Raw genomic sequence first — 72,089 nt, forward strand, 5'->3', positions numbered from 1 at the left:
TGGCTTCACTTAACCGAGAGAAAAACCCGTGTCCGTCTTCCTCAAAACAAAACCACTTTTATTTTGACTTTCTTTCACTTGTAGTGAAGCAAGATAAAGGGCAAGATTCGGTGTTTTGATTTCTTTCTTTCTTTCTTTTTTTAATGTACAACAGAAAAAAGAAAGAGATTCTTGATAGGCAGATGGAAGGGTGCAGATCCTGGAGTAGCCCTATGACAGGGACCCCAACGTAGTCTCTGGATACATATCATTGGGTGACCAGGGTCACTCAGAGGTCCTTGGGGGCCATGCTACGTCTGACAGCTATTAAGTGTAACAGAGTATGATGTCGTTAGCCCCTTTATGGTTTTTTGTTTTGTTTTGTTTTTTATAAAAGCAGTGGAGACTTTCATCGAATTAAAATGACTCTGTCTTTTGGGATAGTCATTTCTGAGAAGGAAAAAGGAAGAATTGAGAATTATACAAAAATCCCAAGGAGACGTTCTTCAAACAAGTTAGAAGACAAAGAGTCAAAGATTGTCAGCTGATTATGGAATCCATGTGCAAGGTTATGAAGATGAGGATGGAAATGTCTCAGAGCCAGATTAGATAAAATAAGCCCAACAAAACTGCCATGGTTGCACAGAGCCCCAAGTCAGAGCAAGTTCTGCTTTTTCTCATGCGGAGAACTTCCCTTGCATGATAGGAGCCCAGAGAGGCGTCAACAGAGTCCTCCGAGAGGTTTGCTTGCCATGGAACCCCCACAGCACTTGATATCTCTCCCATCACCAAAAGCCTCTCTTGCTCTTTGCTTCCTTTAGCAGAGGAGGCACCAAACCATGGCTTGTAGGCTCAGCCAGAGCTAGAGGGATCGAGGTACAATTTGTATTTTTAAGTGGTTCAAAAAATTAAGGGAAGAATAACAATTTGTGACAAGAAAATTATATGAAACGAACATTTCGATGTCTATAAATAAAATGAAATTTGAATGCAACTGTCGCTACTCATGTAAACACTGTACATGGCTGTCTTCACTCTGCAGAGGCAAAGTTAGGTGTAACACAACCTGTGTGGCCCTGACGCCTCAGGGGACAATTACCTGGCCCTTATAGAGAAAATTTACCAGCCTCACATCTAGCCTAATGTGACTCCTAGGTCTTCAAATTAAGGAATATAATCCTGAAATCAGAGAGTTCAAAGACTGTGTAAGCCAGGCGGTGGTGGTGCACGCCTTTAATCCCAGCACTTGGGAGGCAGAGCCAGGCAGATCACTGTGAGTTCGAGGCCAGCCTGGGCTACCAAGTGAGTTCCAGGAAAAGGCGCAAAGCTACACAGAGAAACCCTGTCTCGAAAAACCAAAAAAAAAAAAAAAAAAAAAAAAAGACTGTTTAGTGAACCCATTGTCTCCAACACAACACAAAAACACAAAAACTTCCGATAGTTACATTCTGGTGTCTTAGTCAGGGTTTCCATTGCTGTGAAGAGACACCATGACCATGGCAACTCTTCTTATAAAGGAAACATTTAATTGGGGATCACTTACAGTTTCAGAGGTTCAGTCTATTGTTATCATGGCATGCAGGCAGTCGTGGTACTGGAGCAGTAACTGGGAGTCCTACATCGTGACTCGGAGGCCACGGGAAGTCAGCTGCCTGACTGTCACACTGAATGAAGCCTGGGAACAGAGACCTCACAGCCTGCTCCACAGTGACACAGCTCCTCCAACAGGATCACACCTACACCACAGCAGTGCCACTCCCTTTGGGAGCCATTTTCTTTCAAACCATTACACCTGGCCAAAGCCAGTTGCCTTATTTTTTGCAAACTACTAGCATTCTTGGATAGACATTTGTCCAGTATCTAACTATTACACTAGATAGTTACTTAACTATTTACTCTAAACTCTTACTTTTAAATGCTGTACCTCAGTCTCCGTTTTGCTCTCTCATGAGCATGGTCAGATGTAGACCCATGCCTGGAAATGCTTAATTACTGGACATTTTACCAGCACTTTCTGAATGACAAGATTCCTTTAAGCACTTTTCCAGGCAGTTTATAGAGTACCACAAAGTTAGTAAACACTACATAAGGCAGAACTGAACTACAGACAAGTTAATTAAACTTCTCTAATACACACAGCTTGCAGGAAGCCAGTTGGGATTAGAACTCAGTGTGGCTCCAGGACCTGAATTTTTTTTTTTTTTTGCTGTTCCATTTACAAAAACTTCTGATAGTTACCTTCTGTGTGTCAGTCTTTTAAATATATAAAGATGGCTAACAAGTATATATATATATATATATATATATATATATATATATATATATGTATATGCATATACACGCATTTATATATAAGAGAACTCTCAAGGCATATAAAACACACTCTTACTGTATTTTTTCCTCTACCTAATTGTTTTAATTTCTAGGTACCCTCAGAATGATAAAGGATTTTAAAAACTATTATAAAGAGACAGAAGAGTCTAAGGATTATTTAGCCCAGAGAAGAGAATTTTCATCAGGGGAACAGAAAGAGTGGGCCTAGAATTTCGGAGGCATTTGGGAAATACAGAGGAAGCAAGAACATTTCCCTGCTGCTTAACTCTGTGGAGCACAGAGACGTATTTCCCAGTAGCTTCCAGGAAAACTTTTGTGTTAAATATGGTCCTCCAGGCAGCAGATGCCAAGATGTAATTATATAGGTTGGGATTTCATGAGGGAAACACAAGAGCAGACAGAGATAGGCAGGGAGCTGAGGAGCCTGAAAAAACAGACTCTGAGTGAACTCTGACAGAGAGAGAGAGAGAGAGAGAGAGAGAGAGACAGAGAGAGAGAGACAGAGACAGAGACAGAGACAGAGACAGAGACAGAGACAGAGAAAGGAAGAAAGAAAGGAAGAAAGAAAGAAAGAAAGAAAGGAAGGAAGGAAGGAAGGAAGGAAGGAAGGAAGGAAGGAAGGAAGGAAGGAAGGAAGAAAGGAAGACTCGTCTGTCTTAGTCTGCTTTAGGATCCACAAACTTGGAGAGCAAAAGCCAAGAAGCAGCAGCTGGTGCCTTGATCAATCATGCTGTGGAAATAGGAAGTGTCCAAGTGCCAAGTGTGTTATCATGACTTCTAGTCTCAAGAATCATTGCTCTCTCAAGCAAATTCAGTCCTTTTACTTACAAAGACAAACCTATAAGAATAACCCAAGCCCTCTCAGCAGAAACCCTTAAAGTGAGGAGAGCATGGATCGATGTGCTTTGAGCGCTGGAACCAAGCAACTGACAATCAAGACTTAAAACTAACCCAGAAATAAAAACCTTCTGTGACAAGCACAAACTGAAGTAACTCGTGATCCGAAGCAGGCACTGAGGAAAAATACTTTAGAGACTACTGCATACTTAAGAGGAAGAAAAATGCCTGTACATATCAGCAGATCACAATCACCTGTAACTTCCCGATTAGCACTGCGGTTCCGGTGTGCCCAACAAGATGAGAAGAATTAACTTTGGTCACTATACTCACAGAGTACATGCACACACACAATTTCAAAAAACAAAAGAATATATTACAATTGTAAATACACTTACACTGAATGTTGGTGCATCCAATTACATGAAACAAAGACATAAGGACATAGATTAAGATACACTAACAGTGAGTGACGTCACTATCCCATTCTCAAACGGATAGGGCATCCAGATCACCGAGTCAGCTTCAGAGTTACACCAACTGATGGAAAAAAGTGGACTTAATGGATATGTATGGAATATTCTATCCAACAACTGTGGAATACACAGTCTTCTTGGAAACTCATAAACGTTCTCTAAATTAGATAACATATTAGGTCATAAAGCATGTCTCAGCAAATGAAAAAAATGTATTTTATCTTATTAGAACTTAATAGAATAAAATTAAAAAAACAATAGCAAGAAATTAATTACATAGATCTTGAATAAGACCCTTTTGAGAGATCACTGAGTGTGGTACTTTAATTGTAATTGGCCCCCATAAGCTCATAAGGAGTGGCACTATTAAGAGGTGTGGCTTTGTTGGAATAGGTATGGCCTTGTTAAAGAAAGTGTGTCATACCGGGTGGTGGTGGCACACACCTTTAATCCCAGCACTTGGGAAGCAGAGCCAGGTGGATCTCTGTGAGTTCGAGGCCAGCCTGGACTACCAAGTGAGTTCCAGGAAAAGGCACAAAGCTATACAGAGAAACCCTGTCTCGAAAAAAAAAAAAAAGTGTGTCACTGTGGGGGTTTGAGGTTTCCATTGCTGGGGATGTCTTTCTGTATGCTGTGAATGTGTTGCTCTGATTGATTGATAAATAAAATGCTGATTGGCCGGTAGCCAGGCAGGAAGTATAGGCGGGACAAAGAGAGAGGAGAATTCTGGGAAGTGAAAGGCTGAGTCAGGAGACACTGCCAGCCAGCTGCCATGAGAAGCAAGATATAAGGATACTGGTAAGCCATGAGCCACGTGGCAAGGTATAGATTTATAGAAATGGGTTAATTTAAGATATAAGAACTAGATAACAAGAAGCCTGCCACAGCCATACAGTTTATAAGTAATATTAGTCTCTGTGTGTTTACTTGGGTCTGAGCAGCTGCAGGAGCTGGGTGGACATAGAAAAACTCCAGCTACATTCCATACTGCCCAGTGTCTGGGATCACTTCCTGTTGCCTTCTGATCAAGCATCATGCTTTTCATGCATACTGCCATGCTCCCCACCACATCTGCCTCAACTTCACCATGTCCCACCACGATGACAATGGACTGAACCTCTGAAACCGTAAGCGAGCCACCCCAGTTAAATCTTTTCCTTTATAAGAGTTGCTGTGGTCGTGGTGTCTCTTCACAGCAATAAAAACCCTAACTAAGCAATGAGATAGAAGACACCAGGAAAGAAACTGAGAGATTGTTAAACTCAAATGAGAATGAAAATCCAAATTACTAGAAGTTTGGGGGATATACAAAAGGTAGTGCTCAGAGGGAAATTTGTAGTTATGAATACTCACATCAAAAAAAAATCATAGAGGGTCTGAAGATGTAGGTCAGATGGGAGAGTGTTTATCTACCCTGAATGGAGTCATGGGTTCTGGTCACCAACACCACATACAATCGGATAAGCTGCTGCATACCTGAGCCTGGAGTTCAGCAGCTCAAGGTCACACATGCATGGCTACAAAGCAAACTGAGACCATCCTAGGCTACAAGACACCCTGATATTTTGTTGTTGTTTTTAATTCAGGGGCCTGGAGAGATGGCTAGATAGTTAAAGCACTTGCCAATCAACGAGAGGATTGGAGTTCAGATTCCCAGAGCCCACCCACGTGCAGGGTGGGTGTAGTAACCTGTCCACAACTCCAGCCTCAGAGGTATAGGCAGGCCATTCCTTGAATGAGCTGGCTGGTGAGAACAGACGTGTTGGTGACCTCCAAGTGTGATTGAAGGGTACTTCCTCAAAACATAAGGTACAAGAGCAATTGAGGAAGATTCCAGACATCTCTTGAACCTTCCTAATATTGGCTATTTAAAAAGAGGGGGGGAACCAATCCTAGTGCCCCATTTAGTTGAAGTCTTAATTATGAAATTCAATTACTTGATTACTTGTCAAAGGGGATGGAATATTTTCTTGTAGGTCCATTATGTCCATCCGTCTTGGTCAGTTTCTGTGAAGCTTGTGGGTTGTGGGGAGGAAGGGCTGATGCCCATCCAAAAATCTTGGTGTCCTTAGGAAGGTAATAAAAGAATAACTTCTATGTGATGGAATTCTAACCCAATCTGTCTAGCCACTAACTTTTCTATAGGTTAATTTGTGCCTGCTTTTCTATAGGTTAAGATCTCTATAAATCCATGGCAACCACCTGTTTCAAAAGGTCATAGTTGTGGGGATCAGAAAAGAAAGAACAAATTATATTCTTGTTATTAATGACATATGTGCTCCCGGCCTAGTTTTAAATCATTCTATGAACTGTGGATGAACTGTGCATGCTCCAGTAGAAATACAATAATCATAAGAGCTAGTAATTATGGGCATTGCAGGTGTTCCTGACACTGGATTCTATATCTAGGCTCATACATCACACCCGCAGGCCTGTATTAGATAAGCATTCTTATGCGGTCCAGATTATCCACGAAGATGCCCAAGTCTTAGGAGGTTGAGAAACTTTTCTGGGAACACGATAGATAGGTCACTGGCGGATTGTCTTATGGTGCAGCTATACAATGTCTTCTCCCTCAAATCCCTACCATAGCCATCTCCCCTGTCACTTGCTCCCACAGAACTGTTCAAATATACTCAGGACCTGCCGTCTTCTGGCTGAGAAGGGCAACACCTCATGTGCTCACAGGGACTGTGTCAATGACCTGCCAGCATCGCTGGCCTGGGGTGACCATTGAGGGCACTTGAGGCTGATCGTCGTGACAACTGAAAGTGCATGTTGGTCTTACCATCCAGATATTGCAGGTAGCCAAATACAGTACAGTTTTTGGAAATACAGCATCTGGCTGACCTTGTAGGACAACTGTCTAATGTATCCGTTTCGGTTGCTTGGTTCTGTGCTGATACACACCAAGATCACGTGGAGCTGGCATGTTAGGGAGCCAAGAGGGAGACAGACAGGGACTAAAATAGCCAGGGCTCTGGAGAGAATTGCAATGGCCAACTTAGTTGATGATGGCAAGCCTTATGACTCATGTGCCCTGCTTTACAGAATACAAATCAATATCACAGAGAAATGATGGGGAAGATTATATCTTGAAAAGGCACAATGAATAGATAAGATTCCCCCCGCTAGAACCCCTTAAGTGTGAATGGAATGTATTTGAAATGAAATCATTGCATATATCATTCACCGTGTTGTCAATGGTGCAACCACTGGGGAGAAGGGGTGGGCACATACGTATACCTTAAGAAATAGATTCAGATAACTTCCACAAGATCTAATTTAATTGTCTTTTTGTGTATGCCTATATCCAGGAATCATTCATGAATGTCCTACTACAGGTAAGGCACTCTACTATATTTTAATACACTGGTTTGGTAGGTACACATTCTGTATTCATAAGTTTGCGGATCTCTTAGCAGGAAGGTGGGTCTTGAAATCCAGGCAGGAACTAATAGACACAGGGCATTGAGTCTTCTCCATCAAGGTGGGTCTTGAGCAGTGGTCCTCACCCTTCCTTAAAGCTCTGCCCCTTTAACACAGTTCCTCATGTTGGGGTGACCCCCAACCATAAAGCTATTTTCGTTGCTACTTCACAACTGTAATTTTGCTACTGTTATGAATCGTCATGTAAATATTTTTTGGAGATAGAAGTTTACCAGAGGGGTCATAAGCTGTACATGGAGAACTACTGGTCTAAAGGAATGCTGCCCCCAGCTAAGGTGAATAATTGGTCACAGCAGCACTGCCAGCACCAGCTGCTGAGTGCCCTCAGCTTCCCCTGCCCTGCCACCCCTGGTCTGTGGGTGCTGTAGTCTACGCAGCTGCAGTCAGTTCCAACTTGCAGGGACTGTTCAGGCTCCAAGACCTAAGTGAGCGCCCACAGTGGAGGAGTGACCTGAGTTTTGTTCCTTGGACACGGTAAGAAGAACTACCTGCTCCTTTCTGCTGCGAGTGGTGGGTAAGTTCTGCTTGTACCCTGACCAGCTGTAGAACAAATCCCCCAGACCTAGGAATGAAGAGTAGCAGCTGGGCAGCCAACAAGAAGAAAATGCCCCTTGTGTGAATTATATAAGTGTGTACATAAAAAAAATAGAATTTCAGGCTGGCGAGGTGGCTCAGCCGTTAAAAGCCAGGCTCACCATGAGAAAGCAGAAGTTCACCGAGCAGCAGGGTTCAACTTGACATGACTCCCCTCCCCCCCCTCCCATGAGGAGATGAAATTCTCGGAACCTGGAAGCTGTGGCTTGAGCCTTGGGCTTATCTCTCATCATCTCCACATCGATCACCCCAGCTTTCCTACATCACAGGCCAGGCTTGGAAGGCCTCTTTCTTTACAGAGCCCCCCCTCCCACATTCCAGTTCTCATGTATTTTCATTTTAACTGCAAGTTTTTCTTGTGTTGGGGAGTTCTCCTCTGGATTTTGTTTGTGGGGGTCCATGCACTCCCAAAGGTATTTAGCTCATCTTCATGATGGAATTTTCAGGGCAGCTTCTCCAATATTAAGAGACTGGGGAAGCTTACACTGTGGCTGAGATGAATGAGAAATGTCAAGATGTACACCTGTTTATTTCCTCTTTAGGACCACCTCCCCCCCAAACCATAAGCTGGCTTTCATTAAAATGTGACATTTATCTTTCCAAAGTGAATTTATCTTCCTCTGATGTGAATAGAAAATGTCACAATTGGCTGCAAAATAAAATAAATACAGAAAGAGATCAATGATAGTTTTAATGAAAGCCATAGTTTTAAAATAAGACCTTTCTTAAAATAAACAAAACACTGAGGTTGAACAACAACAACAACAACAACAAAAACCCCTAGAATTAGTTCTGAGCTGGTAGTGTAACTCTGTGCAAACTGCATGCTTACACATCTAAAGCCCTAGGTTCAATCCTCAGTATAATAAACAAATACATAATTCTAACATTCTGTGAGAAGCAGTAGTTTGAAAGTGGCTCATCACACACTATGATGTGGACTTCGATTTCCACATACCATCTCCCATGGCTGGCCAGGAAGACAGAAATCACAGATAGATGTTTTTCTCTTTGAAAGTGAACACAGTAGACTTTAATGGGTTAGGTGGGACAGTCAGCTACTCAATCACATTTTGTTTGTTTGTTTGTTTGTTTTATCAGGTGTAGCCAAGTCCATCAGTTGAAGGTTCAGGTTCTACCAGGTGAAGCAGGCATGGGACTTCAGGGGATGAACACTGTCCCAGACCAGACATCACAGCACAGGACAGACAGCAAGCAGACCCTTGCTCCCATTCTGTCCTTAAACAAACAGGAAACTCTCAGTTCATCTAATGTAAAAACTAACCATGGGTAACTTCACGGTTACTAATCACGGGCAACTTTCATGGTTACTAACCATGGGTAACTTTCACGGTTACTTCACAAATGCACTGAGTTGGAAACACACTGGTCTGAGGACCAATTTAATCCTGTTTCTGATGCTCTTCTCATAGAGAATAAGAGACTTGAGTAAATGGCCACCATTTTTCCTTTGAGAATCTAGGAGTCTTAAAAACTAAAGTATTTTATCTCTTTAATATGTTTTTTTCTAAAGGAGATGGATGAGGTTAGGAAAGGATATTAGAGATGAAAACCAATAAGAAACATTTTTAGAAGCACCCAGATGGAGAGGGAAAAATAGGGAGATGTCTTTGGTTGGTAGGCAGTGAGAAACTCTTGGCAAAGTAACCTGTTGTTACTTGTGCATATCCCCAGGAGAAAAGATAGTCTGATACACTCATCAGCAGATTCCATTGTTTGCAGAGCTATCATCTGCTTGTTCAGTTGCTTTATTTTGAATGAGAGAGTTCTAACAACAGATAAGGAGTGAAATGATGTGCTACCAGCAGAGGCAGTGTGACCATTGACACCCCCCCCACCCTCCCCCACCCCCCACCCCGCAAAACAGTATTCAAGCTCATTCCCATTCTGTGTCCTTGATCTTTCGGGTCCTCCTCTTCAATAAAGGACATACAGTGACAATCATTGGGCTTTGGAAACATCGTGATTCACAACCAGGATCCCAACATTCACAACCAGGAACCCAGCATTCACAACCAGGAACCCAACACTATCACGGAATCTTCTGAATGAAAGTCTCAGTTATTTTTTTATGGCTGTGACAAAATATTTGTCTCACAAAAGCAACTTAAGGCAGGAAGTTTTCACCCTGACCATCTCAAACAGCAAGTGTTCTGGTTCACTGAGCCATCTCTCCAGCCTGAGAGCTTGTTTCTTAAGAGAATATTTGTTATATTCTCTGAGAAGTAAAAGTTAGGCAAAGCTGGATGATATAAGTGTTTCTTTTGGGGGGGGGTTTAAATTGTGAAAGGGACACACTCTTTGAAGGTCTACTGTGTGCTGATGTCTTTCCCATGACTTTGTGTATGCCTGGCAAACACTCTACCACCAAGGTTCATCCCCAGCCTACTAAAGTCTTTCATATAACTGTGATCATTTGCAAAACTCTGTGAGCTGGATACAGTAGCCTGCATTTCTGATTTCAATCCAGTGTAGCTATTCTGAGGTGCGGGTGAAATATTCAAAGTTAGATAGGGGTTGGACTCAGATCCCCTCACTTCAAGTCAGCTGTGATTAGAACTTCTTCTTAGCGTCTGGTATCATCTAGAAGCTGGTTTAGCTGTGCAGAATAGATTTGACTCAACTGGCAATCAAGACATCAACAGCAAATTTCTGCCCATTTTTAAAGCATCAGTGTCCATGTGGTACCATGAATCACATTTGGCCCTCCTCGGACAGTAATATGTTTCTCAGAGCTGACTAACTTAATCCTTGAGCATTGATGGATTAACATAAATGATCTTCACACCTGCCTTGCCTGTTATCCTGGAAGAGTTAAGATCAAGACCGCTTGACATAAAAGTGTTTTCCAAAAGAATGAACCTTCCTAAATGTAAGGCATTAAAATGCAGGTTTGAATGGTCTCTAAGTTTTGGAAATGAATTTTGGTCTAACTAGTCTGGTTGGTCCTTTAACTTAGAATAACTTCATTACATACTAAAGTTTACTTCTGAGGGCCATCAAATAATAGTGAGTCATTGGTGTATATTAGGTCTTGAGCTCACTGACCTGTGGAAAGGACTTTTAGGGGAGTCTGAGTAGTATTTCCTCTGGAAGAGCAGTCAGAACTTTTAACCTCTGTACCATCTTTTCAACACCTGGCCTCCCATCCTTATAACTCAAGGTATCAAAATATTCAAAAACAAGCAGACCCAACATGGTCAGATTCACTTTCTCAGTGTAAGGTATTTAGATTACAGATAAGAGTCAAGATGAAGATAAAAATGGTATCCAAAGAGAAGTCTAAAAACATTAAAAAGCTCTAAAAAAAAAAGATCCAACAAAGAGAATTGTGAAATATTGAAAATAATCATCAATGAAGAAGCAGTAAGACTATGTCGTTGTGCAATATGGTGATGTACGGCAGCAATGCTCTTTCTCTGTACCTGTTTTGACGTGGTCCCACATATACATCGCATTCTCAACCAGAAGAAAGACATAATACATAAATCACAGGAATTGTGCTGGATCAGTGGAAGTGAGAAAACATCCAAAATGCTGCTGACTGACACACCAGGTCCTAAGGCTTTGTCTAGAGTCACAGTACACATGCTTATACAGAGAGTAGATTGTAAGGATGTCCAGCAAAATAAAGATGGCTATCTTGAGAAGGCGTGAGGTTAAGCAATGTCTACTGTCTAAATTGTGCTTTTTCTCTAGAAGTAATTTGAATTTTTGATAAGAACCTGCCATTAGCACTGGGCATCATGGACATGCCATTAGTACTGTAGTGAGTACTCAGGAAGAAACAAGGGCAGGGGGTTTATAAGTTCAGTCCCGAGCTACATAGTGAGATTCTGTCTAGACTACATAGTGAGATTCTGTCTAGAAAAAAAAGAAGGAAGGAAGGAAGGGAAGAAAGAAAGAGAGAAAGGGAGAGAGAAAGGAAGAAAGAAAGAAAGAAACAAAAAAAGAAAGAAAGAAAGAAAGAGAAAGAAAGAGAGAGAGAGAGAGAAAGAAAGAAAGAAAGAAAGAAAGAAAGAAAGAAAGAAAGAAAGAAAGAAAGAAAGAAAGAAAGAAAAGCAAGCAGGCAGGCAAGCAGGAAGGAAAAAAGGAAGGAAGGAGGGAAGGAAGGAAGGAAGGAAGGAAGGAAGGAAGGCAAAGCCATATTCACACTCAGAAGAAAGAAACAACACTATAAAGCATATTTTTTTAAATCACAGGGACACTGTAATGATTAGTAGTAGTAACCAGTAGTTGGATTAAAAATGTGAAAACAGTTTTAGTTCCCAAGAGAATATATTGGATTTTTATAAGGGAGATCAGTCGATGGTCTATTCAATTACTTTTGTACTATTTGAAGGACGCACACAAATACAGAGTCAGAGCAGAATCCACCAAGATACTCAGATAAGAAGAAAAATCTCAATATTCAATTCAGGCAAATGTCTGAAACGTTAGTCTAAATAGTACCAAATGTTGAGCTGTTTTCTATCATGTATAAAAAAATATGTAAATGATGAGGTTTCCATTTGTCATGCAGACACCGTTAGAATCATGGAGATGGAGCCCGAGAGAGGAAGCAGGAAGGCAAGGGCATTTGTTTTCACACCTGTCTTCTCTGTGACATTTGTATGCAAGAGAAATACCACTGTCAGCAACGTCTCAACACAGAGGACATTTAAATGTGCAGGACGTATCAGATATGGTGACAGAATGCAAACAGGAATCCCTTGTTGGACGATTATACCACTTCCAGATACGACGTCTGTCCTCAGCTTTCCTTTGCTGGCTGTTCACACAGCCACTTGCTATCTCCGACACCAGGTGTGTGGGTGTCGCCCCCCACCCCCGCCCTCCACATGCCAATCAAAGCAATCCTCCGGCAGATTCTCCAGGGAACAGGAGTCTGTGTCCTCCAATGCCATCCAGCTCTGACAACATTCACCTGAACATAGCCTCAGACCCAGTGGGTCCAGGGATCCGTCCCAGCAGGTGGCCAGCACCTCAGATATCGGAGCAGCTACACTTAGCATGTCTATGAATTACTCCTTGGAGCTGATTAGTCTGCTAGAGTGGTTCACAGAACTCAGGAAAGACTAGAATTATGGGTTCTTGATAAAGGATGTGACAGGCTGGAGAGATGGCTCAGTGGTTAAGAGCACTTGATGCAGAGAGAATTTGGATTCTGTTTCCAGCATCTACATCAGGGAGCTCACAAATACCAGTACCTCCAAATTCCAGGGGGGATCTGAGGTCCTCTCCTGGCCTCCTTGGACACTACAAGCACACGATGTGCATTCAGACAAGCAAGTATAGACATGTCAACATAATAGATAAATAAATAGCAGAAGGTCTGAGAAAAGATAGAGACGAAGAGCCAGAAGGAGATGCATAACATGGGGAAGAACACTGGGATGTGGAGTCTTTATGCTCTCCTGCTGCCAGCCCTGAGAACCTCCATGAAACTCCCCAAATCTGATCCTTTGGAATGTTTCTGGAAGCTTCACTACCTGGAATGATTTGCTGATCACATCAATTAGCTCTTGGTGATCATCAATTCAATCTTTAGCTTTTCAGTGCCCTGGCGGTTGTGGATAGGAAAGTTCTAACTCTAATCATGCTTTGACTTTTCCTGTGACTAGTCCCCAAGCTGAAGCCACTCAGGAGTTCCCAGCCACCCTATTTATTCCATGATCATACAAAAGACTCTTATCGCTCCCCAGAGTCAAAGGCTCTGGGAGTTGTATGCCAGGGAACGGACAAAAGCAAAATACATGTATTTATTATGTATTAGTGCCCCCAGAGGTCTGTGCTATCAATCATTCTCTTTGAGTGCATATATTGGACATCTTGTGAGTGTTAAGGTTAAAAGCCCAACAGACAGCTGAGGAGAGCTGCATTCTGAACTAGGGAAGAATGCCTGTTCCTCTGCAGACTTGATTCTCTGCAATGAATGGGTATCAGCATTAATGTGAAAGCCAAACCACACATACACAGAGAATATTAATATTCAGTAAACAGTCATGATTGCAGTCACCCAGCACTGAATCTGCTGCGTGAGTGTTCCCAGCCTGCTCTAAAATAGTGCAGCTGTTACATTAATGGGAGGGAATCCAGGGCGCTATCAAGGAATAAAAATGGTTGAGTTTGATTAGTTCTGGTGGATGTCATCTTCAAAATGCGACTAATTCGATAATACCAGAGCATTTCTGAGGGAAGAAAGAAAATAAGGATAATGTTATGTAAATAGATACATCATTATTTTCATCTCTTTTGACACCAACCATCCCAGAGCAACCCAAATGGCAGTGTGGGGGGTGAGAAGCTTTTTTTTTTTATATCTATAGAGAATTGTGTTATGAGCTGACACTCTGGGTCAGAAGATGGAGCCAAAGGGGGCCGGCTTTCTGCTCCTGATTGCAGTAACTCACACTTGTAGAAAGTGTGGTACTCCCCCGGTCCTTTGCTGGCGGGTTCACACCGATTACAGCATTTCATCTCCAAGCCACCCTGCACAGTTTATCGCTGTCATTTCGCAGACATGGACACTGAAGCTGGAAAGAGTTAGGTGACGTCTCAAGGTCATGTGGCCCAGAAGTGGAATTTGGACTCAGACAGGCCTGCGGCTCCCCATGACCGTGGCATTCTATTGTCTCTCCAAGACAGCTGAGTAAGGTGACCTGTATTATAGATAACCCACCAGGTGCCTCATTCTCTATTTCTAAGTCAGAATTTGTGTGTGTGTGTGTGTGTGTGTGTGTGTGTGTGTGTGTGTGTGTGTGTGTTGGGGGGTGGTAATAGTGAATCTTTAATACAACAATATTAATTAATTAATAATTAATAAAACAAATGTTTTAGAAATATTTGCCATTAGGCCAACCCGAGGCCATTTTTTAATGCTGTTGTTTTTAAAACACCTCACTTCTGCATGACTTTCTCTTCCCCGTTCCTTGTTCTTACAGCTGGTCTGCAGAAGAATTCAATAGATACCTACTTAGAAGGTCAGACAGGCTGGGAAAGGCTTAAACTGAAATTTGGGTTTGAGTCCAGAGACATGGTTGCGGTTTGGAAAAGCATGCCCTGGAGCAGTGGTTCTCAACCTGTGGGTCGTGACCTGAAGAAAATTAATTTGGGTTAATAGATATCCTGCCTATCAGATATTTACATTACGATTCATAACAGTAGCATAATTACAGTTATGAAGTGGCAATGAAAATAATTTTGTGGTTGGGGGGGTCACTACAACATGAGGAACTGTATCCAAAGGTGGCAGGGTTAGGAAGATTGAGAACCACTGCCCTTGGAGGCTTTGTATCAGAGGTGTTGTCCTGGCCCTTACACTAAGGACAGATGAAGAAACCTCTAAAAGATGGGCCCTGTGTGATCTTGGAGGGGACATTAGAACCCCAGGGACTTCCTTTTTCTACTTGTTTCCTGGCCAGGATGTGAGTACTCTACTGTGCCATGTGCTCCTTTGTATGACATTCTGCCTCACCACAGGACCAAATGGCAGGGCCAACTGAGACCTCCGCAACTGTGAGCTGAGTGTTTTAGGTATTTTGTTACAGTAACAGGAAACTGGCAAACACTCACAGTAAGTACTCTCAGCTTTCCTGTCCAGTGATTTGAACACGGCCCAAAAACATTACATGTCCCTGGAGGTTTGGGTCACTGTTGAGATCAAACTTCACCTTGTTTAAATGCTTTGGGGAAAAAAAAGCCAGCCTAACCTACAAGAAAGTGTTTAGAGAGTAGGTATTTTTCCTCCTATTGAAGGAATATAAGGTAATTTCATCTAGACCAGCAGTTCCCAACCTGTGGGTCACAACCCTTCTGGTAAATTTCTATCTCCAAAAATACTTACATTGCAATTCATTACAGCAGCAGAATTACAGTTATGAGGTAGTGACGAAATAATTTTGTGGCTGGGGGGGGGGGCTCACCACAACATGAAGAACTGCATTAAAGGGTCACAGCTTCAGAAAGGCTGAGAACCACTGACCTAGACAGTTTAACATTTAATTCTAATTTTAAAACAAGACATATAGTTATATATTCTGATCGTTTAGAAAACGTATTCATTAAAACACAGGAGTGGCCACTTTTTATTGTGTTTGGCTATATGTCCATTCTAGGGGAAAAAAATCACTGGGATTTATTTGAATAGATTTTGGATGTTCTTAAGATATCTCCAGAATGTTCACAATACTTTCAATAAATTAATCATCAAAATTCATCCTAGACAACTGAGATCTTATAAGAAATCACTCAAAACCACTTTGCTACTGAACATGGTGTCATCATTTTCATATCTAATAACAATTTAGCAACGTTGGATTGAGCAACAGTTAGCTATGTTAAACTGGGAATGTGTTGGAAAATCTATAGCTTGAATGTAAGCACAAGCGTGTTATCTTATGAAACTGGAAAGCAGGACTAGAGCATCTCTTTTAAGATGATTGAAGCATCCTGCTATCCATCACTGTATTCAGCTTCTATTGTGAACTCTTCATTACCACTTCAGTTTCTGTATTTTATCCAGAGTCTGTTTCTCAGTGTTTAATGAGCTTCAGAATCTCACCATTTGATTAAATACATATGACTATGCAAAGATCTCCTGGGGGTTAATAAGCAAGTTGGGAAGGAGGTCTATCAGAAGGAAGAGATGTAGAATTGATGAAATGGACCACTTTCTCTGTTGCTCAAGTTCAAGTATGCCTCATTCTTTTCGCTTAATAGAGGTCATTCAAATAAGCGTTTTTTTTTTTTGTTTTTTGTTTTTTTTTATTGAATATAAACCATCCTGGGTAAGTGATACATTAAATATACAGAAATAGAGAGAGAAAAAAGGCACACGTGCTATGATTTTAAGGATTTAGATCAGGAGAATATAAATGTATTAATAAAGGACTACAAAGAATATAAGGTAAGTGAAATGTCACTCTAAGTGATCAGTTGTGAAGATATTGAGAGAACACCATTTTCTTCTTGTTGGAGAAACTGGAGAAGGCGCCCTAGAGAAGTGGGATCCAGTTTAGACTTGGAAGAATAGGATAGTGGCCAACATAAGTTGTAAAACTAGAATATGTACCCCTTCCTGGATCTCTTAGTGCCACTCTTCCCTATCTCATGCATGGCTCAGGAAAAGTAAATTCCATCCAAAGTTCCAAAGAAATTTAGTATAGTCTACTTTTATACCAATCATAGCAACCCTGTCTGCTCCACCCCCTCCTCCATATTCATTTAGGAAACTTGGCTTAGCTCATTTGATGCCTGGCAGTTCTCTAGTGATTAGTATCAATGTACCTGTGACCACATGCCATCAGTGGATCCAAGCAATCAGAGAGCAAAGACTTAGTTCACATTTGGTCTTAAGACACTCACCTTCATGAAAGTTCTCATTCCGTTCTCAGGCTGCACTTGAAAAGGATGCTAGTTGATTCCAGCAGCCATGGAGTACACTGGCCTGATGATAAGCGATATACGGAGGAAGGATGAGTCCTGAAGAAGAGATCCAGAGTTTGTGCTGGGCATGGGGCAGGCTCTGCTTCTTGGTGTCCTGGACTGTGAGGCCTCAATTCATGAGCCACTTAGAGCCTGATTTTCTCCAACTTGAGCGCAGATCATCCAAACTGGTGTCTGCAGTGCAGACTGTTTGCTGCCTTCCTAGACTATAAAGTCTGTGGCAACAGCTGTGACAGCCTTCTCAACCTCCAGATCTCGTCTACATGCATAGATGGGGCCTGGATGGGGCAGTGGGGACAATTAGGCCTGGGGCCCATGACTGGCCTACATTTCTCTGGGAACCCAGGTCTCCTCATGCTTCCCATAGACTGGATTTTGAATATTTTGTTCACTTCTTCTCCCTGTCCACCCCCTCCCCAGGAGGTTTTTGAGGATTCTACTGATTTGCCTTCCCCTTAGGGTTTGTCCCTTGGGTCTCAGTCTAGCAGAGTTGTGATGGTTAATGTCATCAACTTGATAGCTAGCGTCTGGAATCGCCAAGGAGACATGCCTCTGGGAACGTTCGTGAGTGATTTTGGTGGCACCAAGTCAAGGATGAGATTCTGGACTAACTAAAGAGAAGAAAATGACCTCACTACCAGCATTCATCTCTCTCTCTCTCTCTCTCTCTCTCTCTCTCTCTCTCTCTCTCTCTCTCTCTCTCTCCCTCCCTCCCTCCCTCCCTCCCTCCCTCCCTCCCTCCCTCCCTCTCTCTCTCTCTCTCTCTCTCTCTCCTTCTTGACTCCAGACCCAACATGACCAGATGCCTCACCTCCCCTGTGTAGGGTAGACTGTGCTTAAAAACCGTGAACCTGAAGAAACCTTAACTCCTTGCTGTTTCTAGTGTTCTGTTCCCATAATAAGAAAAATAACTACTAATACAGGGCCTTCCACCTTTCAGAACCCAACACTAATTATGTTCCTGTTGCATACCCACCAAGGTATGATTGGCATGGGAGAAAGGGACCTTGATATGTAACTAGAGTTTTCCGGCCTGGCCCACAGTCAGGACAAATCTCTGTCACCCGCCAGTCCCACAACCGCTCAGACCCAACCAAGTAAACACAGAGACTTATATTGCTTACAAACTGTATGGCCGTGGCAGGCTTCTTGCTAACTGTTCTTATAGCTTAAATTAATCCATTTCCATAAATCTATACCTTGCCACGTGGCTCGTGGCTTACCGGCATCTTCACATGCTGCTGGTCATGGCGGCAGCTGGCAGTGTCTCTGCCTCAGCCTTCCACTTCCCAGAATTCTCTTCTCTGCTTGTCCTGCCTATACTTCCTGCCTGACCACTGGTCAATCAGCATTTTATTTTTGCAGTGATATCCACAGCATTGATAAGCTTACTAGATGGACACAGGGGAGTTATCTGAGGTGCACAGGGTCCTGGACCACACTATTCACAATTCCTTCATGCCTAGACCAGGGTTTCTTTATCTGGGCCGGGCCTCATGCTAGTACCCCTCCCCATCACATAGGTACTCAAGCCACTCATCCCTGCCATGATTTCTACTTGTCTCTCTTCCCCCTAGAAATCTAGGGATGGAAGGTGAGTGGGAAGAGTCATGTCAAGGGAGGCCAAGGGAGAGATGAGTAGACAGGCCAACAGGTATCCTTTACTGTACAGTAATCACACCAACAGTAGACAAGTCAGAAGGAGGAAAACCAGCCCATTAAGCCACAAGTGGTTTAATCCCACCTCCTCCACAAAAGATGGGGGGTAAATGTAGCATGAATCTTAAAGGTCTTATTAATAAAAACATGCCTGAGGCCAATACACAATATCTCCACAGGTAAACATGCCGACACAAACAGAGCAGATTACAAAACAAACAAAAACAAGAACAATGAAATTACGAAGGCTCAAAGGCTCCCTCTGTGTTTGCAAATTCAGCCCACAGTGTACAGTTGGCACCTCCTTTCTTGCCTGAGATTTTTGCTGCATCTCCTCAGGAGCTAACACCGCTTCCCAAGCCTGGCCTGGACACACCAAACTCATCGCACATCGGGGGCCTTTGTAGCAGCCGTCCCCTCTACCTGAAGTGTCACTGCCGCTTCTGAGCACATCTGGGTCCCGCTTCCTTGACGTTCAGCTCCTTCCGAGGGGATGCTGCACCAGTGAGCTAGCCTGGGCACCTGTCCTCTCTCATGCTGCCTTGCTTTGATTCTACAGGCCCAGCATCATCTTCTAGTTTTATAGTTTATTAATTCTCATAGCAACACTTCTCCTCAAATACAAAAGAAGCTTCATAAGAGGACTGGGCCTATGGGTCTTTTCATTGCTGTATCCCCAGTATCTTATAGGAACCCCTACAATTGCACCCTGCATAAATGATTCATAAGTAAATTCGGCTACAAAAGTTTTAAAGTGCTAAAATATTAAGTCATTATTTAAATAATTTTGTTTTGTTTCGTTTCGTTTCTCCAGACAGGGTTTCTCTGTGTAACAGTCCTGGCTGTCCTGGAATTCACTTTGTAGACCAGGCTGGCCTTGAACTCACAGAGATCTACCTGCCTCTGCCTCCTGAGTGCTGGGATTAAAGGTGTGCACCACCGCTGTCCGGCTTTAAATATATGTTTAATGATCAGCAAAACCATATTTTAGCTAATTAGGAGATAAAATTTTTGTTTTCTTTTCTTTTTCTTTTTAAAATAGAACTACATAGTACATTTAAAGACCCAGCTAATTGACATATTAATATTGTCACAGATTTTACAGCCTGCTTCAGGTCCTTACTCTGTGGAAAAGTACTCAGCTGAGGAAATAACTCATCCAGGCTCACATACTTCTGTATAAATGTTAACGTTTTCTTCAAGCTGCTTCTAGGAGATGGCCAGGTCTAGCAAAATGAATGCTGAGTTCAAAGTGATTTCTTGATTTGTAGCTGTAGTGTTCCAATCACAAGTCATAACCGTGTGCACATGTATGTACGTGTGTGCGTACATGTGTGTGCATGTGCGTGTATGTATGTGTATGTGTGTGCATGTGTGTGCGCGTGCGTGCGTGCGTGCATAGATGTGTGTGTGCACATGCGCACACGCACCTATGTGTAATAGAGAAATTCCTGGGGAAAACTTTTGAGTGTTTTGCCTGTGTGTGTCTAACATATGCCTGATACCCTCTAAAGCAGTGGAAGGTGTCAGATCCCCACCAGAAGTGGAGTTAGGGATGGTGGTAAGCCACCGTGTGTGCTGGGAATTTAGTCTGAGTCCTCTGTGAAATCAGTAAGTGCTCTTAACCACTGAGCCACCTTGCCAGGCTTACCGTTGCCATCTTATTGAGCCATCTTATTGACCATGCTTTAATTCAAAACTGTTGCATCTTGGGTAGAAGAGGGGACTGAAATTCGGGCCTCATGAATTTGAGGCAAACACTCTACTGAGTGTTACACTCTCAGCTCTAAAATACTAGTATTATACAAAATTCCTATGTAAAATATAGGATTACTTTATGTCTTAAAAACAGTATCTTCATGAGAGATAAGGACAATATTTTTAAAAATAAGCTGTACTCAAACCACCTCAGGGACAGAACTATTACGTATGGGTGTATTTTTCTCAGTGCCCTGGAAAGGCCTGGGCAATTTTGAGAACACCACAGGCTCTTTGGGGGTGTTTGCACCAGAAATGCCTTGGGCATAAACAACAGCCCTTGGGGGACTTTGAGGGCGTGCACTTAAACTTTTCTGTTTCCATTTTCCCCGGTGGCAGTTTGAGATCAGTGTCCTAGAACCGACTCTGGGTTTCTGGAGCGGCTTTCATCTCTGAAGTGATTTGGAATAAGAAGCGTCATTCTTGTCCGCTGTTACTAGGGTGACACTCTCCCTGTCCTCACTGGTTCTCTGGTAAGGAAGGATGAACCATTTGCACTTTTTTTTTTTTTTTTCGAGACAGGGTTTCTCTGTGTAGCTTTGCGCTTTGGAGACTGGGCTGGCCTCGAACTCACAGAGATCCGCCTGCCTCTGCCTCCCGAGTGCTGGGATTAAAAAGGCGTGTGCCACCACCGCCCGGCGCCATTGGCACTTCTAAAGGCCTTCTGACTTGAGCATGACGCTGTCCCTCCGTTGATCACCATCCCCATTCCCGTCATAAAAGCTGCAGCTCACTTACCCGTCCATCATGAAAAGTTTCCACTTATCACGTAGAATGACGACTGAGCAAGGTGAGCCGAGTGATGGAGCACACGGACCGTGAGGCCCAGAGCCTTCCGCATGTTGTCGCCATTTCCTCCTGGGCTGTGCCGTCAACCACAATAGTTAATTGTGACTCTATGTTTGATTACAGTGATTGAGCTCATATGTAATACAGATTCATTTTCCTGAATTGGCTAGTGAGTCGTTTGAAGTTGCCTCTGGAAACCAGGAAGAAAAAATAAAAGTGTTGGTGTTAGAGAATTGGGCAGCCTGATGAGTCAACTAGGTATTCAGTTCAAACTACAAAAATAATATCCAAAGAGATACGTATCTTACTGTCAATGAAACCTGGGAATGAAATGATAAGGAACTTACGTCCTGGGTTACTGAAGTTTTTGTAGAGAAAAATAGGCTTTACTTTCCGGTGCTATAATAGAATATCATAGTCTAGGGAATTTATACACAGGAGTCTATTTGGTTGTTGCTTCTGGAGGCTGGGAAATCCCAGATTGAGGGGCCACATCTGGTGAAGGACAACTTTCTGTATCATAACATGAGGGAGGCACCACGTGGGGAGAGAGAGGGAGCGAAGGAGGGAGGAAGAGAGAGAGACAGAGAGAGAGAGAGGAAGGGAAGGAGAGAGAGAGGGAGGGAAACAGAGGGGGAGGGAGAGAGAGACAGAGAGAGGGGAAGGGAGGGAGAGAGAGAAGGAGGGAGGGAGGGAGAGGGGAGAAAGGGAGAGCAAAAGCAATAGGAAAAATGAGGGTGAGTGGGGAAAGGGGGCCACAGTCCCCATTTTTATAAGGAAACCATTCCTCCCTGACAGCTTCGGTCTCTTTAGGTGAAGGACGCCCGTACAAGTCAACACCAACTGCCGGCCGGCCACCACACTTCTCGATGTTGCTCTGGGACCAGCACGTGAACTCCGAGGTGCAGATTTAGATGTAGAAACACCGTGAAATTGCTGACTAGTGCCTGCAATTTTGAGACTGTTATGTCGAAAGAAAGCTTTACTCCCGCTTTCCTCTCTTAATCCTTGCTCTCCATATTTTTTCTTCTTTTTTTTTTTCCTAATTGTTTTATTACTTACAACGGCATGTAATTGGGATGGCTTTTGGGTGCCATTTAAAGGAAGCCCTTTTAAAGTCCAAAGCTGAAGGGAGTTAACGGCATCACAGAATACTTGCAGGCAGCCCTGAGGTCCTTGTGCATGCAGATCAGTGTAAGGAGGACATGGAATGTTAAACCCACGTGGCTGCTCCTTCAAAGGAAGGTGTACATAATCTGTTATCCATCCAGAAGGCTGGAACAGATGCGGTTAATAGCCTGGTGACCTTTGTGCTGTGTGGTGGGGGACCACACCAGGACCTCCCCCAGATCCTTGTCATAAGCATGTTTTTCTCAATCGATCGATCGATAGAACCCGTCTTTACGGACTTTACAGAGAGTTTCAGTGTGGTCACCTCTGATCCTTATTTAGCTTACTTTGTTACTCAAAGTGGTTTACGTTTGCTTTGTTGTGCATGTGGGACTGAGTCAATTATCACCAGAATAAGGTTTCACCAAATTGTGCTGTGCTTAAATATGCCTAAAATAAACTCCTCCTCGGGGTCAGACTCCAGAAGCTTGAGCCAACACCAGCTACTGAGTTGTGTTGAACCAAAGTGACTCCTTGCTTCCTGAGGATGGTCACTCTGCTGGTCCTGGAGACTGCAGAGATCCCCACAAAACAGCAGACCAACTTTTAATCTACTTTCAAAGTTCAAAGTATTCAATCCAGCAATATGCATTTCCAAATCGGGGAATCCTCCCTGATCCCAGAGAATATAGAGTTCTCGATTAAATATATTGTAAAAGTTATAATGAGCCATTTTTTAATTAACAAAGTTATATACCAGGAAAGCTAAATGTCATAAAAATAAATATAACTTTATTTTAAAGTATGCTTGAATTTAAGGAATCTTAGCAAAATTTGTGCATTTAATTGAATGGTCTCACTGGGAAGCTATTCATTTATTTTAGCAATAGTAGTTAGTTTGAGATATTTTTAGACTGTCTCTTTGGAATTAATTTAAGAAACATAACCCATTTTTCTGAATACGTTAATGGCAGATCTTTCATTTGAGACTAATTTGAATTTGGGAGGTTGGTAAAAAGTCATCCGTTTTTAAATCAATTTTGTGAAATAAATGATGAACTACCATTATAATCTTTGAAAATACTGTAAAAACAACAACATGTTAGAAGACAGGACTCTCAGGCATCCCGATTAATTTCCCTGAGGGGATCAGAATACATGTGAAGTTATGTTTTATCATCCAATAAATCTTTTTTTAAAAAATTTTGTTGTTCTTCAATTTACTTCAGCTCCTTAGAGGGAAACATTTTAGGGTATCTGTAACCCTTTGGTTTAGTTATTCTTTGAAAACCTTGGAATTCCTCCCCCGACTGTGGTACAGAGACAGAGCATTTGCAGGTATTCTGGGATGCATCCAAAAGGCATTTTATCCTCCATCCCTGTACACTCACATACACGCAAGAGCAAGGTAAACAAGACAAAATAAATAGCAACACAGCTGTTGGACTCTGTGTCCACAAGATTGAAGTCTGTGTTATTCACTTACATTTCAGAGTGCTCGACAGTGAGGACAGATTGGAGGGGAACCAGCCTCACCATTGGTGAAACAAAGAAATATTGGAAATTTAGGCTTAAAGGCACAAAATCAGGGAAGGCTGTCCTGAGGTGAGCGCTGGAACACTAACCTCATGGTCTCTGGCTTTGTCGACATCCTTGATTTACTTACCCAACAAACATAGACGGAGGCCCTCAAAGCGCCAGGCACTGCTGTGACAGCTGCCGCTCCATCAACCATACTTTCCCTGGCCTTCGTGGAGCCGACATTGTGATGGCAAGACAGGGAAAATAAATGATTAAGTATCGCGAATGCACATGCGCATACACACACACACACACACACACACACACACACACACACGGGGGGGGGGGGGAGAATGAAAAAAAGAAAGAAAGAGAGAGAAAAAAACTTATGATGGAAAGTCCAGAGGACCAGGTGACAGAGAGCGTATGACATAGCCTTATTTGAAAGAAGGTTTTACTGAAGAAGGCATCTGTGAGCCAGGGTTAGGGATTTATTTAAGGTTAAGCCTGTGTGACATCAGGAAGCTAGCCTCGCCAGAATCTGGAACACAGGCTTTCTGGAGAGAAGCTGTCCACACGAGGAAGGTCTAGGGCAACAGGGATCTGCCTGGGGTGGTTGGGAACAACAGGCAGGTGGACGGGGTAGTTGGTCAGATGGGGTTGGGAACAACAGGCAGGTGGACGGGGTAATTGGTCAGATGGAGTTGGAACAACAGGCAGGTGGACGGGGTAGTTGGTCAGATGGGGCTGCTGGGAGGTGAGAATAGAGATTATCGCACACCTTTAATCCCAGCACTAGGGAGGTAGAGGCAGGTGGAACTCTGTGAGTCTGAGGCCAGCCTGGTCTATAGAGTGAGTTTCAGGACCACAGACCATACATCAGAAAGTGGTATTATTCGGAAATAGGATCTTTATAGAGCGAATCAAATACAAATGAAACAAATGGAATGGGTCCTAATTCAATGCCCCTGCTATCCCTGTTAGCAGGGGAACTTGGGGCAGGGTTGACCTTCCCAAAGGAAGCCTAAGAGACTGAGAAGACTGCCGTGTGAGGGCAGAGGGCTGGAGGGGTAAGTCCACAGATACGTCTGCAAGTGAAGGAAGGAACCACGGAGATTTCAGGCAAAGCAGCAGAAGCCAGAGCAGAGCATGGGAAAGATTGTTCCTGATGATCTGAGAAAGATACAGCTCTGCTGTCATCTTGGCTTCCGACCTCTAGTATCCAGGATTATAAGGCAAAGGTCGCTGTTCCTTTGAGCCACCGAGTTCCTGGGATTGGGCTATCCCAAAGCCCCAAGAGGACCTCTTTCTCTCTAGCCCATTGTGGTCTGGTATTTTCTACATCTTCCTCAGTTCTGCTGGCCTTCTGTTGGAACAAATACCTCAGTATCATCAAATGACCTGTGTAGGGATTGTGAGAGCCAAAGTCACATTTTACGTTTTTATTACCCTGCTTAAGAGAATCATGAAACAAAAATGTCTCTGGTCTGCGAGCCTCTTGCTCAAGGACAGATAGTTCCTGAAATGCTGGAGGATGTTGTTTATGGGAGATAACAAGCCACATGTTTTTCACTCCCTTGATCACATGTGAACAGGAGGTTCACAAGCAGGAAATACACCAGGATGTATGTATGCTTGCCTCTGATTGGATGTAGGCTAGAGGTACATCAGGATGGTTGGACCTGATGGGAAATACTTAAGCAGGTTGAGGCCATCTTCTGGAAACTCAGGGATGGACCTGGCTGGAGCTCATCCACCCGGCCAGTATTTAATTAAAGCTTGCTTCAAATTTGGCTTTCAATTGTGGTGGTGGTCTTATTTTCGACCAGTGGGATTAACAGGGTCTTGATAAGGTTCATTTTCTCTGCCATTGAAAGTGAAGAAACACAACACAACACAACACACAGACACACAGACACACAGACACACACACACACACACACACACACACACACACACACACACACACACACACACACACACACGCAGAACAAGAGGATCCAGAAAACTGAAATTCCTTTTTTCCCCCCTGGAGAGCTGGAGGGTTTTAAGTGGCCTAGGATGTGCCCCTCCTCCAATCATTTCTGATTGGTCAAGTTAGACAAAGAAAAGTGGACTGATCAGCTCACAGCCAATGTCCAGGCGGGTCGGTTGGAAGGCCCTCTCCCTAAGAGGTGTGGCTGGGGAGATGGACACCTGCCAGGTCTTTGTTTTGACTAAAGGCAGAGCTGGAAGTGTCCCATCTTGTTTACTTGTGGCCCTGTGCCCTGTCTGTCTGTCTTTCTGTCCGTCCGGGTGCTGACTCCTGTACTCCTTCAAACAGGACCTTCCTCCTTCCCGTCCTTCATGCCCTCATCAGGAAGCTTCTGAACAAAGCCCTCCCCAGCGCCCCCCTCTAAGTTAGGCTCCCTCTTCCACGCATACCACCCTCACCGAAGGACTCCTAATGCGTACACTGCTTAATGTCTCCACAGCACTCTCGGCTACCTGCAGCTATATTACTGCTCCCGCTTTCCTTATCTCTTGTCTGTCCTTCCTCTGCCCTCGCTATATTCCCAAACTAGAAAGTACAATCCAGGAATAGGAAGACAGACTTATTGAAGCTCACTTAAAGCTCAATGCTGTAAACTATCCCGGGACCATAGTAAACACTCAATTAATGTTGATTGAATGGGTGAGTAATTGAGACGCTAGTTAATCTTGAAGACGTGACTGAAATGGATAAGGAGCTCCTTGGAGTTCTATGAATTACGGGACACGTCTGCGTTCACCTGGCTCTGCCTCAGTTACTGTCTCATCTGTGGCGGATGACCGCCTGTCCTCTGTTCTAGGGTATCACAGATCAGAGGACAGGCCCCTCCCGCTGCTCTCCCTCGTACAGCCACTCGCTGATGGTAATACATATTTTTCTGTAGCGATGGAGAGGCTGTGTGCCACAGAAAGACAGAAAATCCAGCAGTGGGTGGATGACAGACGCTCGCTCATGTCTGGGCTGCAATTCCTTGGTCTCCTCTCTCCCGGGATTTCTTCTCTGGGCGCCTTGACTCTGCAGGCTCAGCTGCCTTCCCACCGATCTTCTTCCCTTTCCTCTCGGACTGCCCCTGCTTTCCCCAGGCTGTGTTCATTCCGGGTGCACAGGACTACCAGCTTGTCCTTCCCATTGTTAGCTCACTTCATTCCACCCTTGCTCCCCAAACCCAGCCCAAACAGCCTGCAAATTATCCTCCTACACAGACAGTTTCGTCTCTTAGTATAACTCCGGCACCAGCTGGTAAAATTATTTATAATTTTATCACACTTCTGAGAATTATCTCATTTAATTGCCACAATAACCGGCTAGTGGAATAAATCCCATTGTTGTCTCCATCACACTTGAGAAAAACCAAAGTGGTCAGACACTGGAAGCAATTTTCCCAAGGACAAACAGCAATGGCAGTGTTAAAGCTTGAACCAAAATACTGAACTTGTAGCGTGAAAAATATGTATGTTAAATACACAGATAGGCAATGTGTGGTGCATGCGTGTGATACTTGCGTTTGTGTAAATATTTACATATTTTAATAAACTGTCAAAATTACACATGATTGATCTCAGGACATCATTTCTTTTGGTCTTATAGAACATTAGGTAAGATTGTAAGCTGATGGACAGTTCAGTTATATTCTGATGTCAACATGGGGTGGGGATGGATAACTTTAAAGGATAGGAACACCTGCCTTAGTGTTGATGGCAACCGTCTTTTAAAGAGTCAAATGAAGTTTAGAAAGTTTCATTTCACAGATTCAGGTGAAAGATTTAACTGGCATCTCCCAGAGTCATCAGTTCCTCATATGAGTAGCCACTCTGCCATGTTGCTTAGCAACAGCATCCTTCCCTTGGCCCTCAACCACAGACAAGGCATTGTTGGAAGCACCTGGGAATTGAAGTCTTAAGCTAGAGGGAGGATGGTTTCATACACAGGGACTGAGGTTACCAGGATAAAGAATGAGCTACTGATTATTTTGATAGCAGAGTCTTGTTGTTTAGATTTTCATAGGAAGATTTTTAAAATAAATATGTGTACCATGGCATTCTGATATTTTGGATATGACATTCTATACTAGAAATAGCCATATTTTAAAAACATTTAGTTCCTATAAAATGTGAGAAAATTACTGAAGAAATGATCTGTTGTGAGAGAAACAGATTGGAGAGTGAGAAAATTATTTAACAATTCCTGATTGTCCCCTGATATAGTTGGGTTTAAGCCCAATTACCAAAAACTTACAAATTTTATTTTAATGGATAGAATGGTAAATAGTCACTAAGTTATCAAGCAACCTAAAATTCATTACTTAAATGTAGGAGATAGCAAAAATGGCTAGTGAATGTCTTCTTGCTTTTCTAACCTAACCATGAGAGAGGGAGCTGTGAGACATAGAGGGAATGAAGTTGGGAGAGACTGGAGTTGCAGCTCTGAGTCCCACGGGGATGATTGGATAGTCTTCCAGTTTAGGAAACATGGAAAATGTGTGGCAAGAAGTGATTTAGAAATTAGAAGGATTTACTCATACCATTACAATCATTTGTATTCTTTGTAAAAATGTATTTGAAACCTATACAAGACCTGCACAAAATTGGGCCCCTCAACATCTTCTCATGGGGTGCAGAGAGGCTCACCAGTGCCCACTCTTCCATGAAGATGTACATGCTGCTAATGGTTGATGGAGCAGAAGGAGACATTTTCTTCAGTGGTGGAACCACTTGTAAGAGTCTCATTTCATTATAAACAAACGCTCACCCACGCTCCTGTTAGACAGTCCAAGGAAACTCGTTTGATCACGGGAATTCCCACCAAATAACAAACAACAGCAACAACAAAATGCATGAAAGTGAAGACAGGCACCTATCTGGGAAAAGGAAGGGTGTTCCAGGACTGGGATAGAGACAAATATGCATATGACTGTAACACCTAAAAAGGTTATGAGAAGACCATGTATATGCTAATGAAGCAAATATATGCTAATAAAACCTTTTTTAGAAGAAAACAGGCTTAAACTCTGATGATGGAAGGTTAAAACTCAGCAGGCATTTAAAAAAAATGAGGTATTTGAAGTATATATGAGTGAAGGTAATGTCTTTGAAACTTTTCAGAGTCTTCAAAGTCTGAGTTTTCCTGGATGTCTTAACTGAGGGCTTTACTGAAGGAGGGAGATCCAACTTTACAGGCTGTGATCACCTTTTTTTTTCCTTTTTTAAAAATCACCCAACTCACTCAGGGTCAAGGTATTTACCCAGAACACTAAAATATTGGAAGAAGGTGAAGCACCATTATATTAACTGGCCTTTTGTCACTGTGATTAAAATACCTCCCAGACACAACTCAGGGGAAGAATGCTCATTTGCTCACAGTTCTAGAAGATTCAGTGATGGTGGCAGAGGAAAGATAATGGAGCAGCTCCTATTCTGGCTGTCCAGGAAGCAGAGAGCAGGGGAGGGATCTTGGAGCAGCTCCTGTTCTGGCTGTCCAGGAAGCAGAGAGCAGGGGAGGGATATTGGAGTAGCTCCTGTTCTGGCTGTCCAGGAAGCAGAGAGCAGGGGAGGGATATTGGAGCAGTTCCTGTTCTGGTTGTTTAGGAAGTAAAGAGCAAGGGAATGCATGAGCTACTGCACAACTGTAATTTGCTACTGTTATGAATCGTAATGCAAATACTTAATATGCAGGACATCTGATATGCCACTCCCATGAAAAGGTCATTTGATCATAGTTTGAGAACCTCAGCCTTAAATGATTCTAGGTCCAGTTAAATTGGCAGTGATGATTAATCATTGGGAGTCTACCCCTTGTCAATCTGATAACTAAATAAATCATTGGAAACTATGATATTTCACCTCTGTCCCTCCAAATGGCTCATGTCCATCTCCAATGCAGAATGCTAAATGGTCCCTCTCAGTGAGTCTTCATGGTCCTAACAATTCCAGCATTGTTGAAATGTCTAAGCGTAGAGTTTTTTTCTGAGACTTAAAGCAACTCAAAACTGTGAGGCCCTGTAAACAAGAACAAAAATATACCTACTGCCAAGAAATAATGGCCAGGATAAACATTCCCTTTATAAAAGGGATAAATGAGAGTACAATAAAGAAGGGTGTGGCCAAAGCCTGTCTGAAACACAAAGTAGAGTCCTTTTAGAAGAGGGAGCCTCAGTTGAGAAAATACCTCCACCAGATTGGCCAGTGGGCATGCCTGTGGTACATTTTCTTGATTGGTGATTGATGTGGGAGAGCCCAGCTCATTTGGATCGTGCTATCCCTGGGCTGATAGCCCTGGGTTCTACAGAAAGCAGGCTGAGCAAGCCAGGGAAAGCAAAACAGTAAGCAGCACCCCTCCATGGCCTCTGCATCCACTCCTGCCTCCAGGTTCCTGTCCAGAATCTTTTCCCTGCTTTTGCTCAGGGATGAACTTATAAGTTCTAAGGCAGTGGTTCTCAACCACTGGGTTGCAGTCATCAGAAAACACACATTTCTGATGGTGTTAGGAACCCTCAACCGTAAATCTATTTTCATTGCTACTTCATAACTGATTTTCCTCCTGAGTGGTGTCTCAGTTCCTAAGACCATGGGAAGTATATGTTTTCTGATGGTCACAATCCACAAGTTGAGACCTGTTGCTCTAAGATGAAACAAACCCTTTATTCCCCAATTTGCTTTTGGTCATGGTGTTTTATCACAGTAACACAAACCCCAATTAAGAGAAATTGTTTTGGTTATCCAGAATCTTTTGTGTTGCATATGATTTTAAATTCTTTTTCTATTTCAGTAAAGGATGACCTAAAGATTTTGATGAGGATTGCATGGAACCTGTAGGTTGATTAATTGTATAACCATTTTCACAATATTAATTGCTGCAATCCATGAACATAGGATGACTTTTCATGGTCTATTATAGTGTCTAATTTATTTTTGTGTTTACTGTAGCACTATTTACAGTATCCCAGTTTTGAACCCACCTTAGTGTCCATCAACAGAGGAATGGCTAAAGAAAATGTGCCTTATACATACAGTAGAATCTTTTTCAACCATAAAGGAGAATGAAGTTCTGTTGTTTGCAAGATGGATGTAACGAAAGATAATTGTATTAAGCAGATTAAAGGCACCCCAGAAAGACAAATATCACGTGTTTTCTCTCCTTGGTGGGTCCTAGACTTTATAGTGACATAAAATCACACGTGCATAGTATGGGAGCTAAAGCAAAACCATCTAGGAGAAGAAATGATACTAATGGAAGGGAGAGGGTAGGGGATGGAAGGGTAGCCTGGTATGAGGAGCATGTGCTCAAAGTACATTGTACACATACATTAAATGGCTCTGTGTGGCACTGAACAGTAAAATAAAAGTCAGAGCAGCCCTGAGAATGATGCCCACTGTTTCTCAACTGTGTGCTATTAGCCTTTCTTTATTGAGAGTCTCTGTGCCTGGTAGCAGGTTTAGCCATCTTCCCGTCCCCAGCTTCTAGATGCTCCCATCCAGTGGCACCCCATCCAAAGGCATGACAGCTCCGAATGTCTCCAGATATTGCTGAGTGTTTGCCAGTAGTGGGCAAACTTGCTTTCGTTTGCAAATCACTAGCTTGGTACACGTGATGAAACGTGCACATGTAACATGAAGAGCCCGTGATGGCTAAAGAGAAATACAGGAGAGTGCATCAAAAAGGCAGAGTCAGTACAGGTGACTTTCAGATGACAGTCTCCTGGGGCAGGAAGTGGTGAGTGGGTTCTCAAGATTCCCTTGGATCTGGAAATGCAGAAGACGAGTTTTTCAAGTGGAGGGAATTGTAGATACCAAGGAACTGAGTCACCCATGGAGAAGCTGGAGCTTTTTTGGAAACTCAGGTCAGGTGAGTTATCAGGGGCTGATGGGACAGTCAGATTTTCTTTTTTAAGTAAAACTAATTACGTGTGGGTGTGGTGTGGTGTACTTACTCATTCCATGGCTGCTCTGTGGGAGTCAGAGAACAACTTATAAGAGTCACTTCTCACCTTCCACTATGAGGTGTCAGGGATCAAACCCAGGTTGTCAGGCTTTGTGGCAAGTGCCTTTAGCCTCTGAGCCATTTTGTTGGCCCCAGCCAGATCTTCTGATCATGAAGCCTTCTTCTGAGGTTAGAGAGACAGTTCGGTGATTAAGAGCACTTGCTGCCCTTACAGAGGACTGGCATTCAATTCCCAGCACCTACATTGGGTGGCTCCAGGGATCTCACGCCTTCTTCTGGCCTCTGTGGCACCTCCACACATATGCACCCACACTGACACATACACATGAATAAAAAGAAAATAAATCTTTTTAAAGAGTGTGCTTCTGTTATAATGGAAACACAATATGGCAAGTTCCTTCTTACTGGGACAGTGCACTGTGTGTAAATTTTGGGTAAAATGACTGCAAGAGAGGTGGAAATAGACGATGGAGGGTTGAGAAGACAAGATCGATATAGACTATGGGTTATTAAGAGGGTTGGGGTGAGAGGGGTAGGAGAGTGTGGACCTTAGGAAACCTTCAAAACGAACTCAGCAAGCCTGAGAGGGAGACGGCACACATAACCCGATGTCCAGAGCTTGCATGGAAAGTGGTGGTGGTGGTGGTGGGGAAGCATGGAGTTAAGATTACAAGAAATAAATTCACTTTGGCCATGCTCTTTGAGATCCCAGCAGGCTACCACAGTGAGTATATGAGAGAGAGAGAGAGAGAGAGAGAGAGAGAGAGAGAGAGAGAGAGAGAGAGAGACAGAGACAGAGACAGAGACAGAGACAGAGACAGAGACAGAGACAGAGACAGAGAGAATTTTAACAGCCATTTCTTCAGTTTGGGAGGTCAGAGCCAGAGTGAGATTCTGAAATTATTGGCTGTTAAAGTTTTTCTTCCTCTCTCTCCCATCACTTTTTGCATTCCTTTTCCTTATTTTTGCCTCTGTTGTGGACACTAGTTATCTCTCTCCATATTTAGCTATTCCTTCAGTGACCATAATGAACATAGTAACGACGGAACACTTCTATCGCTAAGCACTGATTGTATTCCAAGAAAGGATCAACCGTTGCCAGTTTTATTATTTCCCTCTTTCTACCAACACGTTCCCTTGGCAGATCCGTATCCACCAGGATCTACTTCCTCAGTCTTATCATATAGGTTAGTCCTTAGATATCAGCCATATGAGGTCAAGGGTGTCCTATTCTCAGATGACAAGGTAGAAGTCCCCAAGATGTTCATTTCTATACCACTGGCTTATTCCTTTCCTCTTAGCACTGAAATATGTGGACGACCACTTCCCGGCAACAGTCTGATCCTGTGCCTGGTCCTCTGTAGCAGTGGTTCTCAACATGTGGGTCGTGACCCCTTTGGGGAGTCGAGTGACTCTCTCACAGGGGTGGCGTATCAGATCTCCTGCATATGCATATTTACATTACAATTCCCAACAGTAGCGACATTACAGTTATGAAGTAGCAATGAAAATAATTTTATAGTTGAGGGTCACGCTAACACGAGGAACCGTATTAAAGGCTCTCAGCATTCGGAAGGCTGAGAACGACTGTTCTGTGGCACATGAGCTGAGAACGGGGGCAGCATTTTTAAGTGCTTAGGACAACCTCAACAGTCTGCAGTATTTGCTAACATGGTGACATTATACAAAATTTATATTTCAGGATTCAATGTAGTCCATGTGTACAAAACTAGCCCTTGGGAGGTTGAGGCAGAAGGGTCAAAGTTTAAGGCTAACCTAGCCGACATATCACGATCTTACATTAAAGAAACCGTCAAAGCCATAGAAAATGAAAGGAAACAAAAACTGTCACTACTACTAATATCAGTGTATTAATAGTTGTGTAGGAACAGGGTCATGCTAACTTCTTTCCACTGTGTAGGCTCGGCAATGGCAGAGTTTACAAGCTACAACCGAGACTCTGTGAACCCCTCCCCCCAGCCTCAAAGTAAAAATACTCACATTGCAGTGGCCATAGTGTGAAAATAAGTTTGAGGGTGTCTAGCGGGGGTGGGGGGTGGGGGGTGTCTCCATGTGTTGAAATTCAGTCTCCAGCATGAGTATTAAGAGGGGAGAGAGTTAGTCTGATTGTTATACTTAGAAGCAGGTGCTGTGGGAGGTGGTCAGGATTAGGTAAGGTCATCAGGGTGGAGTTCCCATGACTGAATCTGAGTGGCTTGGTAAGAAGGGGGAGAGAAACCAGAAAAGGTAAGTATATATAAGACAGGTCCTGTCTCTTGCTATCTGATGCCCTGTGCCTTGGGAGACTATTAGAATCAGCAAGAAGGCCGTTACTAGATCTAGCCCACAGCCTTGGACTTCTAGAAGGTAGTGAGATAAAATAATGCTTTTAAAGTAAAGCAGAGGCTGGAGAGATGGCTAGGTTATTAAGAGCATTTGCTGAACAAAAACCAGAGTGCATTCCCACATGACCATCCAGGTATAGTTCTGTGAACACAAGTAGCCCTGGGACTGAGGAAGACAGAGACAGAAATATTATTGGGGCTTGTTGGCTGCCAGGCTAGCTGAAAAAAAAAAAACAACACAAGTTCCAGGCTGAGAGAGAGAGAGAGAGAGAGAGAGAGAGAGAGAGAGAGAGAGAGAGAGAGAGAGAGATAGAGAGAGAGAGAGACAGAGACAGAGACAGAGAGACAGAGAGAGACAGAGAGAGAGAGACAGAGAGAGAGAGACAGAGAGAGAGAGGAGAGAATGATTGAGAGGAATACCCAGCCTTCTTGGGCCATGAACACACAGGTGCATACAACTGCATGCATACCTCTCCCTCTCAGACACAGAAATACACACACAAACAGCTTACCCTACTAGAGTCTCCTTACATTAATAGAGAATGGACTGCTGCACTGGTCCTGTATTAGTGTTCTGTTCCTACATGATGCTTCTTCCAGACTCTTCATCTATGGAAGCTCTTGCTGATGTACACAAACCCTGAGACTGGACTGGAAAAGAAAAAGGAAGACAGAAGCAGGACTCCCTCGTTCTAAGTTATGACAGGGTTGAGAGTCATGTCCAAACTAACAAGATGGGAACACATTTCACCTGTCAAGAAAGTGACAGAATATGAAACGCGCTAATAGATAAAATCAGGTGCTCTTGCTGTGACTTACACCCAATTCTCCGGTCTGAGTTTTGTTTACCCTGAGGCATTAAAAACACCATTGATTTTTTTTCCAATATGAAAACCAAAAAGACTATGAAATTTATCATAACTGAGAGGAGGGAATAAATCTCATTTCAGTAGCTGTACAGATGAACTGACTCTTTGGATGTCTCCACAATGCAAGCCCAGGGCGGAGTGGGAACTCAGGAGATATTTGCCAGAGGAAGGACCAATGGGTCACAGAGGGGGAGCTATGCCAAGACAAAGGCCCTAAGGGAGAAGAGGATGAAAGGGGCTGGGGAGCTAGCAATGTGGGGCACGATGGGAGAGAGGAAGATGGAGGAGGGAGGAAGCACAGCCAGCTCTAGTGCTCCCGTAGGAACAGAGTTCAGAGCTCCTGAGGTTGTCTCCATGCCACTACGGCTGCTTCTAATTTTCCAGTTTTTCTTCTCATGTCATCCTCCACTGAAGTCAGGTTGTTCACCATTTTCTGTGTTTTTACTCATTTGTTTTATCATCTATCTATCTACCTACCTATCACCTATCTATCCATTATCTATCATCTATCTATCTATCTATCTATCTATCTATCTATCTATCTATCTATCTATCTATCTATCTATCTATCTATCTATCATCTATCTATCATCTATCTATCTATCTATCTATCTATCTATCTATCTATCTATCTATCTATCTATCATCTATTTATCTATCATCTATATATTTATCTATCATCTATCTATCCATTATCTATCATCTATTTATAATCTATCTTCTGTCTGTTGTTTATCTCTATCTCTACTATTATCTATCATTTATCATCTATCTATCAATTGTTTGTCCATCTGTGTATTATCTATGTATCTCTATATCTCTATAGCTATCTATCTATCTATCTATCATCATCATCATCTATCTATATTCTATCTATTGTCTATCGATCATCTCTATCTTTGATCTATTATCTATCATCATCTATCAATTATTTATCCATCTATCTATTATCTATGTATCTCTAGATCTCTATGTCTCTATGTCTCTATGTATCTATCTATCATCTATCTATTATCTATCTATCTATCTATCTATCTATCTATCTAACCATCTATCTATCAGTCTATCATCTATCATGCATGTGTGTGCCATGATATATGTGTATGGTCAGAAGACAACTTGAAGGTGTTGGTTTTCTCCTCTGGTGTGTGGTTTCATGGTATAGAATTCAGACAGTCAAGCTTGGAGACAAACGCTTTCACTCACTGAGCCTTCTTTAAGCAGCTTCTTAAAAAGATTTTATTTTTATTGATCTGTATGTGTGTGTGTCTGGGTGTGAGTATGTGTACATGAGTGTGGGTGCCTGTGGAGACTAGCAAAGGGCATCTGGTCCCCTAGAGATGGAGTTACAGGCAGTTGTGAACTACTTGACATTACTACTGGGAACCGAACTCTGGTCCTCTGATAGAGCAACAAGTGCTCTTAACTACTGAGCCATCTCCCTAACCCCATATTCTTAAACTGTTTGCAAGAACCTCTATATCATATTTGCTTCACAAATGCATCATGGATATTACTTAATACCTTTGCTATTTCATTATGGGCCTTAATAAATGTATTGCTTATTGTCATAATTGGAAATTTCTAATACATTTATTTATTATCCATTTATTTTCTCAAATAGAAAGTTAATATAGTGACAGATTAATGTCTTATGAATTGGTGAGGGTACTTCCATGATTTTGACGAGCAGGCAGCCTCTGTGTGGCAGAGCCGTTTGGAATCTGTTCACCTTGACAAGATGCACCTTCTTTCACCATTTCTTTTTTTTTTGTGATATATATTTATTATTTTACAATACCATTCAGTTCTACATATCAGCCATGGGTTCCCCTATTCTCCCCCCTCCCACGCCCTCCCCTTACCCCCAGCCCACCCTCCATTCCCACCTCCTCCAGGACAAGTCCTCCCCCGAGGACTGTGATCGACTTGGTAGACGCAGTCCAGAGAGGTCCAGTCCCTTCCTCCCAGACTGAGCCAAGTGTCCCTGCATAAGTTCCTGGTTTCAAACAGCCAACTCATGCAATGAGCACAGGACTTGGTCCCACTGCCTAGATGCCTCCCAAACTGATCAAGCCAATCAACTGTCTCACCTATTCAGAGGGCCTGATCCAGCTGGGAGCCCCTCAGTCTTTGGTTCATAGTTCATGTGTTTCCATTCATTTGGCTATTTTTTTTCAATAATTGAGTAAAACTGAAATTAATTATATGCCACAGTCGTCCTAGGGACCTCCATGCTATATATATAGCCTCTATGGTTCTATGGGTTGTGGTCTGATTGTTCATTTTATATCTAGAATCCACCAATGAGTGAGTACATACCATAACTGTCTTTCTGGGTTTGGGTTACCTCACTCAGGATGATTTTTTCTAGTTCCATCCATTTGCCTGCAAATTTCATGCTTTCATTGTTTTTCTCTGCTGAGTAGTACTCCATTGTGTATATGTACCACATTTTTTTCATCCATTCTTCCGTTGATGGGCATCTAGGTTGTTTCCAGGTTCTGGCTATTACAAATAGTGCTGCTATGAACATAGCTGAGCATGTATCTTTATGGTATGTATCAGCATTCTTTGGGTATATGCCCAAGAGTGGGATGGCTGGGTCTTGAGGTAGTTCGATTCCTAATTTTCTGAGAAACCGCCATACTGATTTCCATAGTGGTTGTACAAGTTTACATTCCCACCAACAGTGGAGGAGTGTTCCCTTTGCTCCACATCCTCTCCAACATTGGTTGTCATTGGTGTTTTTGATCTTAGCCATTCTAACAGGTGTAAGGTGGTATCTCAGAGTCGTTTTGATTTGCATTTCTCTGATGATTAAGGATGTTGAGCATTTCTTTAAATGTCTTTCAGCCATTTGTAGTTCTTGTTTTGTGAATTCTCTGTTTAGCTCTTTAGCCCATTTTTTAATTGGACTGTTCAGTGCTTTGATGTCTAGTTTCTTGAGTTCTTTATATATTGTGGAGATCAATCCTCTGTCAGATGTGGGGTTGGTGAAGATCTTTTCCCAATCTGTTGGCTGTCTTTTTGTCTTACTGACTGTGTCTTTTGCCCTGCAAAAGCTTCTCAGTTTTGAGAGGTCCCATTTATTAATGGTTGTGCTCAGGGTCTGTGCTGTCGGTGTTTTATTTAGGAAATGGTCTCCAGTGCCAATGCGTTCAAGAGTGCTTCCTATCTTCTTTTCTATTAAGTTTAGTGTAACTGGATTTATGTTTAGGTCTTTGATCCACTTGGACTTGAGTTTTGTGCATGGTGACAGATATGGATCTATTTGTAATCTTTTACATATTGACATCCAGTTATGCCAGCACCATTTGTTGAAGATACTTTCTTTGTTCCATTGTATAGTTTTGGCTCCTTTGTCAAAAACCAGGTGTTCATATGTGCATGGATTAATGTCAGGGTCTTCAATTCGATTCCATTGGTCCGTATGTCGGTTTTTATACCAGTACCAAGCTGTTTTTATTACTATAGCTCTATAGTAGAGTTTGAGGTCCGGGATGGTGATGCCTCCAAGGGTTGCTTTATCGTATAGGATTCTTTTAGCTATCCTGGGTCTTTTGTTTTTCCATATAAAGTTGAGTATTTTTCTTTCCAAGTCTGTGAAGAATTGTGTTGGGATTTTGATGGGGATTGCATTGAATCTGTAGATTGCTTTTGGTAAGATTGCCATTTTTACTATGTTAATCCTACCTATCCATGAGCATGGGAGATCCTTCCATTTTCTGATATCTTCTTCAATTTCTTTCTTTAGAGATTTAAAGTTCTTATCAAAAAGGTCTTTCACTTGTTTAGTTAGTGTTATCCCAAGGTATTTTATATTATTTGTGGCTATTGTAAAGGGTGATGTTTCTCTGACTTCTTTCTCAGCCCTTTTATCATTTGTGTATAGGAGGGCTACTGATTTTTTTGAGTTGATCTTGTATCCTGCCACTTTACTGAAGGAGTTTATCAGCTGTAGAAGTTCCCTGGTAGAGTTTTTGGGGTCACTTATGTATACTATCATATCATCTGCAAATAGTGAAAGTTTGACTTCTTCCTTGCCAATTTGTATCCCTTTGATCTCCTTTTGTTGTCTTATTGCTCTAGCTAGAACTTCTAGCACTATATTGAATAAATATGGGGAGAGTGGACAGCCTTGTCTTGTTCCTGAATTTAGTGGTATCGCTTTGAGTTTCTCTCCATTTAATTTGATGTTTGCTGTTGGCTTGCTATAAATTGCTTTTATTATGTTTAGAAATGTTCCTTGTATTCCTATTCTTTCTAAGACCTTTATCATGAAGGGGTGTTGGATTTTGTCAAAGGCTTTTTCAGCATCTAGGGAGATGATCATGTGGTTTTTTTCTTTCAGTTTGTTTATATGGTGTATTACATTGACTGATTTCCGTATGTTGAACCATCCTTGCATCCCTGGGATGAATCCTACTTGGTCGTGATGGATGATTGTTTTGATGTATTCTTGGATTCGGTTTGCCAATATTTTGTTGAGTATTTTTGCATCAATGTTCATGAGGGAGATTGGTCTGTAGTTCTCTTTCTTTGTTGCATCTTTGTGTGGTTTGGGTATCAGGGTAATTGTAGCCTCATAAAAAGAGTTTGGTAGTGTTCCTTCTGTTTCTATTGTGTGGAACACTTTGAAGAGGATTGGTATTAGTTCTTCTTTGAAAGTCAGGTAGAATTCTGCACTGAAACCATCTGGTCCTGGGCTTTTTTTAGTTGGGAGACTTTTGATGACTGTTTCTATTTCTTTAGGGGTTATTGGTCTATTTAAATGGTTTATCTGGTCTTGATTTAATTTTGGTATTTGGTATTTATAGAAAATTGTCCATTTCTTCCTGGTTTTCCATTTTTGTGGAGTACAGGTTTTTGAAGTATGATCTGATGATTCTCTGAATTTCCTCATTGTCTGTTGTTATGTCTCCCTTTTCATTTCTGATTTTGTGAATTTGGGTGTTCTCTCTTTGCCTTTTGGTTAATTTGGCTAGTGGTTTGTCTATCTTGTTGATTTTTTCAAAGAACCAACTCTTTGTTTCATTGATTTTTTGTATTCTCTTGTTTTCTATTTCGTTGATTTCAGCCCTCAATTTGATTATTTCCTGGCGTCTATTTCTCCTGGGTGAGTTTGTTTCTTTTTGTTCTAGAGCTTTCAGTTGTGCTGTTAATTCATTGGTATGGGATTGCTCCATCTTCTTTATGTGTGCATTTAGAGCTATGAATTTTCCTCTTAGCACTGCTTTCATAGTGTCCCATAAGTTTGGGTATGTTGTACTTTCATTTTCATTGAATTCTAGGAACTCTTTAATTTCTGTCTTTATTTCTTCCTTGACCCATTGATGTTTCAGGTGGGTATTATTCAGTTTCCATGAGTTTGTGGGTTTTCTATAATTTTTGTTGTTATTGAGTTCTAACTTTAAGGCATGGTGGTCTGATAAAATACAGGAGGTTATTCCAATTTTTTTGTATCTGTTGAGATTTGTTTTGTGTCCAAGCATATGGTCAATTTTTGAGAAGGTTCCATGGGGTGCTGAGAAGAAGGTATATTCTTTTGTGTTAGGATGGAATATTCTGTAGATATCTATTAGGTCCATTTGAGTCATAACATCTCTTAGGTCCTTTATTTCTTTGTTAAGTTTCAGTCTGGTAGATCTATCTTTTGGTGAGAGTGGTGTGTTAAAATCTCCCACTACTAATGTGTGGGGTTTGATGTGCGTTTTAAACTTTAGTAGTGTTTCTTTTATGAATGTGGGTGCTTTTGTATTTGGAGCATAAATGTTTAGAATCGAGACTTCATCTTGGTGGATTTTTCCTGTGATGAATATGTAATGTCCATCCTGGTCTCTTTTGATTGATTTTAGTTTGAAGTCTATTTTATTAGATATTAGGATAGCTACACCAGCTTGTTTCTTAGGTCCATTTGCTTGGAAAACCTTTTCCCAGCCCTTTACGCGGAGGTAGTGTCTGTCTTTGGAGTTAAGGTGTGTTTCTTGTATGCAGCATATGGATGGGTCCTGTTTTCTAATCCATTCTGTTAGCCTGTGTCTTTTTATAGGTGAGTTGAGACCATTGATATTGATGGATATTAATGACCAGTGATTGTTAATTCCTGTTATTTTTTTGGTTGTGTTGTGTTGTCCTTCTGTGGTGTATGTTGGTGTAGGATTATCTATTGCTTGATTTTTCATGGATGTGTTTAGCTTCTTTGGGTTGAATTTTCCCTTCTAGTGCTTTCTGTAGGGCTGGGTTTGTGGACAGGTATTGATTAAATCTGGTTTTATCCTGGAATATTTTGTTTACTCTGCCTATGGTGATTAAGAGTTTTGCTGGGTATAATAGTCTGGGTTGGCATCCATGGTCTCTTAGTGTCTGCATGAGGTTTGTCCATGATCTTCTATCTTTCATAGTCTCTATTGAGTAGTCTGGTGTTATTCTGATGGGTTTGCCTTTATATGTTACTTGGTCCTTTTCCTTTGCAGCTCTTAATATTTTTTCTTTATTCTGTGTGTTTAGTGTTTTGATTATTATGTGGCGAGGGGACTTTTTTTTTGGATCCAGCCTATTCGGTGTTCTGTAAGCTTCTTGTATCTTCATAGGTATTTCTTTCTTTAGGTTAGGAAAGTTTTCTTCTATGATTTTGTTGAATATATTTTCTGTGCCTTTGAGTTGGTATTCTTCTCCTTCTTCTATCCCTATTATTCTTAGGTTTGGTCTTTTCATGGTGTCCCAAATTTCCTGGACGTTTTGTGTTAGGACTTTTTTGTCTTTATTGTTTTCTTTGACTGACGAATCTATTTTCTCTATCGTGTCTTCAGTGTCAGAGATTCTCTGTTCCATCTCTTGCAATCGGTTGGTTATGCTTGTTTCTGTAGTTCCTGTTCGTTTTGTCAGGATTTCTATTTCCAGCATTCCCTCAGCATGTGTTTTCTTTATTGTCTCAAATTCATTTTTCAGATCTTGGAATGTTTCTTTCATCTGTTTAATTGCTTTTTCTTGGCTTTCTTTGATTTCTTCCCATTTTTTGTTCGTTTTTTCTTCCATTTCTTTAAGGGAGTTTTTTATTTCCTCTTTAAGGAAAGTTTTTATTTCCTCTTTAAGGTAGTTTTTCAATTCCTCTTTAAGGAAAGTTTTTATTTCCTCATTGAGGGAATGTTTTATTTCTTCTTTAAGGGCCTCTATCATCTTTTTAATGTCATTTTTAGGGTTGATTTCTTCTGTTTCTTCTGTCATGGTATGTTTAGGTCTTGCAGGTGTAGAATCACTAGGTTCTGATGTTGCCATATAGGTCTTTATGTTGTTGCCTGTATTTTTGCACTGGCGCCTACTCATCTCTTCCTCTGTGAGGTGCAGGTGGTGTCTGTGTCTGAGAGTGCCTCTCTTGTTCTAATTTTTAGTCTTGGTTTAGTAGGGGTTCTTGGTTAAATTGGTGCTTTTGGGCTATTTCTTCAGGGGCAGCTGATTTCGATCGGTGAATTATATACTTATGATTCTGGTGATCTGGTTTGGTGTCTGGGTAGCGCCTTCTTCTGTGTTCTCAGGTCACTTTTTGTTCATTTGTCAACTCCTCAGCTGATCTTGTTTCTTCAGACTTTAAACTGTAGGCATCTGAATCCTCTCCCAGATGGGTTTCAGCTGAGCAGGGTAGTCTCACCAACACCTCCAAGTTGTTGGGTTTCACAGGATCAGCAGCTGGGCCCTGGGTTGTCCTCAGACGGAGTGTTCAGATTCGTTCTGGTTCTGACCCACGGAGATAGCTTCTTCCCCAGATGTTGGGGTTAGGGGCGTCCCTGTTCCAAGCTGTGTCTGCTTGTCTTTGTCCCTGGGCCTGTTTACCTCTGCGGTCCGCCGCCGGGCCTGTATGTCCCTGTCAGCTGCCGCTGGGTCTGTCTGCCTCTGGGGGCCGCCACCGGGCCTGAATGTCCCTGTCGGCCGCTGCACGTCTACCTCAGCGGGCTGCCCCTGGGCCCGTCTTCCTCCACAGGCCGCCGCCACAGGCCTACCTGCGTCTGCTTGTCTTCGCCACCGGGCCTGTCTACCTCTGTGGACCGCCGCTGGGCCTGAATGTCTCTGCCGGCTGCTGCCGGTCCTGAATATCTCTGTCGGCTGCCGCCACTGGGCCTGGCTACCTCAGCGGGCTGCTGCTGGGCCCGTCTACCTCTGCGGGCCGCCGCCGCAGGCCTACCTGCGTCTGCTTGTCTCTGCCGCCGGGCCTGTCTACCTCTGTGGGCCACCGCTGGGCCTGAATGTCTCTGCCGGCTGCCGCTGGGTCTGAATATCCCTGTCGGCTGCCGCCGCTGGGCCCGTCTACCTCCACGGGCCCCCGCCGCAGGCCTACCTGCGTCTGCTTGTCTCTGCCGCCGGGCCTGTCTCATAGATGTATATTCTTGTCATATATTCTTGACATTGTTTCTCGCCAGATCCTCAGCTGGTCTTGTCTCCTCAGACTGGAGGCCTCTGAGTCCTCATCCAGATTGAATCCCAGCTGAACTGTGCTGCTTCAAAGCCTGAAAGCTTAACCAGCCAAATGCTTAACCAGCCAAATGCCTTTCACCATTTCTAAGCCATTGTTGTCAACTTCCTCATCCACCCTTCTCCCCGTTTTGTTCTTTGTTATGCCATTTTCATCCTCTCTGTGATGTCAGGACATCCATCCATCTCTACGCCTCTCACATCGTTTGCTGTGTGCTCATGTCGTCACGAATCTTTGTGCTCTCTGCCGTCTTCGTTCATCTCCTCCGTTCTTCACACTTCTCCATTTGGGCCTAAAGGGAGTATTCACCTCCGTGTCACAGCCCTAGACCCTTGTGATGAAGATTCTCCTTCCCAGAACTCGCTCCCCCAGCCCATCTCCTCGGTACCACCGTGTCTGTCACATGTACTCTCTCCCTTCTCCATGTTCCCAGCTTCCAGCCCTAATCTAAAGCGTACTGGCATGTATTCCATGGAACATGCTAATGGTGTAGCAATTATCTGTAAAAAAAAAAAAACAAAGGGGGGGGGGGAATCTGTGGTCAAATTGGTTTGTGAAATGCTATATTTAATCCAATTCTTCAGAGTGAGACTCTCCTCCGCTTCTGATCTGCCAAGAGCACCAGAATCTTCAAAAGCAGAAAGAGATGCTCTGAACAATGTTTGGCTAAAGAATTTCCCCCCCATCTCCCTGAATATAGAAATTCTGGTGTGTGGAGGGTATGGGGAGGGATATACTTCACAAAATGCAGTCTGTGCTTCATAGAAAATATTTGTTAAAGAGTAGTCTTCACTTATAACTCAAGTATCTGCTAGCAAGTTTCTTGCCCTGCAAGAAGGGGCGGAGACAGGTTTGAAGAGGGAAATGATACATATGAAGGATCTTTTCCTCTGCAAAAGACACAAGGCAGAATACTTCAATCATATTAATAAAAATTAGAATTGATATATATATTATATATATATATATATATATATATATATATATATATATATATATGCATTCTACATCTCATTTGATATACATGTTCCCATTAAAGCCATGGAGGCTGACACTATTCTCTTATTTTTCTAGGTGATAAACACTGGTTCAGTAGGTCCACCTGGATGTCACGGTCAGCTAGTCAGCTGCAGACCCTGAAATGCTGCTCTTGTTTGAAGCAAAAGTCAGACCAATTTCCTTCATACACTGAACAAGTTCACAGCCATCAGCCAACTTACCTTACACACAGCAGTGAGAATGGGGGCACACAGGATTCGGGGGGGGGGGGAGGCTGAGACCAATGGGGGAAATAGAACCAGGCAAGGGCCACGGTGTGCCCACACAGGTTGTCCATATCCCTATGCAAGGGAAAACCATGTGAGGGGCAATATCCGCACCCATAGGAGCCAGCAGCGGCAGAGGTAGAGATTGGGAAATGTTCTCACGGAATTCAAAAGTTTGTTTTCTGTTGCAAATGTAAAATTCTCAGCAAGAGCTTTTAGGTTTCAGGAGTGCTAAGCACTTTTAGGAAAAGAATATTTTGTACATAGAACTCATTAGACACAGATACTATAACCACTGTTATCAACTGTTACCATGTTAACAAGAGAAGGCTGATCCTTCCAGATAAACCCATGTTGTGGAGTCACTTTGTTACAATCACAGAGACCATGTTCCCGGAGCGATGGATTCCCCACCTCCTCCTGTTTCTTTAGTTGACCACATTTTGTATGCTCTTTTTAGCTGTTTGGGCTGAGCTTTGGCGCTGCCCACTGATAACAGCGCCAGCACACCTGACAAGGGCCGGAAGAGCTGTCATGTAGCCTCACATGACCTCAGCTGGTACAGTTTGAGAGTCATGCTCTGGCTTCCTATCCAGGGTCCGGTGTGCCAGGAATTATCCTCTGCCTTTTCCTTCTGCCGTGGTAGCCTAGACATATGACGGGTTTTCCCCACCCAGCCCACCCGTTCCTTGTTGCGACAAAAGGCACTCTGTTCCGAATGTCAGACTGCTAATTGGATGTTACCGGCAAAGGACCCTTGTCTAGATTCAGCCTGAGACTGGCACATGATCCGTGTACCAGTCATGATTGGCTGAAAATTGCATTGTGTGCACAGGGAAACACAGACACTCCCAGGTACAAATTTCAACCTGATCAAGTTCCAGCTGTGTCACCTCAGGTGACTTAAGCTCCCTGGACTTTATCCCTCTCACCCGTGGAAAGAGCACACATTAAAGGTCCCTTCACACTCAGGAGATTATCTCTTAGAAGTGGTCCATTCTCCCTCCATGGTCTGAGGAGGACTCATGGCCTATGTAGATTAGGGTGTTATTCAGTTGTAGCGAATGGTTACCCAACTTGCAGTTACTTAAACAGTGAGGATATTTATGGACTCATAGAAGATGGAGTCTGGAGCTCTGCTGCTGCTACTGTCTAATGAGGTCATCAACAGTTCACGTTCCATTTTCTGTCTCTGCACAGGCATCTACCGAGAAGAGCTCATCCACAGTAAATCCTCTTGTTGGTAACGGTGGCAGGGATAATAATGTGCTTTGGTGGCGTGGATAGCAATGTGCTATTCACTCTCTATCACTGCTGGGGGAAAGAATCTTCTCCCTGACCTTTGGAACCCAAGTTCCTCCTCTTCATTTGTGTGCACCACCTTAAGTTATGTGTTCCGCCTGTGTGGTAATTTTAGTGGAAGACGCTAGATGTATCTATGTTTCTGAACTGCCTAAGACTCATGAGGGCTATTTCTAATTTTACTGAAGTCACCCAGTGAGGAAGGAGTGGGGTGAACGTTAAGAATCAGATTACATTACATGGGGGCTAGAAAGATGGTTTCCTAAACTGTTTGCCATGCATACAGAAGGATATGAATTTGAATCACCAGCACTGTGTAAACTCAATGTGCATGCCAATGTACATCTGGAATTCCAGGGCTGGCGAGGCCGAGACACACAGACCTGTCTAGTAGAATCAATATGCATGCCGGTGTGGATGGGGGAGTCTTATGGATCCCCACCCCTAGATGAAGAGCTACCGGCAATTAAAGATGTGGAAAGAGGAAGAATTAGTCTTCCCCATGGTTGGCCATAATGGTTGTCAAATCTCAAATGCTCAGCCTTTAAATATCACACACACACACACACACACACACACACACACACACACACACACACACACACACATCTATGTATATACAAGCAGCACTAAATGGACTCAGCAGGTTGCAGCAATATATTTATTTGCATGTGCATGTGTGCGTGTGTGCATGTGCGTGTGTGTGTGTGTGTGTGTGTGTGTGTGTAAAATACAATAATAATTGAAGAGTAAGAAGCCATGGATTTGAAAAGGAGTGGTGGCCATGGAAGGGATTGGAAGGAGGACAAGAAGAAAGAGAAATTATGTGATTGTATTTTAACTAAATAAAACAAAAAAACAGTCACTGAGCTAGAGAAAAAAAGCATCATGAAAAGTGACTAAGATACCTGATATTGACCCACTGGCCTCTATCTGCAAACACGCACATGTGTACAAACACCTGCATACATGTGCACAGGTACCTGCATGCACACACACAAGACTGAAGTTTTTTTTAATCCTAAACTCATAATCCTAAGCTTTAATCCTAAATTCATATTCCCACTTAATAATTATCAGTGAGATTATCATTTCTAAACTTCAGTTTATCCATCCAAGGATGAGAACCACAAATACTATCTGTGGTGGTTTGAAAGAAAATGGCCCCCATAGAGCGTGGCACTATTAGGAGGTGTGGCTTTGTTGGGGTAGGTGTGGCCTTGTTGGAGGAAGTGTGTCACTGTGGGGCGGGCTTTGAGGTCTCCTTTGCTCAAGCTACACAACAGTGATACAGTTCACTTCCTGTTGCCTGTGGATCAAGATGTAGAACTCTCAGCTCCTTCTCCAGCACCATGTCTGCCTGCATGCTGCCATGTTGCACAATGATGACAATGGACTAAAACTCTGACACTGTAAGCAAGCCCCAATTAAATGTTTTCCTTTATAAGAGTCATGGTGTCTCTTCACACAATAGAAACCCCAAGACACTGTCTTTTTGACTGGCTTTGAGGACTCAGGGAAGGAAAGTCTGTGTGGTTCCTAGAGCTGTGTTGTTATATGATTAGAGACGTAGGTTTACTTCTCCACAATTTAATTGTTCCCCGACTCCTGGATTCCCACCATGGAACCCCCTGGCACCTGGTTGGCTGAATCTAGTAGGAATATTTTATGTCCCTATTACATTGTACCTCTGTCTATTTAGCCTCTCATGAAGGGAAAGTTGGATTACCTCCCCAAATGGTCCCATCAAATTTAGACTGTCAAAATCCCTGACTGTTGTTTTTCCAGAGTATGATGTTAATTCAGGATATCAACTTGACTAAATTAAGGGACACCCATTTATTCTTCTCAAATCTCCATAGACACTGAGCCCACCTAATTTGCAGCTGATAGGGGACCCAGTTGGCTTGTCATTTGTTTAGAATGATTGGGTTCCCAAGGTATGTAGGGAAGTGTGTTTCCAGAGGAGCCTGGCATGTCAGTCTCATGGGTGGAGTGGGGAGATCTGCTCTCACTGTGGGCAGACACCATTTAATCAGCCAGTGGTCCAGCTTTAATAAAAGATGGAGGAGTTTTCCCCTGGGGATAACGAACCTAGTTTTTCTGGTGGCTGGCATCAGAACTATAGGTTCTCAGGTACTTGGACTCAAGGATTTGCACCGGTGGGCTGCCCAGTTCTGGTTACCAGGCCTTCTTCAGGACTTCACCTGAGAGTTACATTAATACAGTGGTGCTCAATCTTCCTAACACTGTGACCCTTTAATATAGTTAGTTCCTCATGTTGTGGTGACCCACCAACCATAAAGTTATTTCATTGCTAGTTCATAACTGTAATGTTGCTACTGTTATGAATCACAATGTAAATATCTGATATGCAGAATATCTGATATGTGACCCACAGGTTGAGAACAGCTGAGCTAATAGCTGTTGTGGTATCTCCAGACTTGGATTGAGCTATGCTAACAACTTTGCTGACTTGCTAGTCTTCAGATAACCTGTCTGGAATGTCTCAGACTCCATGACCGAGTAAGTAATTCCTTTCTCCTACATTTGTCTATGAATACTGTCAGTCTTGTGTCTCTGGATAATGCTGACTAAAACAAAAACTATTATAGTTTGATAATTTTCTTGGTAATCAAGAAACACTGAATAACAAATACAGACAGATGGCTGAACCACCAGAAACCTATATCTAGGACAACACTGTATTTAAAAATACCTATCTGCTTCTATCTGCTAAGATACCTACTATCAAAATGGAGCATTTGTTTGTGTTGTTAGATATCTGCTTCAAAAAGCTAGATCTCCCTTGTTAAATATCCCAAATAATGTGATTACTACAGTACTAATCATCTCATTTCTTCTCAGAGACTGTGAATTAATTGTTATACATCCTCAGATATGGTTGAATTTCTACAGGTTTTAGCACTTCTTAAATAGAGGGTTTCCTTTTCTTCAATAGAACTGTTCTCCAGAAATATTATTGTTTTCATTGACAACATGTGGTTTTCCTTTTTCAATCTACCCAGTCATTCTAAAATGTATAAATGTATAAAGAATGTATAAATGTATAAAGAATTCTGTGAATTTGTTAAATTCTCATATCTATATTTCTTAACCCCACCCCACCCTGCCCCATCTAGCCTAGGCTAGCTTCAGACTCCCTTGAACGCCTCATCTTCCAGCTTCTGTCTGGGATTACAGGTGCACACCAGCATGGAGGGTCTTCAGTGCTGGGGAGTGGACCCAGGGCTTCAGGAATGCTGGGCCAGAGCTCTCTCAACCGAGCTACATCCACGGTCCCCAAACTTCCGAGTTCATGTTCTTTGCCTCAGAAGTCTGGAAGGGACTATGTTTGTGGTAATGCACAGTCCGGGATCCTGGCTGTGGGAGATTCAATCATTAAAAGAGAAAGCTGGTGTCCTATCTGCCATCAAGGCCAGGGAGAGCCGAGGCTACGGTGGCAGTTTCAAACTGGCATATGGATAATAGTTAAAGTTGTGGGCAGATGGTAACTGCAATGGGATGCAAATATGACTTTTTTTTTTTTTTTCAAACAGCAACCACAGCAACAGGCCCTAGATATCTGCAAATCACATTTCAGTGAGTCAGTGGCAGGCCTTCGGCTTCCCTCACATGCTGGAGCAGCAGCCTTTGCAAAAGCAGCATTTGGGAGGATGCCCCCCACCCCCCCTTGCTTGGTCACAAGCACAGATGTGTTCCACTGGCTATGACCCTGCTGGCTGGGACACAGGTCTGGGGAAGAAAACAGTTTCCAAAGGCGAGGCCCTGCGCTTGGCAGGAGATGACAGCCAGAAAGGGTGCCAGACAGATGTTAAAAAGCACATGTCTCTCCAGAATAGTTCTTAGAGGACGGCAAATACTGTGTCAATGAAGGGAAAGACCCAAAGCCTGGTGGTAGATATTGCTGAGGACTACCTAATACGAATTTTAATGTATTTTCTTTGCAGCTACTTCCACGAAGGAATGGGGCCTGGAGCTTGGCTCTCACCAGGACACTCACGGCTGCACGCCTGCAAAGAGATCGCAAAGGGGTACCTTAAGGACAGGGACGGAGGATGGTTGGGCCTGTGCACACACAGGGAGCAAACCTGTCGGGAGGAGATGGTGCGAAGAACGCAGCACTCTCAGGGCACGAAAGGAGTGTGGCTTTTCTACTCAGCTTCTTTTTGAGGTTTTGACTAGGACTGCTTCTCCAAGCTGGATTGGAATATCGAAACCTTTAAATACCCTGGTCCTTGGTGTTTCTGCCTGGGGGTCGTTACTTAAAGGATTTTGCTGTTTTTTTTTTTTTTTTTTTTCCTTCTTCTTCCCGGATCCCCATTGCACACAGCCATTGCTCTTCTGCTCCGGGGCGCACCAGGGGCTGGCTGGGCTGCCCTGACTCCTGCCCCGGAGCCACTGTCGAAGTTCCAAGCCCAGGGGGGCGGGGCAGAAGGATCAAAGCGCTGAGCTTCTGAAGTTATGGGAATCTGGGCCTTTGGGGAGCTAAGCTAGATTTACATTAGCGCTTTTATGGACTCGTTTCTCACTGACACATGCAGAATGCCCTCGGCGACTTCCGCTGCCCCCTTCATTCTCCATGGAGCTATTTCAGAAAGCTAATTAGCCTCTCTATGATATTTCGCTGCTTTGCAGCTTGAGGCCAACCTGGAACTTGCCATTTAAAAATGACCCTTACCCTGGGAACGGGGAAGACAGATTTCTATTCTTTTTTATTTTAGTAAGTTCATGGTTTTTTTTTTAACTGGTTTTGTTTTGTTTTTTAACCACCATTAATGTAATAATTAGTAACCGAATTCCTCTCTGATATATTTTTTAGAGATTTATTTTTAATTTTTATTTATTTGTGTGGTGGTGGTGGTGGAGATTGTACACATGTGTGCAGATGCCGGCAAAGGCCAGAAGAGGGTGTCAGACTCCCTGGAGCAGGAGTTTAAGGTGGTTGTGACTTGCTTGATGTGGGTGCTAATACTAAGTCCTGGTCCTCTGCAAGAACAGCCGTGCTCTTAACCACTGAGTTATCGCTCCAACTCCTTAGGTTTCTTTTACAGTGTAGAGAATTTATAGTCTTAGTGGGATTGTAAAACTTGCAAGGATGACTGACACATTTTAGACTACGCAGGCTCAACCCACTGAATGGGTGGATACGCTGTGAGGATTTCAGCACAGACATCTTTCTGTCATCGCGGCCTTTATGGATGACACTGTGGATCTGAGTCCTGCATCCCCTGATGCTCCGTGTCCCCTAGGGTCCGTCATTTGCTCTTTGTTAGCATGAGTTTGTTCACCCACATGAAAAAGAGGCAAGCGGGCTGGGAGACCGCTCAGAAAGCAAAGTGATTGCTGTGCCAGCGTGGGGACCTGAGTGTGAGGTCCAGAACCCACGTGAAATCTGGGCATGATGGCACGTGCTAGTCAGACCAGAGCTGGGGAAATGGAGACCTGCAGATCCGGGACTGACTGACTAACCAGCCTTACTGAGTCCATGAGAGGCCCTATCCCCCAAAACAAAGTGGATAGCATTTTGAGGAACAACACCTGAAGTTGACTTCTGGCCTACACACACACACACACACACACACACACACACACACACACGCACACGCACACACGCACGCATGCACGCACATACACCCAAAGAGGGAAGTAAGGTAAGCTCTTAAGGAATTGTGCTGATGAAATACATACATATGTAAAATATATTAAATATATATGTATAGTATTTAATGCCATGCACAGCACACGATGCATGTTGAGCAGAAACCATTATCATTATTAAACACGTGGCAGTTTAACTTACTCCACAATGCTGTGGGCAGACAGAGGAAGGACAGCTTACAGACACAGGATATGTGGCTGATATAATGGCTACTTTTCAGACTATTTGATTAAGTGTTTAAATCTGAGTTTCCTTTCCTTTCCAGTTCCTCCATTCACTAACCACAAATAAACAAACAGACAAATAAATAAATAGATTCACAGCTGACCCAAGCTTTGCCTAATGAAGTGGCTCAGATAATGCCAAGGATAATGGCAGAGTATAACTAAAGATATGACCTCGCTATATTTATGTGTTTGTGTGTGTATACGTGTGTGAGCGTGGAGGTCAGAGGTCAACCTCGGTGGTGTTCCTCAAGTGCCATCCCTCTTGCTTTTTGTCTCGGGGTCTTTCACCGACCTATGCCTTACAAATGGTCTAGAATGGCTAGCTAGGAAGCCCCCTGAATCTACCCATCTCTACCTCCTCATGACTGGGTTCCAACTGTGCACCTCCACGCCCAGCTTTCTCAGTGTGTGTTCTGGGGATTGAACTCCAGTCCTCACGCTTGTGAGGCAAGTACTTTGCCAATGAACCTGCCTCCCCGGCCTAAGACAAAGAGAGTCTGTGACCATGGCCCAATTCCTGCTAATGTGAGGGGCGAGGGAAGAGAAATGACTCATAGAAATTCTTCACTCCGATTTCTCACCACCTGCCATGTTGGATGTCTGTCCTGTGATTCAGCAGGAAAGTCCTACCCTGCAGCATCAAATGCCCCAGAAACAGGATCTGGGGGCATGGTAGCAAATGAAGCAAGTGTTTGTAAACGACCTGTCATTCACCACTAGTGCCTCGTTCAGAGCTGGGCTTGGTGACTACTGCATTTTCGCCCTACTGAGAGTTCTCCCAGGGGCATTGGGAAATCCTTCGGTTCCCATCTCTTAGGTCAACCTGCCCTCTGGGTGCCACAAGAAGGGCCCCATCAGCTGCAGGTGGGGTGACAAGGCCATGGATGGAGGTTCATCTTGTTCCTGTTAAAGCTATCAGGAAAGCACTCCTGTTGGAAGCAACCCTGTCCCTGGTCAAAACAAGCTTCATGGAGAAGGTGTGTCCAGGATGTGGGGTCCGTGTCCCCCCCTCCCCCCGGTCCCCTTAGACTGAGCCCAAAAGCAAGGCTGAAAAACTTGACAGTTCTGGCCATGCTTCCTGTCTGCCATGGATGTAGTTTTTATTAATCATTAACCTGCATTCAAGACTCAGAAACTAGCCGCACCATCCAGGACGAGAGGGTACTGGCATGTGTCCACAGAATTCCTTCAATACCCTGTAAATAGAAAAATCAGATTCCGCGGTAGCTGGGGGGCAGGGGGATAACATTCCACTGTAAATGTCAATGTGGGAATCACATCACACTTCGGTAGCCCTGCTTCAGCCACCCCCATGTCCCGTGTCCCCTCCCTCTCCTTCCTTCCCAGAACCCCGAGAACTGAGTGACTAGGGCACTCCCACCTCACTTTAGGTTTAGGAGGGGCTCGATGGGCAGCGGACTGTAACGGGAGCTTTAACCGCGTCGGCTGCAGCAGAATCCAGGAGAAAACATGACGAGTGCGAGCATGTGAGCATCTTTATGGTAACCAAAGGCAAAGACACAGAAATCGGGAATGCTTTAGAAAATCTGGAACACTGTTAGATGTTTGAAGATGCTCTCTGGAAAGAGCAGCTCACTGCGACAGCGGGGGGTGGGGGGTGGGGGGGCAGAGATCTCGTCGGCCATCATGCCTCTTCAATTCACACCCCCACCTTTCCCCTTCCCCCCTCCACCTCCCATTGCTCATTTTACAGTGCTCTCTTGGAGTTAGACGCAGTGGGTCCAAAGGCCTATGTGCACTGTTCGGTGGGACTGAATATTAATGACCAGCGTTTAAAACTCGGACCCGGACTGCAACCATCTACACAGCTCCCCCGGGATGGAGCCTTGTGCATGGCTGCCTATCTCAGAGGAGACCCCTGGCACCCGGTCATCCTGACCCCACCACCACTCACAGACAGAGCGTGAAACAGCCTGAGGGGAAGGACTGCAGTGCTTGCCCCTGGCTGCTCCAGGCCTGAGCTTTTGGCTGGGAGAGGTGTTTTGGAAATATTTGAATTGGCCTGAGTTCCCAAGTGTGAGGCCGGGCTGCACATGCGCCCTGGCTGTGGGGCCTGTTGGTTGTGGCTGCAGTCGCCAGCTGATTTCCGTGAATGCCAAAGTGGGGGGGCTGGGGGGGTGGAGAAACCACTGTGTGTGCCAAAGAAACCAGCCACCCTCCGCCAGTCCAAGGGTGGACTCACAGGCCTCCTAGGTAGAGACGGCCCTTCCCAGAGAAGCGCTAAGGACTCCCTAAGACAGCACACTAGCTCAACCTTCAGCTTCACCATGGCGACTTCCACGACAGGGGGCACTTCCCTCTGTTCCGTGGAAAGCCATTTTGGAAAAAGACCCTATGGATGCTTGGTGTTGTGGGGCCTACCTAAAATCCCAGGACTTTGGAGGCTGAGGTTAGCCTGGGCTACATACACCCCCCACCTCAGAAACCAAGCCACGACAACCCGAGGACTACCTTGAGTCCATGAGCTGAGCCCCAAACACTCTCCCTCTCCCTCTCCCCCTCCCTCCCTCCCTCCCTCCCTCCCTCCCTCCCTCCCTCCCTCCCTCCCTCCCTCCCTCCCTCCCCCTCCCTCTCTCTCTCAGAACTAGAGTTTAGTACAAAATCTAGTCACCATGTCTTCCCTTCCAAGAAAACGCCTCTCTGAAAGGGTCCTCGGGAGCTGAAGGGCCATAACCCTCCATAGCTTCCCTTCTCACCCGACTACAACTCAGCGTCTACAGCATGATTCCCTTAGCCAGGAAGAACATATAATATTTATTCTATATCAGAATATACCATAAGTTAGAATATATAATATTGTCATAGTGGGGATGACAGTAGACGTAATAAGTGACGATGGCTTGAGGATGAGGAAACCTTAGCATTAAAATAGTTTTTTCCCTTCTCTGAAAGTATTTAATTTATACTCACTGAACATTTTTCTAACCAGCAGAACAACTCCGATTTGCTTCTTGCAGCAGGCTGTTTGGAAAACTCTTCGCAGGATGTACAATTATGTAACTCGAGACGCAGACACTAGGTTATGTACCCAGGCTCTGCTGCCATCCTACAGAGAGGCAGAGCCCCGAGTTCCAGGACTGAATGTATCATTTAGGGCGCTCCACCAGCTCTTCAAAGGAGAGCGTCATTTCGACGGCGGAGGACGCAGCAGCCCAAATCACAGTTTACATGGAACCCTTTGATTCCTGTCTGCGTTAAAGTGGATCAGAATGCTGTGTCTGCTCCGGCTCTTCTTTCCTTTCCTTGGTCATGGTCATGGCCTACTGCCAGGGCCTGACTGTCTCTCTTTGTGTGTGTGTGTGTGTCTGTGTGTCTGTGTCTGTGTGTCTGTGTAGGTGTGTGTATATGTCTATGTGTCTCTGTGTGTGTCTGTGTACATGTGTCTGTGTGTGTGTGTGTGTGTACATGTGTCTGTGTGTTTGTGTGTGTCTGTGTGTGTGTGTGTGTGTGTGTGTGTGTGTGTGTGTGAATTCACTTGCACTTCTCATTTCAGTGCTTGGGCATATACAACCCCAGGCCCTGAGTGCGCCAGGCCGACGCTTTACCATGAACTATATTGCCAGCCCAACCCTCCACTTCACTTCCACGTCTGTGGCATGCCCATCCATCCCATTAACCCTCTCCAGGTCCATAGGGACAGAACTGTCACCCACAGCCACGCATATGGTGTGTTCCGCCTGACTCTGTTGGATCAGAGTCATTTGTTGACTGGAAACCAGTACCGCCTTAATCAAGTTGAACACAGCTTGCGAGACGTGAGTGTCTCATAAGCAGGAGACTAACGTTGATGAAGCGGTGACCTAAGATCTTAGATAGGATGGATGGGTGTGTCAGAGCGGAAGGGGAAATCTGGTCCTACTCTGTTTATTTGTATGGTATTAACAAAGAACTAAGGGAAGACGCTCCAAGGACCTAGCACTCAATTCCAGTTGCCCTGGGTACAGGTCCGGGAGTTTTCAAAGAGTCCAGAGAAGCGACAGAGCACTGGGCCCTGAGCAGCAGACACGGCTGTCCCTGTCGTGGGTCACACAAGATCTACCTCTCTCTTTGGCTGTCAACTCTTGAATACAGCTAGGGCACATGTCCACAAGCACTCCACCGCACTAACTTGGTACTTTTTCCTCCGTAATCCGTGCGCTGCAGGATTGCACGTGATTACGCAATCTATGCGCATGCGTGGTGGCTTAGCTCTGTAAGCCCCATATGTGCATGTGCAGGGGAATGCATGAAAAGCAGATCACAGACTCCTCCCCCTTCTTCTCCCCCCTCTTGCCTCTTTGCACATGTCTTCCACGGGCCTGATCACATTCTCTTCTGTCCCTCCCTTCTCCTAATAAACTCTGATAGTGGGTTTTATCACGTCACGTGGCTTTTTGTGTACAGTAACAGCGCCGCTTAATGAATACCATTGCGCAGCCGCATTAAAACCCACACCTTTTGCACTGAAGCTCTTCATGCAACTTCGTACACCCAAGCAGAACTTCCAGTTTGTAGCGGTGAATCTTACGGGATTCTATTTTTATTGCCCTGGCCATTCTGCCATGACATCGGTAGTTTTTCAAAAGCTCGCAACGGATCCTAGCATTTCTTAGTGTTGAGAAAGGCTGGGGTGGAGCTAGTTGGTGGACTGGGTTTGACTCTGGAGGGTCAGCCTGGGACCCTTGACCATCTCCTCTCCGCATTCTTGCCTGGGGTTTTTTGTTTGTTTGTTTTTTGTTTTGTTGCCAGCACATGCTCCCACCTGTTTATACACTCTCATTCTTGACCAGATCCACTGGACAACTTACTTTAAAAAAAAAAATTCATCTATTTATTTTATAACCTGGGGGAAGCCCCCACCCCCCAGCCTCCCTTCCCAATCCCTCTCCTCCATCCCCCATCCCCCCCAATTCCCCGCATCTTCGGTCTCCATCCAGGAAAGGGCAGGTTTCCTAAGAGTATCACCAACATGGCATATCAAGTTACAGTAAGACTAAGCACCTCCCCATGTATTAAGTCTGGGCAAAGTGACCCAGTATGAGAAGTAGGGTCCCAGAAGAAGCCTCCCTGGAGTCTGGAGAGCCCTTTCTGCAAATAGAAAACTGTGGGTGGGTGGAAGCGGGCTGCCCTGATGAACCAGGGCTTTTTGTGGAGCGGGTGAACCACTTTGCCTTTCTCATGGAGTTGGCATTTCAGTTGGTATCATCAGGCAGATGCCTGCATTGAGGAACGCTGCCGGCTTGTAGCTATTCAAGCACAGCACAACATCTGAATTGCGATCCAAATGGCTTCGTGGAATGCAAGATTCAGATCAGTGTCTCAAAGCACAGAGCGTTCTTGACAGCCTTGTGCCTGATCCAGACGTATAGGGGAAATGATCAGAGAGTGAACTTTTGCTAGTGAGAGGGGGCAGCTATAGGAGTTGCATAAAGAGGAGTTAGTTCAAGGTTGGGGTTTGGGGCTGGGGGTGTGACTTAATGGAGAAGCTCTGGCCTAGCTTGCTTAGGCCCTGGGTTACATCCCAAGTACTGCCCCCCACCCACAACCAACTAAATAAACACACAGATAAGGTTCAGAATTCAGAGGTGTGTGTCTTCTGGCTAGAATGTTAGTGGTTTAATGACTAAGGAGGATGTGCATGGCTGTTTCCTGAGAGTCTTGATCATACGAGAGATCCCAACAGATGAGAACATCTGCCATCAAGACTGAGAAGTTCCGAGACCTCGGCTTCACCCCAGCGCCCCAATGGCCATCTCCGGCCTCGGCCAGCTCTGTTCCATTTGTGCGTTCTGTCAGAGATAATGAAATCAGACAGGCCCACAGACACTTCTCTTCCCTCCTCGCACATTTTTAATAAAACTCTCTGAACAACAGAGCTGAACATCTCTGGGGCTTGAAATTAAAGTGATAAGAGACGAGATCACTCACTTGTCAGTCTGTACCAAACGGCATCACCCATACACATTCCAGGGGAGCCATTCTAAATCTGCCCAAAATGTGGGGCTCTCCATCTGGCCTCCTTTCTTTTGTATTTTCTTTTCTTTTTTTTTTTTTTTGGTTTTTTTTTTTTTTTTTTTTTTTTTTTTTTTTTTTTTTTTTTTTGGTTTTTCGAGACAGGGTTTCTCCGTGTAGCTTTGCGCCTTTCCTGGAACTCTCTTGGTAGCCCAGGCTGGCCTCGAACTCACAAAGATCCGCCTGCCTCTGCCTCCCGAGTGCTGGGATTAAAGGCGTGCGCCACCACCGCCCGGCTTGTATTTTCTTAAGATGAAAACCCTGCTTCAAGGAAGAGAAAAGACAGCTCCTGCTCCGTGCCTTGAACAACACGAGAATCAAGCCCCCAAACAGGTCTTTCCAGGAAGTAATTTCTGGAGAGAACTGCCTTTGACTATGCCCTCCAGTTCAGACTTCCGGAGACAAAACATAATTACAGTTTGAGCAATGCGACTCAGCAATCTGCCTTCCAGGTGGAATCGCATTGCAAGTTTCCAGCTGTGGTGGGTTCCCTGGCCCTCCAACTCTTCATTCTGCTTGACACTGGTGAATCCTTAGCCAGCACATCCACTCCGCTGCTTTTCAGAGCCATAAAACCAGCATTGTATAGACATACACGTGAGAAAAGGGATGCCTAATACCAGCAGGTGAGGATGGAAGGTGGCCCAGAGGGGGCAGTTGGGAAAAGGTATCTTGTCCTGAATATCTGTGTAGGCTCCTCCCCCTGCCTTTTCATATGAAAACCTCCTCGGCATTTCACAAGCAAAACCAGTTGCCTGAGAAATAACTTACTCAACTGGGGCTGAAATCTTAAAAAGAATTAGGTTTCTTTTTCACCCCTCTGCTTCTGTCCTTCCTCTCTCCTCGTGATCTTGTCTTGACTGATTTCTTACAGCCAGGAGACAAAGGCAGCAAATAGAAACAACATGTTACTTTGTTAAACACAACTGATCAACATAGGTATTTAGTAATTTTTCCATTTGTTTAGAACACAGTTGGAGCCAGGCAGTGGTGGCCCACGCCTTTAATCCCAGCACTCTGGAGGCAGAGGCAGACTGATCTCTGAGTTCCAGGCCAGCCTGGTTTACAGATACAGAGCGAGTTCCAAGACAGCCAGAGCTACACAGAGAAACAAATAAAATCTAGAAAAACAAAACAAAACAAAAAACTCCAAAAAAACAAAACAAGAACAAAACAATCCACAGTTGGAATCCTATGTGTGTGCATATATGTGCCTGTGTGTGCCTATGAGTAGGTCTTGTGTGTGTCTGTGTATCTCTGTGTGTATGTCATGTGTGTGGCTGTGTGTGTCTTGCATGTGTCTATTTCTGTATCTCTGTGTGTGTATGTGTTTGTGTGTGTGTGTGTGTGTGTGTGTGTGTGTGTGTGTGTGAGAGAGAGAGAGAGAGAGAGAGAGAGAGAGAGAGAGAGAGAGAGAGAGAGAGAGAATGTACTGAGGACTATTTGGTCCAGCCTCCTGTCAAGAAAAAAAGGTCAATGAAGAGGCTTAAAGAAAAATGCAAGGAAGAGAGTATCCCAAGAGGTAAGGATGGCATGGAGGGAGCCTGGGGTGACGAGCAAGAACGGAGGGCCATTATCACCAGCAGAGCTTAAGGCAGGGGCATGGACAGCTGTGTCCCTGAGGCCAGGGAGTCCTGTTTTCCAGAGGCAGTGACCTGGAAGGGGGCTGAGGTGTCAGAGAGAATAATTCGGGATAATTTCTGTGAGGTGGAGAGAGAAGAAAGACCCAGTAAGAAGGTCCCCCACCCACTTACAAATGGAAGACCCAGCCAGAGCCAGCAGCTCCTGGGATGGGCCCTAGGGGTCAGCTGCTGGGGACACATCAAAGGACAATCAATGATGGGCAGAGTGGGGAATCTGGGTTCCCCAAATGCAAACCAGCAGCATCGTGACTGTACCCTGCACCTGCCTGTTCATCAGACACCTGGTCTTCATGCACATCCATGGCAACTTGTGGACAGCTGAATGTTCTTTTCTTGTGTATAACAACGAGATGCTGGGCAAGTGCACACTTGGTAAATGGTCTCCTCGATAAGCGTGGTGAGGCAACCCACTTAAATCGATGGCTTTTAATTCAAACTACGTCAGCAAATTAGCCTGTGATGGTTTGACCTGCTCCTGGGTCCAGAGCTCTTTCCTCCCTAAAGTCTTCCTTTGTACGTTATGATAAAGATAATTGTGGACAAACTTAATTACTTTTTTCCTCTAAATAAACTCTGAAGACTTTCCTCATCCGTGAGGTTATTAGATCTTGTCCATGGTTTTCTTATTTCCGAGCTAATTTTTTCATAGAGAAATCTGGGCCTTGAAAGCCATCTCAGGGTCACTGTGTGGTGGGGTTCCTGGAGACGAGAGTGCTGTCCTCTGAGGCTCCTCTCCACAGCTCAGTTGGTGCCTAGGCCTTTCCAATGGTGGCATCTTCTGGTTCCGAATACAGTCATTTCATGAGTTATTATAGGCCACTGCAGTTATTATAGGCCACTGCAGTTCCCTTTTTTGAACCTAAAATAGTTTCCCTAGCCTTTGCTGACAGTTTTTTTTTTTCCTTTTATGAATTGAAAACCTTGCCAAACACACACATTCAGGCAAACCCACCCAATAAATTTGCACTTTCAAAAAGTAACGGTTCAGCTAATGTTTCCTGTGAAAAATGGCCATGGTCTACATATTCACCCACTTCTGAAGGAACAAATCTCTGAGCTGTTCCCCAGGAAGAATTCTTTCCTTTGTCAGTCTCCATATTGGAACAGAGAAAAAACAACCTTTTGACTGGTATTGATCCCGTGGCTTTACTGGCTTAAAGTCCCACAAAGGGCAAGGCTCGCCTGTCTTAAAGCCGAACAGCATTGCTCATTAGACTTCAGATTTATGCTTCTGTTCATCATGAGTGTTTCCTAAGATTCTTCCACTAACCCTCTCAGTATCCTAAGACAAAGGAGCGCACACATGAAAGAAACCTCATGAATTTTAAGTGATGCTTTACAAGACCCTTAAGGCCATGCTAGGGCCTAAGAATTATGTCACTCTTCATTCGTAGCTCATGAAAGTTCTGGTGTTGAGTCCTGGAAGAAATGGTTTCCATCACAAAAACACAACTTCAGCACATTCCAAATTAAAAGTTACTCCATTTTCCCTTCAACCCCTGTGCCATCAGAAGCTGAGTAGACTCAGGCAGGTAAGAATCCAGCGTAGATATTTTTGCCCGCAGGCTGGTGAGCTATATCAGATGTAACCTAACAAACCAGCAAGACTAAAGTCAGGAAAAGAGGGAAGAAAGTTCAACCAATGGACACCAATGTGCTTCATATTTTCATTATTTTGATATAATCAATGGATTATTTTGGTCTAACTATCATGGAACTATTGTATGGAACATATTTAAGTGATTATCTGTATGGCTTTATTATCGATTTACTTTCAGATCTGATGTCTAAAGTAGGAAACTCCCTTGTCTTTGCTAGCTTTTTGTTTTGTTTTGTTTTTTGTTTCCTTTGAGAAAACTTAGAACATGGCGTGCGGCTCTAAAGTGAAGGTCATCGGTTACTGTGAAAGAGAAAGGTCCCCCATTGCTTCATGCATTTGGACACTTGGTCTTCAGATGGTGGCACTCTTTGGTAAGGTTGTGAAACCTTTAGGAGATGGCTCCTCACTAGAGGAAGTAGGTCTCTTGAGTGTGGGTCTAAAGCTTGTACAGTCTAGTGCCACTTCCTGTCTGTTCTCTGATTCCTGATTGGGGATGTGGTGTGTCCAGCTGGCCTCCTTCTCTTGCTCCATGTCGTTTCCACCGCAGTGGGATGATCTCCTCCAACCCTAATCTAGAATAGACCTATCATTCCTCAAATTACTTTTTTTTGGGGGGTGGGGGTAGGTATTTGTCATAGCAATGAGAAAAATAATGCAGAAGATGGTAATGAGAAGTGGGACTATTGCTGATAAACCTAGCCATGGTTCTTGGATTCTAGGGGTTTTTTTGTAGGAGGAATGTGGAAGAATTGGGAACTTTGAATCAGAAAAGCCCAAGAATGCTGTAAGCGTAGTTTACAAGGCCTTTCTGGTGGGAGTTGGGAAGAGCAGAATGTCCAAAGAAATGCAGCTCATGAGGTTGCAGAGGGGAACAAGGACTGTATCAGTAACTGGGTCAGAGGCCATGCTTGCTACATTTCGGCAGAGAATCTGCTTTCAAAACCCATGTCCCAAGAACCTGAGTGAGGCTGAATCCAAAAAACAATGGCGGAATGTGAACGGTGCAGGAAATTTCAAGGTAACAAAGCACGCAGGCTGTGGCATGCCTTCTGCTCACTGCTCTTATTCAAGTTTATAGTGAGAAAGCAGCAAATGTCACACACACACACACACACACACACACACACACACACACACGAACGTGCGTCTCTCTGAGCAGAGGCAGTAAGCAAGCTTAAAGTCATGAAGTCATGGACAAGCAGGTACAGGGGACAATGTCTTTGCGATTGTTATAGAGATTAGCTTCATCGAAGAGAAAAGTGTTAGTGTTGGGGATCTCTAGCTCTGGGCTCCATTCCATGCTCTGGTCTCACTCCTCCCATTCTAGACCCCGCCCCGCAGAAAGCCCACCAAGGGTCGGCTCCACCTCCGGGCTGCTCAAAACCACGCCTACAGTCTCCCTCCCTCCCTCCCTCCCCCTCCCCCCCACCCCCCCAATGCACGCTCTGTCTCTTTGCTCTGAACTTACTAACTTGGACTGATCTGACTTATTGCATTGGCGGCGTTACTCACTACTGGGGGATGTAAACTTTTCAAAAAGCACTTTCTTCACTAAGACAAGAGGAAAGGCACCCTACAAGCAAGACCCCGCCCACCCAAGCAAGGTTCCACCTAACAAAAACACAAATCTATTTGAAAGGAGAAAGCTTGAACTGAGAATGCGTGTATGGGGTTCCAAACCAAAAAAAAAAAAATCCAGCCACCAAGGCATACAGAGTTAACTGGGTTCAACCTGGCAGCATTGTCCACATGGTATTCATTTGGAGGAATTAAATATGCAAGATTGAGGGGGGGGCGTCATAGGGTCTGGTTCCACAGCTGGGGCTAGACGCTAGTAAAGTTGAAGTCCTTGCAAGGAGGTCCTGAGTGGCCATCATGTGATTCGGTGAAGGTGAAGCCTAATCCACCCAGGAAACTGTAGGATGTTGGGGAATTTCAGCTGCAAGCATGGGTGAGACCTGGCTCAAGAGAGACTGTAAATGCTGGAGCTGGAGGGGTAGAGTTATCTGTCTAAGCCCTTTGCACCCAGGCAGTTCCATCAAGAGCACCAGATGCCAGACACGGAGCTGTAGGGTTTGTGATCATCGTCTCTCTGGTTTTTGGTCTTCACCTTGGTCCGATCTTTCCTTGCTATGTCCCCATTCCTCACTCTCACAGAGTGTCTGCTCCATGGCATTTTATGCTCAGTGTATGACGTGTGTTCTTGATATCACAGGGGCTACAGGTCAGAGGTTGCTTTTGTCTCTTAAGAGACTGTGTTTTTGAACAGCCTTGGGATTGTTGAAGGCGATGAGAGCTTCTGGGCTTGCAATGAATGCATCTGACAGCATGAGATGGTCCTGAGCCTGTGGAGGCCAGGTGCGAGGAGTGTTGTCATTTGAATGTGAAATGTCCTCTAGAGATCCATGCATTTGAGTAGTCGGTAGAGCGGGTGGCAACCCTTTTGGAAGATTGTGAAACTTTCGCAGGTGGAGCCCTTCTAGGGGAAGTGGGTCATTGCGGGTAAGCCTTGAGGTTTTATAGCCTAGACCCACTTCCTGACTATAGATACAATGTGACCAGCTAGCATCCTGCTCCCACCCCCAGGCCTTCCCTGCCATGATGGAGTGATAGTCTCAAGCTAAGACTAACTTCTGTAAATTGCTTCTTGTCAAGTCTTTGGTCATGGTAACAAAAAAAAAAAAAGCTAATGCATAGGTCTTCCCTGAAACTGGGGGTCAATTCACCCATCTGGGTGGGGACAGAGACTGTTGACTTTCTTGGATACAATCAGAGGGGAAAGCCATTTCTAGTTCCTGACCCAGAGGGAAAAGAAAGCTGTACTTCTATCTACTATTCTTCAGTGTGGGTCAACTCCCATCAGAATTCAGATGCCTGGGATGCAGAACTCTCATGAGGGGCAGGAAATGTCAGAGCTAAGACAGTTGAGTTGCTAAGATGCTACCCAGGCACTGACAGGTGTCTGGATAGCTGCACGCCCACCACTTTGCTGTAAAGACATTTTTTCAGTGTTCTTTCCCTTTGCAATTATCGTAAGCCTTCCGACCTTTGTGTCCTTTTCCCTCAGCCCCTCCCCGATGACCAATTTTATCATGCTCCTCCTTCTCCTTATCTGACTAATGCTGGCCAGCCATGCCCCCACCCCCTCCCCATCTTATTCAAGAAAGCAACAGTCTCTGCTACCAATCCAGCTACATGAATTAAACCAAGTTTCAGGAAAGAGATTTGACCTTGACCCTGGAGCCACACTTCATGTTCTAGGTTTGCACAAAGAAAGCCAAGCCAGCAAAGTCATGTGAGTTTCCTACACTTCAAACATCAGACCTGGATGGGGACTGTTAGTGAAAATGGTATGTAACAGTTCGGAGTTCTGTCCCACCTATCGGGTGTGAAATGTACCCCTTCTAGAAGAGTTTCTCTCCACTGCACGTTCTGAGATCATGTCTCTGCTGCAGGTATTTTCCTATTCATCATATCGCCTGACTTCTTTCCCTCACTGCAGTGAGGAGCAAGCCAGTAAGCAGAGTTCCGTGGCTCCTGCTGCAGGTTCTGCCTCCAGGTACCTGACTTGCCTTCCTGCCTCGGCTTCTCTTGATGGCCTGTGCCCTGAGATATGTAAGGCAAACAAACCCTTTCCTCCCTAAGTTGCTTTTGATTAGTATGGTATTTTAATACAGAAATATGAACCCTTGGAAAGAGGGGTCTGAGCATACACCATTTAGGAGCTTATATAACAACAAAGATTAAAAAGAAAAAAGATGCGAGAATAAGACTGTTGGGAAATAGAAACAGCTTGCCCATCCCACTCTAGAACTTAGAGAGATTTAGGCAGAATATGAACTAGAAGGGCCAGACATAGGTTTCCAGCAAGAAGGGAGAGGATAAAGAGGGGGCAGGGAGGGGAGAGTGAGAGGCCACAGGCCATAAGAAAATTGACCAAAGATACGGGTTGCTGTTTTGTTTTGTTTTTCTAACTCCACACCTAGGCAAAGCCGATGGGGTATCTCTCCTGTTTGGGAGAAGAGGCTGTCCCTGTCTCAGCTCTCATCAGAAAATACTGCTGTGGAATAATCCTTCTGTACACTGTGAATATATACTACTCTCATTAGTTAATAAAAAGCTGATAGTCCAGTACCTAGACAGACACAGAGGATACTGGGATGAAGAAGGGCAGAGACAGGAGAGACACCAGCCAGCCGAAGAGGAAGCAGGATGTATAGAAAATGAGAAAACAAGTCATGAGCCATGTGGGGAAGCATAGATAAGAAATGTGGGTTAATTTAAGTGTAAGAATTAGCTAATAAGAAGCCTGACCTATTGGCTAAGCATTTATAAGTAACATTAAGCCTCTGAGTGGTTATTTGGGAATTAGGGGGAGGGAGAGAATCCAGTCTGCAATCTGAGACTATACTAACTATCCTCTAAAACCCAGCAAATACACAGGGTGTGGTCCCCTGGCTGCTCAGCAAAGGTGGGGATGCATGAAGCAGACACACCTGGACAGGGTCACAGCAGTGCCAGACAACGGGGAAAATCACGTCTGGGATACAACAGACCTTCACTTAGATGGTGACTAGCAGACTTTGAGTCCAGACCTTTTGTCACAAATAACTCCAGACTCAATCTCATCTCTAATTTAAAACCTTCCTCCATGTCCCTGTAGGAGACTCTGACCTTTTCGGGAGGGGAGGAGCAAAAACATTTTTTTATAATAAAAGCCTCCAGAAAATAAACCAGCTCAGCATTGCTGGTCTGTTTTGCAGAACAGCACTGGTCCCATATTAGAGAGCTCCCACATTGAACCCTTGAGGGAATCGGTCCTTGAGGGAATTGATTCTGAGTCTTTACTTTCCCATCTTCTGATAGACACATACCAAATCATGGGATACTCGGAATAGCCATGTGGTGAATGTGCCGTGCAGAAATTCCACATTTTCAGAGAGAAGCATGTTGTCGCCAGACCCTTAGTACATGGGAACTGACCAAAAGGCTTTCAGTATTTACCCCCATGGTACCAAGTGACTAGGTCCATTAACTGTCTGACTGCCAGCTGCATTTTCCTTATTACTCAGTATGCACAGCCTCTCGCTTTGCGGTGGGCTCTTTGAGAAGAGGAATGGTCCTAAGCTTCGGGTTGTCTGCTTATATCACAAGAACACTGGAGGCCCCTTGGGTGACCTGCATCTGGGTCCATCTTCTGCTCCCCACTTGCTCTGTTGGAGAAAACCTGCAAGGCCATGCTTTTCTCTGTGGCCTGGATGGTAGCTCTTGTCACAGAGCAGACACACAGAGGGGGGGTGGGTGGCAATAATTATCAGTCTCCTCAGCATCCCTGTTTTGGAAAACATTAATCACGTGTGCTTCCTTGCCTCATTTTCTTTTCTCATTTGGTCCATCTTGACCCGCTTCCGTGATGGAATGCTCACCCCTGAAGATGTTTCCATTTGGGAATCAGGTTGGACCCTGTTTAGACCACAGCCATTTGATTTATTTCGATATGTAACAGAGAGTCTGCCGTGACCCCTGGTCAGTCCAGCTTCCCCTTTGTCCTCCACCGAAGGGTTAAGCTTGGACAGTGTGAAGAGTCAGCCCTGGCTCCCAGGCTGCAGGCTGCGCAGCTGACCATATTAGGAATATGTGAAGGGGAAGATTCAGTTCCCAGCGCGGTCGGAGTTTTCTGTCGGGCTGAAATTGCAGGCGCTATATTTAGCACTAGACTCCAGGGAACAGCAGCTTAAATGTGGGAGTGGGTTGCTGGAATGCACATGTGTAGGGGACCTCCACTCCGATCTCCAGGGAGCTTCAGCTTGATGCCTGGTGAGAGGGGGGACTGATTCTCTCTCCATCAGCTCGCAGTTGTCTGGAGAGTGTTCTTGGCTCTGGGGAAGATGATTGAGTGCCTTTCGGCCCTGTTGCTTTTTTAGTATGGAGAAAAAGAACCGTGATTGTTGAGTGAATCATCTCTCAGAAGGCTGTAAACCAGGATGTTTCTCCCCTCACCCTCCCCTCCCTTTCCCATATCCACTTAACATGATTTGTGGAATCGTCGTGTGTGATTTCTTCGCTTAGGAAACAGAAGTACTCAACTCCCTTCTGTTCTGAAGGACATGAACCTTTAGTATTGGGAGCATCTTCTTCATGGTACAGTGGCCCTATGTTTAGAAAATGGGTCTTCCTTACAAATACAGTCCTATAAGAGGAACATAGCACATAGGAATCGATTTCACAGGGGCCCATACACATTTATACAGACTTCTACGAGAGCAAAAATTAAGGCAAGAAGTCATCTTACAGACAACACGAATGCATTCAATGATGCGGAAGTAAATGTTTCAAGGATTGTGATACCTGTAATCTCAGAGTAATGTGTTTATGCACAGTCTCTCTCCACAGCCCTCTGCTTTTTCCCCCAAATTTTATCACTTCAACTGAGTGAGAGTGTAAATGAATGGCAGGCCAGGGCTGTTTCTAATTACAATTCTTGGGGAAAACAGTTGACCATTTAAGACACTAGACTCTCATATTTGTATCTCCTACAAAGCCATTTCATTTCTTCAAATTATGTGGTGGTGGTAGTAGTAGTATATAAAAAGCCCCACCAAAAATATTGCATAACCCTGAAGTTTGGCTTGGAAAGGTCATTTGAATAAAAAGCCAAAGGCCTGGCCCATTGAGCTACTGTCCACAACAGCTGGAATGCTTTCTCTTCCAAGTCTCAGCTGGGAGGGAACAGTTGGTCTGTTTGGATGGCTTTGGTGAAAGCTAACAAACGGGAGTAAAATCGAATGCATACTTGTATGAATTCTTAAAAGAAAAGAATCCCAAGGAACTCATCGGGGTCAACCAACTCCCTCATCGGCTGTGGTGAGACCAATAGTTACCTGGCAGGGAAAAGGTGCATTGCAGACAGTAGGTGGGTATTGTGGCCAGAGATAGAAATAAAGGCGAACCACAGCCCACTGAGACAGGTTTAGAGGGATCTAAAGAAGCTCGGTGTGGGGTAGAGATCAGAAATGGCAGCAGATTCAGTGCAGGAGGAAGGGTTGAGCCTTGTGCCCAGACAGAGGGAGGACCATTGGGAAGAAGTTAGGGTATGGGGGAGATCCCTCCAAAGACCAAAGAGCCAGCTCATCAGGCAGACTGAGTATACCACAGTGGAGCTCTATGCATGATATGGCCATCCGATGGCTTGAGACTGTTATGCAATGGTTTCCTCTGAGATAGAAACATCCCATCCTGCAGGACACTCCTTAACAGGAAGGTAAACAACTTAAGACAGCTTCAGGAAGTCCCTGAAACCGACTAGATTCACTAGACCCCCACCCCTCCTTGTGTGAGTAAGTAATAAAAGCTGAGAGTCCCTCTTAGATACAACGAAGCTGGACGCTCAGATCAGACCGACTGCCCAGAAGAAGCAGAAACCAGCCAAGAAGTCTGGAGGAGGTTTAGACCAACCGAAGAAGACGCAGACAAGCTGAGTTGCCAAAACAGAAATGAAGCCGAGTTTCGAGGGTGACTCTCAGTGGAGAAGAGCTACAAAGAAGACTCAGACCAGAAAAGCTGCCTAGAAGCAGAAACCAGACTAGCTGTCTGGAAATGTTTCGGCCAACTGAGTTACCCAGAAAGGGACACTCTCTATCTAACCCATTGAGCTGCCGACAGGTTGTGTATCATGCCCTAGGGTCCTGGGTTTGTGAGCTGTCACCCATGCTGGGGGGGTGGGCTTCTCAGTGATGTTACCACCTTTAAGTCCCACACGTCTCTGTAAGGAGTCCCAATAAAGTCCACGCTTTGCCAAGCTGGACTTGAGCAGAATTGTTCCTTTGGTCTGTCGTTGCTCTCTCTATCTGGAGTGAGCAGAGGCAGCCTCATCAGGAAAGGTGATATAGCACATGGTAACAGGGAGCCTCACAGACATGGAATTTCTCTAGCGTAGGAGGGTGGCGAGGGAGAGCGAGGTTGCCAAGAGAAGTGCCATGCCATGCTCCTTCCTGTGAAGCAGCAGACATCTAGAGGTGGCCATATGCAAAGGAAGGGAACATGAGGCAGATACGGAGGCGCTGAGCAGATGAAGGGCTTAAGTTCTCCAGACACGTATCAGACACGGAATAGCTGGGAAGAATCTAGCTTGTGGAGAATTGTAGTCGATGAATTTACCAAATCATGATTGTGGTAAACAGGGTTTGTGTCGTATTCTCCACACACTGTGCACCTTGGTGAGTATACCACACTCTTGTATTATCATTAAATGGGAGGAAACTGAGGCAGGAAGAGGCACTTGAGTAAGCCATGGTGGTGCTGAGTTTAAAATCTAAGTCTCTGACTATAATCTGTAGACTTAACGACATCATTTTTCTAACACCCACAGCGCTACAGATTTGGAGATAAGTTGAGGTTTGATCTCGAGGGAAAAGCATTCTCATTTTAGATCTGCAAATGCCCCCCCCCCATCAGATCTCCTGGTGCTGCCCATCAAACATTAGTGCTTATCACCCACAAGGCATGGTGCTAAGTGTTAGGCCACAGGGATTAAGTAGACATAGGCGCATAAGGAGGACTGTGGTAGATGATGGCACAAATCATGACATACTCAGAGTCAGTGGAGTATGAAGTGTAGGTGGGGATGAAGAAAATCAGAGAAAGTTTAAGTGATGGTATCTGAGGAAGCTTGGAGGAACAGTTACTTCCTGGTAGACAAGAAAATGAAGGCAATTCCAGGTGAAATTAGGCAATTTCTTTGGAAACATGAATCATCGGAAATTCTACAAATGGCATTTTTCTACAAACTCAGAAACTAGAGTGTTAAGAAATGAGCCTGGGAAAATATATTGACACTTGGTCATACAAGGCCTTGTATGTGCTTGTGTGACGGGGTTAGAATCCATTGAATTCTCACCTAGAGCTCCTAAAATGTCCTTGTCAGAGCCAGCAGGGATGACTCTGTGGTCTGTCCCACAACCTGACCAATTATGACGCTGGGAGAGCTCCCCAAATAGCAGTGAGTAGATCTCGATAACATCTAGATGAATAGGGAAGGTCAAAGGATTGTCCTGCAAGGTCGCTCCTGACCTTCAGGATGGATAGAGAGAGCTGCCCTCTGCTCTGTGACACCTACGATGACGACTTGTCTCTGCACTCACTCGGATTTCCAATTTCCTTCTTAACCTAGGAGAAGCTGATTAAATTAAACACTGTTGACACCCAGGCTCTTAAAATAGAAACTCACTTAAAGGATCAGCAGCCGGAATAATGCAGTGTCCGGTGTCACCGATGGCTTCTCTTTTGTGCCAGTTTTTGTAGTTGTAAAGATCAGATGTTTTTATGGATGGAGCCAGTTTGGTGGTATGTCTTCTCATATTTGGCTGGCCGAAGACGGTCACAGAGCCAGGTGGACTAATTGTAAGTTGATGACTTTAAACTCCCCAGGGAAACCCCAAATGACAGTGATGGCCAGGGAGTGGGCTCTGCTCCCATGGTTGAATATTTGCTTCATCTATGATATTGGGTTGTTTTCATTCAGTCTCTTCTGTGTTCCAAATTAACCTAACCTCCTTTCTCCCTTAGGAATAATCACATCTTATTATTTATTTTAAAAAAATAGAGGGCTGGAGAGAGTGGTTAAGAGCACTTGACTGATCTTCCAAAGGTCCTGAGTTCAATTCCTAGCAACCACATGGTGGCTCACAACCATCTGTAATGGGATCAGATTCCTTCTTCTCATATACACATAAAAATACATGAATAAATAAATCTTAAAAAAAAAGAAAATAGAATCCAGTCAAACTGGTACTGGGTACACTCCCTAAGGAAATAAAATTGGTAGATCAACAAGATATACTTCTGTCTCATGAGAGTATTATTCAAAATAGCCAAGATGTAAAATCAAAGTATTCAACACTGGATGGATGGATAATAGGTGTTATATACACACCATGGAATTTTGTGCAACCTTAAAAAATATGGAAATCATGTGCTTTGGGACACGTGGATGAATCTGAAGATCATGAAGTTAAGTGAAATAAGCCGGGTGCAGAATGCCATTCGGTCTCACTTGTAAAGGTATAAACAGTTGGATTCATAAAAACCGAGAGTGGATGGTGGTTATCAGGGGCTGGACATTGGTGAGCGGGACAGAGGACAAAGAGAGTTCAGTTAAGCAGAAGGAATGGATGGAGGGGATTGGTTGTATGTCACAGTGACTGTGGTTAGCCACCACACACTGTACTCTCAACAATGACTGGGAAATAGGTTTTAAGTTTTCTCACCACAAAATAAGTATTTGAGACAAATACCTTAAAATCGCTTGATTTGCTCATTTTGCATTGTATGTTAGTTTCAGAAAGATACTTTCTATAGACATGCACACATATCATTTTGTCAATTTCAGAAAATGTGGAGGCTGAAGAGAGGGATCTGTGGTTAAAGGTGCTTCCTGTTTTTCCAGAGGACCTGAGTGCAATTCCCAGAACTCAAGTAGGGCATCTCATGCCAACTCAAGGGATCCAATTTCCTCTTCTGGCCTGTGTGGGTACCTGCACCCATGTGGTGCCTGCACGCATGCACACAGACACACACACACAGACACACACACACATACACACACACACACACACACACACACACACACACACACACACTCACACACCCCACATATATAAGTATATATTTTTGAACAATTTAAAAATACAGAAAATAGAAACTCTTAGAGTCAAACACCTGGCCTTCCTGTGGT

This window comes from Peromyscus maniculatus, chromosome 18, assembly GCF_049852395.1.
Source record: "Peromyscus maniculatus bairdii isolate BWxNUB_F1_BW_parent chromosome 18, HU_Pman_BW_mat_3.1, whole genome shotgun sequence".
NCBI lineage: Eukaryota > Metazoa > Chordata > Mammalia > Rodentia > Cricetidae > Peromyscus > Peromyscus maniculatus.